This window comes from Musa acuminata, chromosome BXJ2-7 (genome assembly GCF_036884655.1).
Source record: "Musa acuminata AAA Group cultivar baxijiao chromosome BXJ2-7, Cavendish_Baxijiao_AAA, whole genome shotgun sequence".
NCBI classification, from domain to species: domain Eukaryota; kingdom Viridiplantae; phylum Streptophyta; class Magnoliopsida; order Zingiberales; family Musaceae; genus Musa; species Musa acuminata.
In genome coordinates, this window is record NC_088344.1 from 28113311 (window position 1) to 28185399 (window position 72089).

Consider the following 72089-nt stretch of genomic DNA (forward strand, 5'->3'; position numbering starts at 1 on the left):
AAGTTCATAGAAAGTAAAAAAATCATCATACGAGTTTCAATATATGTAGTCCGTCCTATTGAATATAGGAGGATGAGTGATTGAGTGACCCTCTAGATTACCGGTAAAAGCCATTTTCTTGGATGTTAAACCAATCAAGAAAAACTTGGCTCTGATATCAATTATTATGACTGTTTCAGCACTAAGAGGGGGGAGGGGGGGATGAATTAGTATTTTCATAAAACTTCGATGGTTTAGAAAATTTTATTCAATAAAAGCTTGTATCGAAAAGATGTTTAACTTAAAAGCATTCATAAGTATAGTAAGCAAGTAAATCAATTTATAATAAGAATGAAAAGCATAAAGTAAATGCAAACTGAGTTTATAGTGGTTCCATCGTCCCGATCTACATTCACTCCCGATTCCTCTTTCATCGAGGCCACCAACATTCACTACTAATCTTCTTTCAATGGGTGAAGATTAACTACCCTCTTACAACTCTTTCTCCTTTTGATAGGCTTAGGAGAGAACCTTTACAACTTCTCTTTTACACTAGATCTCACTCCTCCCTTAGAAAGACCTCTAACTCTAGGAAGAAGAGACTTTAAATTTTGAAAGAGATTATAATACTTTTTCACTCGTGTATTCTTTTTCCTTTCTACTCAATTTATTGTCTCCTCAAGTAGGAAAGAGTGAGGTATTTATAAATCCCAAATGTCTTCAAAATGGAGCCAAATGTATCACATCCTCGGTTTTCAGGGTACTAGCAGTAGTACCGCCAGTATTAGGCGATACTACTGCTAATACTGGGCGATGCTACAACTTGCACCACTGACAACTAGCGGTACTACCACCAATCTGAGTGGTATGACCGCTTGACAGCCTCAGAGATTGGCTCTAGCGGTACCATTGTCTATCAAGGCGATACCACCGCCCAAACACTACCTAGGAGGTTGAGCCTTAAGCGGTTCCACCGCCAGCCCTAGCGGTGCCAACACCTGACTTGGTTCTAGGTCACTGAATGAGCCATCCAATGGGCCCCTAATTGAGTTAGTCTAATTACACCCGATTCTAACTCAATTAGACCTAGACTACTTCGATCTAGACACACATGATTACAAGCGTGAATCCTATGTTATCTAGCATGTCATTGGTTCATCCAACATTTGATTCTTCCTGCTTCACTCAAACGTATATTAGATCATAACTTCATAAATTGATTTCATCATCAAAATCAAAGATTCAACACTTGCTTAGTCAAATCCCTTATTAGGGTTATTCAGATTGAGAGAGAAAGAGTTCTCCGAGAGAATCCGATTAGAGCGAGACTCGACTAGAAACCATATGGGTTTGATAGCACCATACCCAATATACAATCTATAGGATATTAAATGGATAAGGGACTATAGGTACACAATAACTAAAGATAGACAAGTTTAATGGATTGGATTCTCTTGTATTGTTTAGAGACTACGACGTAGTCGATAAGTCGAGTAAATTATTATGGAGATAATAATTCACTAAGCTAGAAGGAGTTTTGATAGGTATAACTTATGGCTAGCTCGATATTGGGCCTAGAGGATCACACACATATAGTTGGTGTTACAATGAGTAGATGTTCAAATATGAGATATCCGCTAGAGCCCCTATCTTATTGGATATCCAATAAACTCTTGAATTATTAGATCTTATGGATGAGATCCAATAAGAGTCAATAAGAGATTATTGGGTAGAGACCCACTAATCTTAGAGGCTTGGTACTTGGATGGAGATTTAGTACCCAATATGGTAGGATCCATTAGTATTAAGTTGATAGGGGGCCTCTATAAATAGGAGGAAACCAAAGGGCCATAGGCTAAGCCTTTTTGGCTGTCATCTCCTATTCTCCTCTCCTTGTGTCCTACTCAACATGTAGCCCCTATTTGGGGCATATAGATAGTAAGAAGGGGTGGCCCCATTTTTATTGCGTGGTGCGCGTAGTGAGGAGGATTATGCAGCAATTTGAGGAGCATCTTCGAAGCCCCTACCATGTGGATCACCACTAGAGAGGAGGACAGTTGACCTCCTTCATCCTCTCCCATAGATCTATAGGTTTTCAAGGATATACGATCTCCCTAGGTAACACATCTTTCATATACGCGTAATTTTGGGTTTCGTAGGTTTTTGCGTACAAACTTTTGCATGACGATGAAACCTTTTTTTCTATAGGAAATGTTAGGAAATTTATTTTCTATTCTTCCACTATGCATATAATGTTACCCTAGATTTTCCAACAGTACTATCAAAGCCAGATTACTCATACAAAAGATTAGATTTTAAACTGTATGTGTTGTAGTCAATCGTGTATAAATTATTTTACGTGATTGCTACGATTTTTGTCGTAGTTTTTGAGATATAAACTACACATCTTCTCCTTGTTAAAAGGTGTTTTAATTTATGTTTTGTCACCAAATATATTGTCGCAGAATAGAGGGAAAAGGGTAGCAACTGTTGTTGCCCTATGGTTTGGCTGAAGGTTGCTTGCAGCCTTAGCCCAAAGAACACCATGCAAAGGGGCTCTTGACCCGGGAGTTGGTAGCCCCTAGTGGCCAGGACTCCTGGCCGCATGGGGAAAAACAAGTGGTCAATTTTCCTAGCTGCCCAAGGCTACTATGCAACTAGGGTTTCCTAACTACAAGAGATTCTTTGGTGACTAGGGTTTCCTAGCCATACAGGTAGCCCTATAGCCTAGGATTTCTTAGCCATATGGGAGTCCTAAGTGGATAAGATTTTCTAGCCACTTAAGGAACTACTTGCCATATGAGAGCACCCTATGGTAAGGTTCCCAAAATACTATAGAATAATTAATTAAATAGTTATTATTATTATTATTGTTGTTGTTGTTATTGTTGTTGTTGTTGTTGTTGTTGTTGTTGTTGTTGTTGTTGTTATCTAGTAGTCATACATGATGATGTATAGATGTGATATGTGATGTGGACGAATGATCATAAATTGTGCGATATGTATGTACATGTGATATTATTATTATTATTATTAGGTCATGCAAGCCTTCAATTTCTTTCTTGTTTATTGTTGGGCCTGTGATTAAATTATAATTACGTGAGGAGATATAATGGGAGCATGAAAGTGATAGTGAGATCTATGAGGTAGAGATGAATGATCGCGACGCATGGAGATGCGCCGAGATGCCGACGAAATCAACGAGGACGAGATGGATGATCACAGGGCATGATGATACGCCGATGCACACATAGATTATGATATAAATGATTGGGCCCACTAGCTCGGGCCTGATCATATTAGGCTGTGGTCCATAATCATTTGGTGTGATTGCTCATGTGATGTATGATTACTTATACACCTACTAAATATGTATATATATATTTGCATGTGATGTAGATATATATTAAATATGTATGTGTGTCACATCATAATCTGAGACTGAATAAAAAATCCATCTCGATAATATTAAGTCGATAAACGTGAGGTAATTAGATTGACCTACATGACTTTCTATCGTTATAGGAAGAAATCGATTCCCGATGTAGGTTGAGTTGGTCGAGTCTCTCGAGGGCATATCATCGAATCAGACTCATCTTATAATGATGGTGATGATTTAACTGAACATCATAGTTAATCGAGTCCCTCGAGAATATGATGGTTCGGAGGCCAAATAGGACGAGAATCACAAGGAGTTGTGATCGATAAGAGTTACCTATCTTTTGAGCTTAGCGTGATTGGTCGAGTCCCTCGAGGTTATGTTGAGACGCCGATTGGATCATGATCCCCACTAGAGATCCGTCGGAGATCTTTGATTCACACACCGGAGGGAATTGTGTGTTTCGTGAGAAAATAGTGAGAGTACATTAAGATAGAAGACCATATCTTAGTTGTTTACTTTTTTCAAAGTCTGCATATTATTTATTTCTGCTACATGTTTATTTTCAAAAAATATCACTTTCAAATCCTTTATATGGCATACTTGATGTCAACTACCTCACTAGTCCAAATTACATGGATTAGCTATGCAACTTGAAAATCGTTCTCACAGCAGAGAAAATTATATACATCCTTGATACAGTGATTTATATGCCCAAGGAAGGGGCAAGCGAGGTTATCGCTCACTACGTAAAGTACATCGATGACTCCACTTTTGCCCAGTATTCAATATTGGGCTCTATGACTCCCGAGTTACAAAGACAACATGAAAAGATGGATGTCAAATCCATTCTCCTACATCTTTGTAAATTATTTGAGGAACAGAGAAGGATTCAGCTCTAGGGGAATCTTGGGGCAACATCACATGTGCAATGGAAGATCTACATAGTAAGGCTGCGATGATTCTCCTCAAATCTCCAGGCTTGCTATTTGAGGAGGAGAAGGGGAGAGGAGAATAGGAGGTGGCAACCAAGAGAGGCTCTAGCCTATAAACCTTTGATTCCCTCCTATTTATAGAGGTCCCCTATCAACTTAACCCTAATGGATCTTACTCTATTGGGTATTGGATCTCCATCCAACTATCCAACCCTCTTAGATTAGTGGATCTTTATCCAATAATCTCTTATTGGATCTTATTGGATCTCATCCATAGGATCCAATAATTCAGGGGCTTATTGGATATCCAATAAGATAGGGGCTCTGACGGATATCTCATATCTGAACTTCTACTCATCGTAATGCCTACCATATGTGTATGACCCTCTAGGCCTAATATCGAGTTGGCCGTGAGTTATACCTCTACTCCTTCTGGCTCAGTGAATTATTATCTCTATAATAATTCACTCGACTCATCGATTGCGGACATACTAGGCCACTATGCCGTAGTCCCCAAATGATACAAGGGAATCCAATCCATTGAACTTGTCTATCTTCAATTACCATGTATCTATAATCCATCATTCATCTAATATCTCAGAGACCATATACCGGGCATGGTGCTGTCAGACCCATACGGTTTCTACTCGAGTCTCACTCTAATCAGATTCTCCCGAAGAACTCTTTCTCTCTCAATCCGAATAGCCTTGGCCAATGATTTATCTGAGCAAGAATATATGAGATGTTTCTCTCATGACACTAAGAGCGGATGATCCTCTATCGACATTCAATAGCCCTCATAAGGTTGACTACTACTCTCGATGACCGGTTGTGTTAGATCTGGGACATCCAAACCTATAAGTTTGGTATTAAAGAGTGAAGTACTCTTATAGAATATACTTGGTATCTCAAGTCTAAGGATCAGATATACCACTGGAACTATAGAATTGTTGTTTGACAATAAGGCATCATCAACCATTCAACATTCCGTAAGCGGATCAATCAGTGAACTCATTCCCCAATGAGCACCTGTATTGTATCCCTAGTGTCCTCACATGAGCAGCTATGAGATCAGTTACATCCATCGTATGGACGGGTATACAACACACCAGTTTGTTCGGTTATCTCGATGTCCCTCTCGAGTAACCTATAATCGGGATTATTTAGGATTTGTGTTTAAAGGTGAATCGGTCTCATTATCGTGATCTCATCAAGATATTGTATCCCTCGTATATCCCTAGTGTCTCCACACGAGCAGCTATGAGACTAGTTGCATCCATTATATGGACGGGTATACAACACACCAGTTTGTTCGATTATCTCAATGTCCCTCTCAAGTAACCTATGATAGGGATTATTTAGGATTTGTGTTTAAAGGTGAATCGGTCTCATTATCGTGATCTCATCATGATTCGATTCCCATTGTATAGAACCAAGGACATCACAATATATACATGCATATATGCAATAATCAATTTAAAGTAATAAAATATCAAAATATAATAAGCAAAAAGACTACGTATCAAGTCACATGTGCCATCACTCACGTGATTGACTTGCAGGGCACATATGACTAGCAGTCCCTGCCATATGAATTACCGCTAGAGAGAAGGACAATTAACCCCCTTCATCCTCTCTCATAGATTTGCAGGTTTTTAGGGATATACAATTTCCCTAGGTAACACATTTTTCTTATATACGTAGTTTTCTGTTTCGCAGGATTTTGTGCACTAGCTTTTGCATGACGATGAAACATTCTTTTCTACAAGAAATTCTAGGAAATTTATTTTTTTGTTCTTCCGCTGTGCATATGATGTCACCTCAGATTTCCAAACATCAGGTGGTGGCACTACCAGACCAAGCAGTAGAACCACCTATGAGTTGGAACGTATGAAGTGTATGTTTTCCGAAAGACCCGACGATAGGACCGTCAGTGTTAGATGGTGGAACTACCAATACACGGTCTCCTATATGTCAAGCGATAGTACCACCCAAACTGGGCGATAGTACCACTGGTTGTCAGTCTAGCAGGCGATAGTACCGTCCAATACTAGCGGTAGTACTGCTAGTACTTTCGAAACCCAAGATGAGACCTTTTTTTGCTTCATTTTTAAGTCATTTGGGGCCTATAAATACCCCACTCTTTCCTGCTTGAGGAAGCACGAAAAGATAACAAAAAGCCTAGTGATTCTATGTTGTAAAGTATTGAAAAGTGCTAAGTATCCCTCTTCTCCTATTTAAGTTTTGGGCTTATTCTAAGAGAAGTGTGAGACTTGTAAAGATTGTTTCCTAAACCTATGAAAAGGAGAAAGAGTTGTAAGATGATAGTTAGTCTTCGTCCATTGAAAGAAGATCATTAGTGAACGTCGATAGCCTCAACGAAAGAAAGAAAAATCGAGAGTGAACGTAGGTCATGATAATCGAACCACTATAAACTCGATTTACAATTTCTATTCTATATTTTATTATCATTACTTGTTGATTTAATTGTCTACTGCTCTTACTTGCTCACTATGATTACGAACACTTTTAAGTTAAACGTATTTTCGATATAGTTTCATCGAACGAAATTTTCTAAATCGTCGAAGTTTTACGAAAACACGAATTTGTTTTCCCTATTCGTGCCGAAACGAAACTTTAGGACTTGTCTAATATAAAGAGATTAAAAGTATACAAATTAATCACATCTGATATGAAGAGATTACAAAAGCCCTATTATAAAGAGATTAAAAGGGTAAAAGGTGTTCACGTTAAAAGAGGACTAAGAAATGCTTGTGATCACTGTACTGTGTTGTTTGACAGTTCATGACAGTGATCACAAGCATCAACACAAATCAAAAGCTAAGACTCATGACAAGTTGTTGATTAGATCAACTTCAACTGAAGCTACACCATTGAGCCTACAGCCACAATCACAAAAAGGTAAGGCATCATCATCACCGTTTCTTTAAACTCATCCACAGCTATCAATCCTTTTCATTAGGCCTGTCACTCCCTTTCTCCTCGTATATATATATATATGGTTGGAGTAGGTAACCACTGTGTCTTTCTATCTAATTTTTTTCTCATCAATACATGTCTAATATGCCATGAATTCTAATCTCTTTCATGCTCACTGATCATTAAGTAAGAAGATAAAAACTGTAGACTTTAATGCCTCAAAACCCTGCAATTAGCTATAAATCTTAAATGACATATTTTTCATGCAATCTTCAAAGGATCATCACAACTTTCTCTTAAGAAAAAAGAGGTCTGCAAAAGCCCACTAATTTGCAAATCAAAGGACAATGGCAACACACATTGTCACTGTTAAGTTGAATCAAGATTCGGGACTTCAACAGGCACAAAGTCACCAGATGATACATGAAATAATATCAACTCACTAGGAAACTGAAGTATAAAGTTCTACTATGAACCATCTTCCACAATAAACATACTATGTTGCCAAAGTCACACAAAAATCTTCTCAAGAATAAGCTGAAAGTAATAAATTTGAGCTGGTTTTCTAACTAAAAAGAACTGTAGAACTATAGTTATTAGGGTTTGTCCAGATGCTGAAAACCAGTTTTATGTTGAGGAAAATAGGCCTTGAAAAAGTAAGAATTGTCTACTTCTAAGAGAATGTTAAAATATGAAACATATCAATCATCTAATCCAATAAATTATGAGACTGCTGTCTTGCCTTTAGGAAGAAATATTCACTTTACCTGCTGAAATAGTCAATGGTCACAGTCGGTCCTTCAAATATATTGATCACAACAGGACTATGGCCATCCTGGAAGATATTTCACAGACAAAGAGGACTGCAAATATCGGCATGTAATTGTTCTTGAAATTGATTGTAAGTTTCTTGACACATACTTGATGTGGACCTTTAACATATCCATATAAACTGAGAACCTCTGATCTGACCTATGACCCTCTGATGTTGAATGAAGATGAAAAAAGGTAACCAGAAGAACAAATTTGAAGAATTAGTATCACAAAAACAGAGTACATGATTCAGAAAGTTTAACCTAACATCGGTGGACCAAGAAACTCATTAGCAAGAAATGCTGGGGATAACATTATTGTAAAAACATAGAGAAACAATGATCCTCTGAGTAGGCTACTAAGTTTAATGAAAGTATCCTTTTACATATCATGCACAGGAGTCAATTAGCAGATCATACCAAAGGAAGAAGCATGTGTGCAACTGTAAACAGATATAGACTCTAAAGAGGATACGTTCCTTCTCACATTCCCATAGTAGCTTAGGGGCAAGTCATTATTGAGATATAATATTTTCATAACTTCTGCTTAAACAAAGACCAGATTCATTCCAATACATTTTTCCTAACATCAAGTACAAATATACTAGTTTACGGAGACTTTCTAGTTCCTACTTTTGCCTTCCTGCATAAAAAATACCATGTCAAGCTTCAACAATCAGATATTGCCAGTTAATATCTATTAATTATTTTTCATCTTACATAATCACAATTGGTTTCCCGATGTATTATCACTGAATATTGTTCAGCAAAACTTAATTGTAAGTACAGTAGGTTCTGAATATGTTGTCTCAAATAAGCATTTGCATAAAAAAAGTAAATAGTTTGGGCTTCCATCAGCAACCTATACCTATTTTTCCCCCATTCATTTTTAAGCAAGTACTCAAGTTCTTAAAAAATATTAAACAAATTTATCTATTAATTAATGCCTAGTGACTCTTTCAATACAGTGAAAATATCCCTATAACTTAAGAAGTTAGATAGTATTATTACATGATATCATGCAGAAACTCCCCAATGATTCAGTCTCTAACTTTTTCTGAACGATCCGAAAAACAGCAAATGCTTGACTTTAATAAGTAAACATAAATATAATTCTTATATCTAGCAAACAGCAACTTCTTGCACCGAAAAGTATATCACAGGGTGCAATAAGCCAGAAAAGCATGTATCATCATCATATGTTTTGGTATCATTCTCTTCAATTTTACATGTAGAAATTTCTAAAAAATGTGGCTTATGTTGGAGAAGATTTATGCCCACAGGCATTTTACTGGTAACTATGATGGAAAAGGAAAACGTAGGAAAAGTTGAATAGAAGAGCTGATATGAATTCGTTAATAAACATCGAGCCAATCAACACAGTTAAGTATAAAAAAGGACTATCTACAAACACAGTTTTCCACTTGCACTGTAAACCATTATCAGGACAATCCTGTATCAAACAGTAAGCTAATGGTATTACCACCAAGAGATGAGATTGAATCATACCAAAGGCTCCATCTTTCAGACTCACTCACTTCTCAGTCCGACCAGCAACACCAGAACAAAGAACAAGTGCAGCATCTCAAACGGAACCTGCATTCCCGGAAGGATCAAAGAAACACAAACCAATCATCTGTCAGAATAGCACAGAATGACAAGCATGGATAAGGCAATTGATTCAAAATTTGAATAGTTGAAGCTTACAAAGAAAGAGAACAGACAAAAGACAAAGAGGATTTAGAGGCATCAGCAAAGGTGAAGTAGCAGTCAGAAGAGGACAACGTTGTAATTACCTTAAGGATTCGTTGTCTTGCAGCAAAGCAGTAAAGCAGTCCCCCTCCTCCACAGAAGCTTTCGTTCAACGAGCTTGCAAGAAGATGAAAGGAGATGGAGATTAGTGTCAGGCGTGACTTGCGCATCTCCTACGGATGCCGCCGGCTACTGAGAAGCCGAATTTGCTCGTGGTTCTTCTTGATGAAATCGTCGAACCGCCGGTTCATGTCCTCGTGACTCGCGGAAGAGGGAGCCGCCACGGGTGGCGGCGTCAGCTCCGGCCGAGACGACTTCTCCATAATCGCCATCCACGTGGCCTCCATCGAGTCGTTCTCTAACTCCGCCGAGGCCGCCGCCTCGTCCTCCTCTTCCGCCATCGCAATGCTGGTCTCGGTCTCTGGTTGGACGCTCTTTTGGCTCGCACACGCCGACGAAGGCGTGGACCTCTCGCAGGAATCCGTCGTGAGGGACGACGCGTCGGACGGCGAGTGCTCAACGGGATCCACCGCTAGAACCTCTCCGGTCGTCGGAGACGGCGAGATCTCGTCGCGCCAGATCTCTGGCGACGGTTTCCGGGGAAGGCCAGCCGCAGGCGGAGGCTCGAAAGATTCTATCTTTGTAGGATTCTCAGACTCCGCGGTCCCCGCCTCCGCGGCCCAGTGTTCGAAGTGGTGCCGGTGCTGCTGCTGCTGATCGGAGAGCTTCCAGATAACAAGGATAATGAAATGGACAGCGACGAAGAGGTACTGCGGCGCGAGCCAGGAGCGGAGGGAGGCCCAGAAGCCGGGGAGGGCAGAGGCCAGGGCTCCCATGGCCGCCCTGACGGCGGCGCCACAGGAGACGACGCCGAGGAAGCAAAAAACAATTTTGGCGGCCCAGATCGCGGTCTCATAACCGCTGTTCTGCGAACTCCATTTCGGATTCGCCATCTCCACAAACAATCTCGCGAAGCAGAACGAAAGCCTCGAACCGAAGAAAGGCCCCAAAAGCGAGAACAATACGTCAAATCTAAGAGCAGGAGGGCGCCATCGGCATACGAGTTTCGAAGGGAGACGCCATCATTGGCAATTCTCAAGCTGTCTGCAGTGTTTGAGAGAGAAAAGGTGGTTCGAATTTGACGTCGGAAGCGAAGTGTTCCCTATTTATTACCAACAGAGAGCGAAGGAGCGGAGAGTGAGTCTTTACCGGAAAACTATAATTTTTTTGAAGGCAATCAATCGATATCTATATATATATATATATATATATTATCTGCTCATGGTAATTTCTATGATAATATATCCATCGTGAAAGTGGTGATAGTTTGATTGAAAAAGATTTTAATAATTTATTGTAAGGTGTTGCATTCAAATTATATGTATAATTTAATATTACCTGCTCATAGTAATTCCTACGGTAATCCATCATGAAAGTGATGCTTAGTTTTATTAGAAAGTTTTTCGTAAGGTCATATAGTTGAATCTCATCTTCGTAAGGTCACTCGTCATTAAAAAAATCAATACATCCATCATTATTATGATATATTATTAAAAAATATATTATTTATTTACAAATAATAACTGATGAATTATAAAAATATTTAAAAACATGTAATTGGCAAAATAATTTAACATTAAGAAAAAAAAAAGATATGATTATCACTCGATAAACAGAGAACTTCAATCTCATGTCTACTATGCTCTAATTAATTAAGCTACCAAAGATGTCCATTTATTAAATTGCAACCTAAAATGATATGAGAAAATAATATATGAACATTCAATAGGATGTATATAGTCAATCTTAAGTTTGATGGCTGGAGCAACTCTCTATGTCAAGATAATAATTCACTAGAAACTTTGTGGAATGCCGATTTGTTGATCGAATCCCTTTACTCAAGTGGTCTCGAATCAAATTGGCTCTCCGAGACAATTATTTGATCGAAACCACAACCAGAATTGATGTTAACATAAAGCAATTGCATTTGGCTCAACCAATCCTAATGATACATATCTATCCTATAAATATAATGGATATGCACTCCGTTTTGTGTTCGATTCATACATGCAATCTAACAAAATCTAGTCTTCCGACATGCTTCCAAGTAAAATGCAAGCTTAAAGCCTCTCTCCTCCACCATCCGTCAAGCAAAGTTGGAGGCAGAAACAAGACACTCACACGCACATTAACTAACAATCATCACCGCTTGCTTTGCCTTTGTTCCTTTCTTAGCAGCGCAGCAAGAGACAGTGCAAAGACTCGTCGTCACGTGAAGACGACCAATCCTGCCCTCACCACTCTCATCTTTCCCTTTGCACCAAAGCGGGCACTTCGATGGAGCCAGTCAGCATGCAGGCATCCCGCCATCAGTACTGCTCGATGTGGGGGAGGAGACGACCCATTTTTTGTGGCCGCTGCCGGTGGTTCTTTTCCTCCCCATCTTCCTTCCTTCTTCTCTTCCTTCTTTAGATCGGAGAAGCGTGGCTTCGCCACCCCACTCTCCTTTTAACATCGGTCAGCCGACGACTTATCTGCTGTTATATCAGGTTGAGGATGGATTTAGATGACATGCTCAGACCATGGATTCTAATGTCGGCAAGTAAATGATTCCCAATGGAGTAGATGATCAGCACCATGATCGAACTGTTATACTAAAATAATACAAAGAGAGCTTAGAAATTAGATTCCAAAGACGTGACAAACATTAACATAAGTGTACTCCCTCAGCCCCTAGTGCTAACGGGAAATCGTCCAAAACACAACCGGGGTTGATCCTCCTGCGTACATAGAGAACAGTCCACGCAATGATCACAAGAGCTAAGTCGTGTGAGGAAAAAGTCAACAAATGAGAAGAGAGAGAGAGAGAGAGAGGATAATATAAGAATTTTAGTATTTTCTTTTAAATACTTAACGCAGACCTATCACGTCATGGATAAGAGAAGAGAGTTGCGTCAATGTTAATGATGTAACTATGCAACATCATTGGAGAGAGAGAGTTGTGGGAACAGAGGGAAAATGGAATAAATATAAATATATATATAGCTCATGACTGCCAAGAAGAGCCAAGAACCACAATAACTCAGTACAACCATCTTATGTTGCTTTCAATACTGTGTTGCTTGGAAGCTTTGTGGTTTAGAGAAGAAGGGAATGGCCACAGAACAGAAAAAGCCACAATATGAGGGTGGGGGGAACAAATCTGAGGATGCTTCTTCCTAGCCATTATTGATATATTAAGTTGAAGAGTCTTCTTCTTTCATGCACTACAATCCACAAGTACAGCTTATACCTACCTGTAACATGATTCAGATTTCACCAAACAGTTCTTTTGCTGTTCTCTATAGTTCACTAAAGAATCCACTGGTGCATTAGAAGACATCAACCTGCAAAAAAAAAAAAAACAACTGCATCAATGTGTCTTTGAGAGAGAATCCACTGGTGCATTAGAAGACATCAACCTGCAAAAAAAAAACAACTGCATCAATGTGTGTTTGAGAGAGAGAGAGAGAGAAATTGTGAGGAACAGAATTCATGACATCAATCAAGTCTTAATACAGTATGGCAACAATGCACCAACCAACACATTATTGTGGCATCATCACCTTACAAGAATCTCCTAAACCCTAAAGTGAAGGCCTCTCCATGATTCCCTGTTACAAGAACAACAAGAAAGAGGACAAGAGACTATTACATGATTGCTTGAGTGCAGAAGTAATCTAAGGACCTACCCTCTACATGGTTGATGATAGAATTAATGTTTCATTTTCTGAAAGATGACAGCACAGTATGGAGACTAGAATATTATTACTGCTACTAATCAATATATTTGTTACTATCCAAGATGCACAAGACAGACAAAACCATGACTATTAAGAAATAAGCAGCATTGGTGTCTCAACCTTAGCCATTCAATTGCTTCAGTAGCTGCTGCCATTTGCTTGTCATTGTTTGAATGAACCAACTTGGCACAAGTGCCAAACTTGCATTGCAGAATGTGAGGAGGAAAAGTATAAGACAGGTAAAAGTTTGATACGAGTTCAAGAGCCATTAAATGCTTGAACATCAACAAAAAAGAATAAAAGAATGTTGCATATTAAACAGGATTGGAAATAAATGAATCAGTATAGAATTTGAAATCATGTGAAGTTCCACAGTATCTCTCATCTGTCAATTAAGTTTAACCATCCTGCTTATGGAAGAAATAGATAGAATCTGCTTGGAAAAGATTAAAAAGAAGAAGATAAAAATCCTTTCTTTGTGTAATCCTTATCTTGAATTCTTGATCTTTTAGAAATTTCTGCTAAGCTTATCTGTAATCTGCACCAACTGCTTCCTTGAAAGAATGCCATTCTTTGTAATAGGCATCTACACAATTATCGAAGTATTTTATCTTGTCATGACAATTATATAGAACTAAAACCTCATGCAAATGTCTATGAAGACAGTACAAATTCAAGACCTAGAACTGAGTTTAAGACTTAATATATTCAAAGTAGGAAACTTTCCATGGAACCAATACGGTCGAAGAAAGATGACATTCCAAATGGCAGAAAAAACTTAATAAATTCGAGGTCAAAAACTTTAGAAGTAATATGGCATAACAATCAAAGAAAAAAAATTGAAATTGAAACTAATTAGTTGGAAACTTGGTGCCAACATACTTGATGGATGAGGAGACAATCCAAATTATATTAACAACTATGCTAGTATGCCATCACAATCTTACTTTAGAAACGATTGAAGAATATGAGATTGCTGTGCAAACTAACCAATATATTCAATCCATAATTTTGACATGTATTATTTTATTAGTGAAATTTCCAGCTGAGACATTGTGATATCCTAGTTAGGTGTGGACTAGTGGTGGTATTCTAGACTAGCATACTTTGAAAGCTTAAAACTTTATTTGATATATTTACACCTTAATATTAATTAATATGATGCTGGTGTACCATATCAACTTACCGGGATTTAAAATCTCATTTGATATATTTTATGTCTTAAACGTTGATTTGATGGTAGTGTGTCAGACCCTCTTACTAATTGTTAAGGATTTAAAATCTTAACTGATATATATTTTAAGATGTCAAGTACCTTAGTTGGTAAGGACCTTAACAGTTTATCGCAGGGTCTAGATTTTGAATCAGTTTAAATAATTCTTTGACCATGTGAAAAAATTTTATGTGGCTAATACTACTATATATGAATCGAGATATATAGGTAATATTAACTTGGATTGTAAGTAGCTATCTTCTATAATTTTGCCTTGTGATTAAGCAAGCAATTGGTAAACTTAAAATGTTTAAAAACATTTTGGAGCATATAGTCATATGAAGGATCCAAGAAGAATATGTAATCTAATTGATAGAATAATTCTAAATAATTTTTCTTTGACAATGACTTGATCAAAATAATTTCAAAGAGCAAAGGAGATGAAGAAATTCTTTACTCAGATATATTTTTATATATATCAATTCGATTGTTTCTTTCAAATCAATGATCCAAGGGTGGAGCCATAGATCAATGGGATTTTTATATATAGTATTATTTCTTAATTAAGATAACTAATTTTATCGCTTCCCATGAGAAGAATATTAAAAAAAATAGATTATATATATATATATATATATATATATATATAACTACAAAAGCTTATACCTCAGTAGGAAGGCATATGCAAGTTCGTGTAAATACTCGCCCGTCCTCCATCTTCATTGATAATTCATACGAAAGGTTTTTATGTTAAAGGTACGTTGAAAACAATGATATTAAATATAAATATAATTTAGAAATATGAATTAGTTAGATGATATTTTCCTAATGTAATAATTTTTTAAATTTATTTGTATATTATATTATGTTAATCTTTTAATTATATTGATTATTATTATTTATGTTATAATATGTATTAGTTTTCATCGGGGTTGACCAGTTCAATTAAAAGATTGAGACACACACACACACACATATAATGAATCTTTTAATTGAATGCAACGCCTTCAAATCATGAACTAAAACTCGCACAAGCCAATGCCACGATGTACGTTACCACCTCTCATGTTCTCTCGGCCTCCAATTTACGCATATCCTCCCTGTTGGTTTCGCACATCACGCCTGTCGCCGGACCACGAGGAGGAAGACGAGTGCTACGCCCATCTCCTGCAGAGATGTGCCCAAACCTCCGACCTCCGCCTCGGCACTGCCATCCACTCCCAACTCCTCAAGCGCCCCTTCCTCCATTCCTCCCTCTTCCTCCAAAACCACCTCCTTAACATGTACTTCAAGTGCTGCCGCGAGCCGTCCCTGCCCCTCCATTTGTTCGACCAAATGCCCCTGCGAAACGTCGTCACATGGTCGGCCGCCATCGCCGGCCTCGTCCAGTGTGGGCGTCCCCTCCAGGCCCTCTCCCTCTTCTACGACATGCATCGTGAAGGCGTCAGGCCCAATGAGTTCGCCCTCGTGAGCGCGCTGAACGCCGCCTCGCTCTCTAATGGTTGTTCCCAAGCTCGGCAGATTTACTCTCAGGTGATCCGGCTCGGCTTCGACTCCAATGTGTTCTTGATCAACGCTTTCCTCATGTCGTTGATCAGAAATGGGAGAATGGAGGAAGCGGCGGAGGTGTTCGATAAATATGGTGACAAGGATGTGGTTTCGTGGAACTCGATGCTTGCGGGTTATCTGCAATGTTCCTACTCGGACTTATGGAGATTCTGGTGTCGGATGAGTCGAGCAGGGTTGAGGCCGGATGAGTTCTCTTTCAGTAGCGTCCTCACAGGGTTGGCAAAGGCTTCGTGCTTAAGGAGCGGCGTGCAGGTTCATGGCCAGGTCGTTAGGCACGGCCATGGCGAGGATGTCTGCGTGGGGAATTCACTGGTGGAGATGTACCTGAAGAACAAAGATTTAGTTAGCAGTTCCAAAGCCTTTGCAGAGATGCCATGGCGCGACGTGGTCTCGTGGACACAGATGGCCGCAGGTGCCCTGGATTGCGGGCAGCCGGCGGAAGCACTCAGAATCGTAGATCAGATGAAGCTGGCGGGTGTGAGACCAAACAAGTTCACGCTCGCAACGATGTTTAATGCGTACTCGAGCTTGACTTCTTTGGAGGAAGGGAGGAAGGCACATGGGTACAGAATCAAGCTAGGAGACGAGGTCGATGAGTGTGTCGACAATGCACTCGTGGACATGTACGCCAAATGTGGTTCTACGGGCAGCGCACTGCAGGTGTTCCGATCGATGAAGCAGCGGTCGGTCATCTCATGGACTGCGATGATCATGGGATTGGCGCAAAATGGACGCGGTCGAGAAGCCGCGGAGGCTTTCGACGAGATGATTGCAGAGAAGGTGAGGCCAAATTACATCACACTCATCTGTGTCCTGTATGCATGCGGTCAAGGAAGATTAGTGGAGAAAGGAAGAAGGTACTTCGACTCCATGGAGCGAGATCATGGTATCGTACCTGGGGAAGATCACTACGCGTGCATGGTGGATCTCCTTGGAAAGGCAGGCTGCATTGCGGAGGCGGAGGAGTTGATACGGAGCATGATTTCGAAACCCGGCGTGCTCGTTTGGCAGACATTACTGGGTGCTTGTCAGCTTCATGGCGATGTGGAGACCGGTAAGAGAGCAGCAGAGCTGGCACTTGCCATGGAGGAGAAAGACCCGTCGACCTATGTTTCGCTGTCGAACATGTTTGCCGACGCGAAAAATTGGGCTGTGGCAGGAAGGATTCGAGAACTGATGGAAGAAAGAGAAGTCAGGAAAATGCCGGGGTCCAGTTGGACGGGAGCATGAAGAGGTTGCAGGACCCTTATTATTACCACATCGTGGAGCTTCTCAGCAGTATTTGATGGTGGTAACTTATAAAATCGTATGATTTTATCGTAAAAGAAATAAAAAAAAGGATAATCACTTGGAAGGGATTCATGATCACTTCGAGGGATCAATCTTCTAAGATTTGTCAAAAGATTGAATAATATTTCTTTGTAAAAAAAAAACAGTTACATTGATATTTATAGAATTTCGATTTTAACTAAACTAAATACATTCGATAAATATTATTTAAAAATTTAAAAAATAAAAAATCCTAATAAGACCTTTCGAGGGCTCAAAGTTGGAAGCTGTCCTCTTGGACTGTGCTCATGAATATAAGATGAAACATCTAAAAAAATATTAATAATAATAATAATTTTTTTTAATATAGGGCCCAGCAACTGAGATATGAACCCTTAATATAATATTTTTTTATAATAAATATTTCTTAATAAATTTATAGAACTTCAATTTACTCTAGAGAAAAAGGATATTTTTAAAATTTTACATTCGTAAACAACAATCATACATTGCATATTTTGTCTAACGTCATAGAAGAGGTCAGTCTAAGATGCAACTCCAGCATAGTAAAGTGTGTCAGTCAATGCTCTGTTCTTTGTAGTTCAACTAATTATTTTCAGTCAGTCAACTGTTTCTTCTCGTATGTTAACTGATATTTGCAACCATGAGGAGAATCAAACATGCAATATGTTAAAATTTGTGAGCTAACTTTAGTTCATTAAAGTGCAAATCAGGAAATTTCGACGAAATAATCACTTTATTTTACTCCATTTAGGTCAATGGCACAAGATGATCCCTACCATTGACTAGGAGCAACGCTTTGTTGTTTGTTAATGCTAATCTATGTTAATGTTGTTGGCCGAAGGACATCAAATTAGGCAGATACAGTTGTATGGATAAATCCAAGAAACTTCAGTCCAACCTGACGTTCTGTTGTCATTTTTGCAAGTGGATTTGAGCTCCTAAATCATTATTTTGCATACTCCAGTCAAAAAAAAAAAATTCTAGTTTAAATATGAGAACTTGGTGAGAGACTTAATAGATTGACATCCAAGCTTTATACAAATAGAGATGAATCCAAGCGTGTTAATGAACATATCAAGATATTAGATGTCGAGTTGGAGGATCAGTCTATGTATCGATAGAAGGTCTTCATGTCACGAGTTCGGACATCAAGCCAAAGGATCCGACATTGTGCCAAGGATATCGAAAATTATAAAAGTAACATACCGATTGGAAAATATGTCGAGTGAGAGGATGATGTGCCAAAGGATCGAACGAAGCACTGGATGAACTAATGACATGCCGGACAACATAAGATTCACGCTTGGAATCAATTATGATCGAGTGAGTTTAGAGTCTAATTGAGTCAGTTTTGGGGTGTAACAATGTCAACTCAATTAGGGGCCCATTGGGCCTGAGTTGGGATTATTTTGGGCGAAGTGTAAGACTCATTCAGTCACTTAAGATTAGGTGGAACTATCTATGAGCTGAAAAAGTTAAGAGCACACTTTTTTCAGGTTGTCAATCGGTGGTACTGCTAGACTAGGCGATGATACCGCCCAAACACAATCACCTAGACTATGTCAAGTGGTGATAACACTAGTCTGGGCAGTGGTACCACTCAAACACAGTCTCCTAGACTATGTTAAGCAGTGGTACTGCCTAGTGTCAGTGTTACAGATGATAGTACAGCCCAACATAAGCGATGGTACCACCAGGACCCGAGATGAGATCTTTTTTAGCTCTATTTTTGAAGTCATTTGGGGTTTATAAATACCCCAGTTATTTCTGCTTGGAAGAGCATGAATTTGAGTAGAAAATGGGACAAGAATACTTGAGAAAAAAAAATTAAAAACTCTCTTAGGATTTAGAGTCTCTTCCTCCTAGAGTTAGAAGTTTTCTAAGGGAGGAGTAAGGTCTAAAAGAGAGGTGTAAAATATTCTCTCCTGAGCCTATGAAAAGGAGAAAGAGTTGTAAGGGTAGTTGATCTTTGCCCGTCGAAAGAAGATCGGTAGTAGAAGCCGGTGACCTCGAGTGAAGAGGAATCAAGAGTGGATGTAGGCCACGACAACCAAACCACTATAAAATTGGTGTACCTCTCCTTTTCTACTTGTTTACTTATTTTGCAACTGCTTTACCTGCTTATTACTATTCTTATAAATATTTTAAGTTTAAACATCTTTCTAATATGATTTCATCAAATGAAGTTTTCAAACGGAAGTGATTTTATGAAAGCACTAATTCACCCCCCGCTAGTGCCGATTCCGGTCCTAACAACTATGTCTTTCTTTACCTTTTGATGAAGTAGTACTATACTTTGATGTTAAATAGAAAAAATTATATTATGTTATGTTGAACCTATAATATTTTTAATTTATGATAATGCCTTATGATATTGTTTAACTAAAATTATGTATCTGATTTTTATTATTAAAAATCATTGAGATTTATGATCAAAATTATTTCAACTTAAATTCAAGTCTAGCATTGAAATATTATTATTTTAAATTCGAGCTCATTATATTTTAAGTTGACATATAGACAAGGAGAGCTTAGTTAAGACTCCGTCATCAATTAGTTATCATCATAAAAAAATGAGTGATTGTTGAACCTATAATATTTTTAATTTATGATAATGCCTTATGATATTATTTAACTAAAATTATGTATTTGATTTTTACTATTAAAAATAATTAAGATTTATGATCGAAATTATTTTAAGTTAAATTCAAGACTAACATTAAAATATTATTATCTTAAATTCGAGCTCATTATATTTTAAGATGGCATATAGATAAGGAGAGCTTAGTTAAGACTCCGTCATCAATTAGTTGTCATCATAAAAAAGAGAGTGATTATTGAATCTTAGATTTTGATGATGAAATCAATTGATGAGTTTGTTGGACTAAATATATTTTTGAGATAAGTGACATAAGAAATATGTTTTTAGTATTGGATCAAAACAATATCAACTTGTTAAGAAAGCCATTGGGCTTAAAGTTGGACCGAATTAGGCTTATTAGAAGACTAAAATGATGGCTTAAAGTAGCCCTAGGGATGGTATTGCTAGGCTCAAGCCATAATACTACCTATGTTAGTCAACAAATACTATTTATGCTTGTCATACTTTCTAGTAATAGTACCGACTGTCAACAAATACTTGCTAGGCCCCTAATGGTAGTATCGACTAGGGGCAATAATAGTACCATCTAAAATTTAAATTTTACAATAGTAATACTGCTAGAGTTTAGAATTGCAACGTCAAAAGTTATAATGGTAGTACTATTTATACCCCAAAATTTTAAGGACTTATATTTTTTAGCTCTATTTTTTAAGCCTTTTGAGATCTATAAATTCCCCTCTTAAACTTGGTTGATGAGCATCCATTTCTAAGTTTATGAAGTATTGTAGCTCTCTCTTTGAGCATTATTTGAGTCTCTTTCTCTCTCTTGAGTTTAAGTTATAGGAGGTGAGAGATCTCTTGTAAAAGATTATGGAAGTTCTTTCCTAGGCCTATAAAAAGGATAATGATAAGACCCTAGAGTTTTATCATAGAAGAAAGAAGGGAAAAGAGATGATCACTTCGAGGGGATCGGCCTCCTACGGTTAGTCAAAAGACTAAATAATATTTTATTATCTACCAAAAAGAAATTGTTACATCACTATTTATAGATTTTCACCTATAGTCTACCAGGACTTGCACTTTTAATAATAAATAAATATTAAAGAAATCTCTATCCGACTCTAGTTGAACTAAACAGACTCAATTAACATTATTCAAAAGCTTAGAAAATAAAAAGATCCTAATAATTCCTCCCTTTTCAAATCAGTCTTGTTCTCAAGGTTGAGCAGTATCAAACTCAAGGAGTTTCTCTTTCAGCACTTTAGTCACAGGATATCTGTGGCGCATCATAACCTGTTGATTGAGTAAGTATAGTCTCCACTTCTTGATAGTGTAAGCAATAGGTTAGACTTTTGGTGTTGCAATCTTCTAAAAAACCCTCTCTATCCGATGGCTAGTGGCAATTATGACCTTACTTCCACATCTTTCCTTTAGGATCACCTACTTTCCATTAATAAAAAACTTTATGATTAGTTTATAAAAATTCTACGAAACATCACCCAAGGTTGATAGCCATTCAATTCCGAGCATCATTTCGAAGTCTTCCAAGGGTAGCAAAAAAAAGTCCACAAGTAACTCTTGGCCATGCAAAGTCAGTTTAATCTTTGAGCACTTGCTATCACAGGTTAAAATTCGTCCATTGGTGACCTTTACTTCGAGTTTATTATATGCTTTAATGTGTTAGGCCAATCGGTTGACAACCTTACTGTCCATAAAATTGTTAGCACTACTAGTATCAATCAAAACTATAACATGTTGATATTCCAAAGTTCCTCCAACTTTCATAGTTTGCGGGTTAGAGTAGCTGGCTAATGCATGCACTATATGTATGATAAGACCAACATCGTCATCAGAATCCATACCTTCATGATCGGAGTCTATATTGTTAGCTTCCGGTTCCTCCTCAATTGGTTTAATCATAAGAAGTTGCCATTGTTTACATCGGTGCTCTATACTCTACTTTTCATCACAATGCCAACACAAACCCTTCGTTGATCTTTCTTTGAGTTCTTCTCAGGTTAGTTTTCGAGTGTTAGGGTTCTGACTAGGAATATATGGGGCGGGTAGCTTGCTGATCATCTATTTGTTGTCACTTTTGTTTCGACGATTTTACTTGCTGATTTTTTCCTCATGTAAATGTGCAAATGATATTGCAGTGATCATAGTACGGGGTTGATAAGCTTTGACTTCACACTGGATATCTAGATTAAGTCCTTCAATAAATGTACCCACCAGTTGTCGTTCAGACCAATCTCTGGCTTAATTTGATAATCTTTCAAACCTGCTTTGATATTCCAACACTAAGAAGTCTGACAAATTTTGACGAGTTGTCCATCAACATTCTCGTATTCAAATGGGCCAAAGCAAATAAGAAGTCCTCTCTTGAACTGCTCCCACGAAAGAACTCCGTGGTAAGTTTCATACCAATCATACCACTGGATTGCATCTCTATCTAACTAGATTAAGGCTATTTCTACCATGGATTCTTCTGGGGTCCTGCGAAAATGACAAAAATTTTCTGCCCTAGAGATCCAACTGGTCATATCTCCATCTTACTATCTTGGAAATTTCACCTTCATGCATTGGTAGCTTGTGTCCTGTTCTTGGTTCCTTTTCCTTGTTTCCCTAGATTGGTTCAATGTAAGACTTGATATTTCATCTTGTTGAAACTTACTAAAGCTCTCTAATATACTCTTTTTAAAATCATTAAGAGTTTTTTATAGTCGATTCTTGATTCTAATTTTCAATGATTCTAATTGGGCTTTTACTGAGTTATCGGTAGTCATTGCATAGGACTGCAGATCTGTAATTTTTAATTCCTATTTTTTATGTCGGGTCAAGGGCATCAATATTGAAGTGATCAGTGGCTGCAGTGGCTATTATGGAATGAGGGGGGATGGTTGAGTGGCAGAAGATGCAAAGGTTGGTGGATCTAGTGGGTTGCGATTGTGATTGCCCTGCTTCACCCTCTTTTCTTCCTTTCCTACTACGGTGGCAACCGACAACTGTTGTGGATGCCGATGGAGAAAGGGGGGGTGCTGGTCAAGAAGCAACAGTAGTAGTGGCCATTGGTTGGAGAGCAGCGACGATAGTGGTTACTAGTCAGAAGAAGAGGAAGCGGTGGTGGCACAATTGGGAACAATGCTTTGTTTCTGCCACTACGAGAAGGGAAGGTTGCTACCGAGGTTGAGAGGCAACAGTGGCAGTGCAGCTGGGAGCAAGGTTGTCGAGGGCAAGGAGCAGCAAAGGGTTGCCAAGGCTAGGCGCTGTAGGGGGTGGTCCGCTAGCCGGGAATAGCGACGACAGCCCTTTCTTGCTCTAGCAAAATATGGTGCACAGTTGGAGGGTGACTATGGTTCAATAAGGGGGCGTGCTAGTCGAGAAGCAGTGGTGACGATGGTCGCTGGCTGAAGAGAGCGGTCTTTAGCCAGAAGTAGGGGAAGTAGGGGCAAAGTCTCACTTGAGAATAATATAGCTGCGACGACCCTTTCCCATTTCAGAAAGGGTGTGTGGCTGGAGGGCGACTACGGCGTAACAAGGGGGGTGTTGGCTGGGAAGCAACGACGACGGTGGTCGCTGGCTGGAGAGAAGCGACGATGGTGGTCGTTGGCCAGAAGTAGGGGTTCTCAGTCACGTGTGTGGATGTCGGCCTTTTTTTTTATGATGATAACTGTAGCGAGAACGCCGATGATCATTGCTCTGATACCAAATGATAAGACCCTTGGGTTTTATCATTGAAGAAAGAAGAGAAAATAGATTATTACTTCGAGAGGATCGACCTCCTAGGGTCAGTTCAAAAGACTGGATAATATTTCATTGTCTCTCAAAAAGAAATAGTTACATCACTATTTATAGAATTCTGCATAGAGTCTATCATGACTTGGACTCTTAATAATAAATAAATATTAAATAAACCTCTATCTGACTTTAACTGAACTAAATAGACTCAATAAATATTATTCAAAAGTTTAGAAAATAAAAGGATCCTAATAGATAAAAGCTAAAATAAGGATAGTTGATCTTTGTCCATTGAGAAGAAGATCAGTAGTGAAGGCTAGTGATCTCGAAAGAAGAGGAATTAAGAGTGGACATAGGTCGGGAAGATCAAACCATTATAAATTGATTTACATTTCTTTTCTTGCTTGTGACTTTTGTTTGTGATGGCTTACTTATTACTGTTCACTTCACTCACAAACCTTACTCAATATTTGATTAATCATGATTTGAATATGGATCTTACAATCAAACTTTAAATTTAGTTAAAATTTTCTAGAACATTAATCACCCCCATCTAGTGCCATTAAGATCCTAACAATGCTAGAAAATCTTTCAGAATAATAGTGAGTATCAAGAAATCATAGAAGAGAGTATCAAGTAGAAGAATAGAAAAACTTCAAAGCTAAAAAAATCTTATTAAGATGTAAACTTATAATCTCAAACTCTTTATTTATACATAGTGAATGCAAGACTTTGACTCCAATTATGACAAAGACTCCTAACTAAGATTTCTAAACTACAATTCTATCTAATTATAAGGTTTGATTTAGTATTCCAACATAGTTTATTAAATTAAATTTTATAAAATATTATGAAAAGCTTTGAAGCTTAATATAATCTCATGTTGTTCCTATGTGTAGTATTTTCTGAAATATCTATATTCTTTGTTGTTATGTATAGTGTTTTCTAAAATATCTGAATTATGAGTCATGCAATTCACTGTAGTCATTCATGTGCTCTTGATCAGTCATAAAACTTTAATTTATTTAAAAATAATCTTGTCAGACTTCTTGAACTAATTTTTAAATACAAGATCAATCTAATCAATATAATCATCTGCATCTTCATACCAGTAGTAGCAACATATTATGAATTTTTAATTAGTAAAGTCTTCTATATAGGGAGGTAAAATTACTTTTATATTTACTATGAAAATAAAATCATTTGCTTCAATAAAATCAATACTATCCATATTGCAATCTAAATCTTCCTTTTGTATAATCTTGATATCTTCAATTTGAGTAAAATTACTATGGGGTAATTTATCAATATCTGATAAGTTATGTTGTTTATCTTTATCTTTACTCTTATTTAATTCTATGTCATGTAATTTTTTTATTTATCTTCAAATAATATAGAAGAATATATATCTCTTTCATAAATATCTTCTAAAATTAATCAATCATACTTCTCTTTATGTCTTAACTCAAAAGATTCATGAAATAACATTTTCGTCTTATATTGATCGAGAGATGAGCTTCAATGTTCTTTTATGTCCTTCAATGTTAAAATTCAGTTTTATTATTATTATTTTTTTGAAAAGTAATTCAAAAGCTTTATCATTTATCACATCTTCAAAATTATCCATAATAATTTCTTTTAAACCTTCTAATTCGAGGTAAAACTCTCATTATAGTTTTTCATCTTCAGTAATCTTTTTCCATCAAATTTAGTTGAGATCTAAAATAAATCATCATCCATGCTTTTAATCTTTTCTATTGAAGGTCGTCAAATTTTCAATTGATTCATCTTTCTCTTTGAACCAATTATCTTTTTTTTTAATTATAATTGAATATATCGATTATTTTTTTTTTATATCGATATCTCCTCTTATTTGGTGTTTGTCACAATATGATCTACTCGTATATCTTCTCTCTAAAATTCTCTTTATAATTTCTCTATCTATTATTTGTCTCTTTAACAGCACTATCTCCTTCCTCTAGAATAGTTTTGTTTCTTTCTCTATAGTGCTATTTTTCTCTTTAAATAATGTTATTTCTCTTTCTATAGATCTATTTCTCTCTCTAACACGATCTAATCAAATCTCTGATGGGATATAGGTGCTTGAAACGACTTTAGCTCTCTTGGAGAATAACCTTAACTTTTATACGTTTTTGAGGATTAAAGCCACTCTAAAAGCAGGTTAGAAAACAAAAAAACTCTAAATCTTTCGGAAAGAGATTGAGCATCAAAAAATCATATCAAAGAACATCAAAAGAGACTAAAGAAACTTTAAATCTAAAAACTCTTATTAAAATTAAAGCTTATAATCGCTTGTATTATAGATCCTGGTGCCTCTTTTGGTTTTTTATCTCTCCTCCCAATGTATTGCATAAGCCTAATTAATTCAAGATTTAAACTCCCTAACTTAATTAAGACTCCTAAAGTAAAATCTTATCTAATAAAAAAAATTTGATTTATTATTTCAAGAGGATTGATAGAAGAAGAGAAATAGAAAACCCGAGGAGATCAAATGCAGTCGACCGTACCAATCGACAACAAACTCCACTAGTACAAGAAGGTTCGACCCAATACCACACAATCAAGAACTCTAAATCCTAAATGGAACTCAAACGACGGAAGAGGAGAAGAAGCTTGTCGCCCGTTCCATCGTCGGAAGTGCCCACTCACGCTTCGATTTTGGCGAGCAAGATTGGATCGTCGTCGTCCGAGCCCACACTCGCTGCCACATGGCAAAGTCCAATCACCATAAAAGGCCACATGCGTTTCATTCGCACCATGTCAAACTTAATCAAGTTTTTATTTCAATTATATAATCACTTAATATCAATATAGATAAATATTATATTCCATAACCATTCCAAAAAAGATTTACTCATAAATCCTAATAAAAATTATATATTGCATTATTATTATTATTATTATTATTATTATTATTATTATTATTCCAAATTACTTGGCTACATTTGCGTTGAACTCCGCCCCTTCCCATCACAATTCCTCCCCGTCCCCCTCGCCGATCGCTTCTCCATGGTCACATGCATCTCTTCGACCTCTCTTCCGACTGCGATCCGATACGCCACCACAACCCTCGATCTCTTCATCGATGCCATCCGCCTCCGACCAAGAACTCGATCCTCCCTCCGCGGCCACAGCACGAACTGCAATACCGGACACGCCGCCCCCACCGCCGACGCCGCCGACGGCGAGGTCCCTTCTTCCGATCTCCTTTCCCGCTTTTCCGGTATCATGAAACTTTTCCCCAATCGAAGCCGTGCCTTCTTCCCCGAACCCGGCGCCAAGCCTTTCGAATCCGATCCCTTCCACTACAACGTCCTCATGAAGGCCTTCAGCCGTGCTGGGAGGCCTGATGAGGTCCTCCGTCTCTTCCGCGAGATGAAGGAATCCAAATGCGATCCGAATGTTCTCTGTTACACCACCGTCATCGATGCGCTTGTCGCCTCGAACCGGTCGGAGGAAGCAGAGAAGGTGTTCGAGGAAATGATCGACTCAGGTGTTACTCCAGATGCTGCGTCCTTCACGGTTCTGGTGAAATTCTATTCCTTTTACCTCAGAAAGTTTGACTCGGCCTGTGAGATCATTAGATGGATGGTGCGGAGTGGCTGCGATCCTGATGTTGTCACCTACTCGACGCTGATTGCGGGGCTGTGCCGGGCCGGAATGGTCGAGGAGGCATGGGGTGTATTGGATCAGATGCTCCAGGGGAATTGCTCACCTAATGCCCATTCCTACGCTCCCTTCCTTCAGGCATACTGCTCCCAAGGGAAGATTGAAGCAGCAATTAGGCTGATGGAATCGATGCGGAGCATTGGGTGCCCGCCGGATTCCGTTGCTTATAATATACTTATCAATGGGTTTTGCAAGCATGGGTATTTCAATGAGGTTGCATATCTTTTAGAAAACTGTGTTTCTGATGGTTGGGAGCCTGATGCAGTTACATATAACACCTACATCAGTGGGCTTTGTAAGGTGGGCAAGGCAGAAGATGCTTTCAAGCAGTTAGAGATGATGCTTCAGAAGAAGTTGTGCCCTACTGTCGTGACATTGAACATTGTACTTGATAGCATCTGTCGAGAGTCAACAGTATGGGAGGGTAACCACCACTTGGAGAGGAGCTTGGAGTTGGGATTAGAGGTTGATGTTGTCAGCTACAATACCATAATAAGTAGGCTTTGTGAGATTGGAAAACTGTCTTGGGTCTTGAAGCTTGTCACTGATATGATAAAAAAGGGCATAAGTCCAAGCACGGAAACTTTTAACATCATGATTCGTAGCCTATGTAAAGCAGGAAAATTTCGGAAGGCAAAGTGCATCTTTACCAGTAAAGGGTTTGTTGCTGATACCATTACATGCAACATTCTGATCCATGAGTTCTATATGGCAGGGAAAATTGTTGAGCTTCATAATCTTTTATCTGGAGTAGATATGGATAAGATTAGACCAGATTCAATCACCTACAATACCATTATAGACTGCCTTTGTAAGAAAGGAAAATTTTTGGAGGCCATCGATTATCTTAGATCTGTTGAAGATGGGTTTCCATCAGAGGCAGTTGCACATCTGGCTTATTGGTTGGTCAGGGGCAGAAAAATTGGTGAACTACTAAGCCTATTTGAAGAAATGTTGTCACAAGGATTAGTTCTTGATGGGCAGGCATTCAGTCATTTAATTATTGCATTTTGCAGGAATGGTTCTTGTCAAAGCAGAGAGATATACAAGGTCTGTCTTGTTCTGGACAAAATGCTTGGTATTGTATAACTTGCAGGTATATTTCTTTTTCTACTTTGTCCATTCATTTTTTGTTGGAAAATTGAAGTATCTAGTTAGCAATCTCTAATGGTAGTCGCAAACATTTTTTATATTATCGGGTTCACCATTTCGGGTGCCAAACCCATCTCAGAGATTTGTTGGTATGGTATGTATCGGTCTGTACCGGTGTACTAACATCATTTTCAATAAAATGATCATTAAGGTTTATCAACTCCTCTAGTGAGGACTAGAACAAGCAACCTGCATACGCATACACCATTTCCTATCCTAGCATCAAAGACACTATTTGAAATGTTTCAGTCATATTGATCTTCAAGTTAATTGGAAACTGTTGCTTCTGAACTTGACATGTATTTCATAATTAGTGCTGTAATTCTGTTTTCATGAACAAAGTTTGTGAACGGTTAATGGTATGTGCATCAATTATTTGCTTTTCTGAATAGAATACGTAAACATGTGGTAGTAAATTCAAATGTTCATTTACATGGGCAAATTTTCTTGTTCTTATATATCATGTGGTCAACGACTATCTCTGTATCCTAGTTTGAGTTATGCAAGCAGCTGCAAGGGTGGAATAATGTAATTAACAATTTTGATTCTTTCTGATGCATAAAGGGTATGAAAGAGTTCAAACCTTTCAACAATCACTAAAGAAGTGTCTTTTCAGGGCTTAACCATATCTTAACCTTCACACCTTTAATTGAGGCACTGTTCCAACCCTGAACTCTTGAGAAGCTCGTAAATCCCTAGAGCAGCGAAGCATCAAAATTTATGCTTGTGCTTCTGTAATTTAGGGGATGTCTAGAGTCTCTTCATAATAAAGAGGAAAGAAATGATTCTAGTTGGCCTTTCAGTGACAGTTATGTGTTTGTGAGGATCTTGGAAATTCACTTCCTATAATCATATATTGTTGCTTGTTTGCAGTTTGCAGTTGACTCGATTAAGATGGTCTTCCTTTGATGAGGAATGGAGCAGTGCCACAATGCAACTTTTGGTTCATCACCAAGGATCCGTGGTGCTTGGTTTGAATGCTTGGGCTGTGCAAGATCTGCTCATGCCCTGAAGTGGCAAATGACAGAGGCAACAATGACTCGGGCATTTGTTCAAATCCAGATGCACGATGCGATTGGTAACACGGATGATGATCATGCATAGTTGAGCATCCTATGGTGGTTTTGTAGGTTGTTGAATGAAAGGGCATGGAGCACCAGCAAAGGATCAAGAGCGGTCAATACTTAAGACGTTGGGCATGTTTCTCCTTTACATGCCCGCTAGTTTACAGTTTATCCTCTGCAACAAAGAATCAACTTCGCCAATCAATTGTAGATTGAATGAGTGTGGATTGTCTCTTGACTCTTTCTGCAAAATGACTGAATTCTTTCTCTTACACATTGGTTGAACTTCGACTGGATATAGTGTAGTAACATCATATTCGTCTTGCAAGATGTCATCATTCACAAATGAATGAGGTGTTGGAAGACATGATGAACCTCGTGATATTTTTGTTTACTTCACCCAATTCGTGATGTACTAAAGAATTCAAAAGGATTTATTACAACCATTATTGAGCAATTTATGTTGTCTGATTCTTAGAACTCCTATGAATTCTTCTGGATTTTTTTGTCATCTCTTGTTGAACATCTATATGAGCAGAATTATCTGGTATACTACTATATCTTAATCATCTTCGAAACACTCCTTTGCTTCCAATAGCGTCGACCAGAGACTGAATTCCCATGCCAATGATGAACCACGTAACTCCAGCTAATAGCATCTGCAGCTCGAAGCTATTGACAACTCCCAATGCTGTGCTACCAGCTATGTGCTCCTTCAGGCCGCCACCCATTTCTGTGCCTTTAGATCCTACAGCTGCTGCAGAGACAACTGCCATCATCACTGGTCCCATCAGATCCTTTGCGCTTCTGCTTCTCTTGTTGATGGCTGCTGCACTTCTTACTTCCTCGTCTTTGCTCTCCGAAACATCACCGGAGAAGAGCTCTAGTGTGCTAGGAGTAGTTGTCGATGGTGGTGGAAGAAAGGTGATTGGGGTCCAGTAGTAGTCATCACCATGTTCTGAACTAGTGGAGGTCTTGCCCTTGAGTCCTGCCATGCCTTTTGTCTTGTGTCTTGCAGCAGCTTCTTGAAGTCTATCTGTGCTGGGGATGGTGGATCTTGTCGGGATGAGGGTGAGATAGGTCTCTGCCTCAACCGTTGCAGCACTTGGAGGTCGCCAGTACCACCAGTTGGAGATCGATCTGATCCCTCGAATGGCCCAAGACCTCGATTCTCTTCGAAGATCATGTACCTATACCCCACAAAATCCAATCCACGTTTACAGATATGAATTGGCTATGTCAGATTCCATGCAATCCAATGCTTGTTGATACCTTGGATTCTTCCCTCGATGCTTTCTCCTTCATCTGCCGGTATCTGTTCTGGAATTTGGTCACCTCAGCAAATATATTGGAAACGCGCGTTCCGACGGCATTACCTGCTGATATCCTCACACTTCCTCTAGGCTGCTTCGACATCAGGAACTCCAAAGCTGCAAGATTCGATCTTTCGACAAACCTGCACTGCGGATCGATGCAGTTATCAAACGAGAGAAGATTAGCGATTCAGATGGAGGTCTTACGAGATGCAGTCGACAGGGCAGGTTTTGACAGCGTCGAGGATTCTCTCCTCGGGATCAGCCCACTGCCCCACAACTCGAGCTCGGCCATACGCCGATTCGATGGCGAAGGTTTTGCTCGCAAACAGAGCACACTTTAGGCAGCCAACACACTTCAGTTCATCTACGAACACGGCGCGCTCTTCGTCTTCCGGCCCAAACCACGTGGAGTAGACAGGCTTCCCTGTATATCCTTGGAACTCTGAGAGTTTTGCTTGCTCCTGCGAGTTCACACCAAGTAAGCTATGTCAGAGCAAGAAGGCTGCTATCGACGTTGCTGACCATTGAACCCACATGATCATAGGCGCCGCGAGCGATGGGGTCAGAGAGGACGGAATAGATCTCGTTGAGGAGGATGGCCATGTCGTGGCCCGCAGGCCCGGCGATGTCGGGGTGGCACCGCTTCTGCAGTGCCCGGTACGCCTTCTTGATCTCAAACTGATCCGAGCACCTGTCGACGCCGAGAAGGTCGTAAAGATCGAAGTCCGTGGCCCAAGAGGAAGAAGAAGAGGAGGAGGCCCCTCTGCGTGTGCATCTGTAGGAAAGGTGCCTGTGGAATTGCAGGGAGTGGAAGTGGCTGTTGTTCCTTGCTTTTGGCGGGGCATTGAGGTAGAAGACCGGAGGAGGAGGAGGAACAGCTCCGTGAAAAAGCGCTACGGCGGCCATTCCCCTCTGCTGTTTGGTGATTGAGGTAAGAAAGTGCGAGAGAGAGGTTTGGGGAAGAAAGCTGCGTGTTGCTAGTTCCACATATGTTGGATTGCGCGGCATGAAGTGAAAAGATCTTTGGTCACGTATGTTGGATTGCGCGGCATGAAGTGAAAAGATCTTTGGTCATTGTCTTCAATAGATTTTTTTCTTTTCTTTTTCTTTTTTGGTTCTCCCAGAAAATATCATTCGATGAATCAATACGACCAAAAACTCTTACTATATTAGTGCTCAAAATAAAAAAAGAAAATATTTTAGTATTTTATCTAAATTTTTTTTATTATTGATCCCTAATATTCATTTTTAATCCAGCGGGAGTGTCTTTTTTTTTCCTATTTTTATCCAAGAATTTTGATTAAAATAACTTGATCAAAATCTCTAATGTTTATAATTAATTATCATAATATTTTCGAAAAACAAAAACATAATACTAATCATTTATATTCATATCATAATGATTATGTGAAATTTTAAATTGGTTTAGTGGAAGTTAACTAAGTTACAATCAATCACAAAACCTAATAAAAAATCTTTAATTTTGAAGATTAATTATCATAAATTTTTTAAAGATAAAAATAATATTAATTATTTAAATATTATTTCAATAAAAGTTTATGTTAGTTTAGTGGGAGTTGAATAAGTTATATTAGAAATTGACCTAGTTTACACTAAAACATAAAACTTATTAAAAATTCTTTAATTTTGATAATTATTTATAATAATATATTAAAAAAATATTAATAATCTTAGAACCAAAACTAAGTAGTCTGGTGAAATTTTGAGTTGAAAGTTATACTCAAAATTGAACTAAGTCACATGTGATCATAAAATATATTTTAAAAAAAATCTTTGATTTTGATAAATACTTATCATCTAATTCTCAAAAATAAAAATAATGTTAATTATTTTAGAACCATAATCTAGTAGTTTTGTAAAAGTTTAGGCTGGGTTAGTAAAAGTTATAAAGTTATACTCGATTACAATATCGATTCAAAAAATTTAAAATTTTAATAACAAATTATTATATTTTAAAAAATATTAATCATCTAAAAATATATTAAGGTTATTTTGCGAAAATTTAGATTGGTTTAGTAAAAGTTGACACTGTAATAATCAAAATTAAACATAACTTAAACTTAGATGACAGAACTTTTTTTATTTCAATTGATTTGGTTCATGATTTTTTTTTGTCATTTATAAAAATATCGTCAAATAAAAATAAATATAGGGGGCGTCATTGAATAAAAATTAATAGTCGAGATTTTTTCCGATAAAATAGTTAAAATATTTAAGAATTTTCTCCCGAACAATTTAGCCAATACAAACCTGTTTGGTACACATACAGCGTTGCGTGGATAGTGGGACCCACGTTTATTAATATACCTGTCGTTTGAATGGTGAACAACACGGACGTGTCGTTACAACCCAATCACGCATAGGGTGAATCTTGTGGCACGTTACTTACGGGTACGTAAGTTTCTGTTGCGCCGGGTGAGTCATAACTTCTTGGCCATCTCCCTCAGCACGTACTTTGTATCTTCCCCGTCGACGTCTTCGGCAGCTCCGCCCTGAACACCACTGTCTTCGGCGCCATGTAGTGCGGCATGCGCTCACGGCACCACTCGATCACCTCCTTATCCGTCGGCGCCGCCCCCGCCCACTCCTTCAGGCTCACGAACGCGCACGGCGTTTCCCCCCAGTACTCGTCCGGGCGCGCCACCACCGCCGCCTCGTTCACCGCCGGATGACCGTACAGTACGGACTCCACCTCCACGCTGCTCAGGTTCTCCCCGCCGATGATGATCACGTCCTTAGATCGGTCCTTGATCTCGATGTATCCGTCGGCGTGCATGACGCCGACGTCCCCCCCGTGTAGAACCATCCGGACAAGTTGAAAAGGAGGAGTACGACGTTGCCGCGGGAGATGCCGAGGGAGGAGAGGGCGGAGGCGAGGCGGAGGCAGCGGCGGTGGGTCTGCGACCAGGTGAAGACGGTGCGGTGGCATACAACTGAGGGGCAATCGCCGTAGACGGTGGCGGTGCGCTCAGAGGAAGCCGTGCGGCGTGATGGGGCTGCTGTTGGCGGCGTTGGCGCCCAACTGATCCATGGCCGCCTTCCGCTCGGGTTCTGTGTCCGGACGAGGATTAGAAGAGTGCACTTGGTTTGGTTTTATCGTACGTGCTGACCTCAGACGGATGGTAGCTCGAACGAGGGCTTCACAGTACCATGATCGATTCTCGACATCGAACCATAAACATCACTTCAAAGAACTTCAAAGAACGAAAACAAATCTATCTACGTCACATCGTGACATTGTTAAGATATAATTGTTGGGCTGACAGTCGATATTCAATCGTGAATTTTATTAGTATATCGCATATTCTCTTTTAATCTAACCCTAATTTATATTAGGAGATATGATAACTATAAAAAGAGGTAGAAAAAGGGTAGTTTTTGGTAGCCACGCGATTCCAAAGAAAAAGGAGGAGAACAAGAAAGAAAAGGAAGAAGAGAAGGACAACACAGAGAGACTGTTCTCAATCATCCAGCAATGCTTTCATCTCTTGTTAGATCAGATCTACAGTAGATTCTTACTGTGATTACTTGGGGAGAATTAGGGAGGATTTAGATATTATGCATAGTGACGTGATCCTTGTATCCTAGTTATTCTCTTGTGATTGTTGCTAGGGTTTTGGACAAGAGATTGAGATTTGTATATTCATTATTATTATAGTGGATTATCTCTAGTTTGCCCCGTGATTTTTACCCTTAACAACAAAGGGGTTTTTCATGTATATCTTGGTGTTCTATTTGATTGTGGTTCTATTTAATTTCACTGTGTGTTATGGGCTACTAGTATTTGTTCATATACAAAAATTTATTTCTCTTTATATCCATCAATTGGTATCAGAGCAAGGTTGTAGTGATTTAATTTTGTATTAGAAAATGGAGGCCAGTAATATTTCTCGCATGATTAGTTTGAATGGAAACAATTAGATGATATACAAACTAAGAATATAAGATCTCTTATATTGCAAAGATTTGTATAGATCTTTGCAGGGGGATAGTGCAAAACTCACAACTATGACAGATGATGAGTGGAAAAGGTTAAATAAAAAAACATGTTAGGATTAGGGATCGACACTAAGAGGGGGGGGTGAATTAGTGCAGCAGTGAAATCATGTCAACTTAAAAAAAGTATCGTATGATAAAACCGTTTACGTCGAAAATCGATCTCGGAAATATCTTAACTTGAAACACGTTCGTAAATGAATTAAAGGCAGTAAGCACTTAAAGAGGTTTGCAGTAAGGTAATAGCAAGAATGAAATATAAACTAGAGAACACGGCAGTTTATAGTAGTTCAGTTGTCGTGACCTACATCCACTCATCCGATTCCTTTTCCGTCGAGGCCACCAGCATCCATTAACGATCTTCCTTTGATAGGCGAAGATTAAACTCCTTCTTACACTCCTCTTACAGAATTCTAACACTTAGAACTTGAGAAGGATTCTCATAAGAGATTTCTATAGCGTTTTTTTTCTTTTTTGTTCTTTAATTCTTATTTCATGAACTTTTTAAATTTCTTAGTGAGTAGTTCATGTTCAACATCACTTGAGCTTATGCTCGAGTGGTCTTCAAATGTTCTAAGTTCGAAATCCATCCTGTTCTTTGGAAGGTGGTTCTCAAGTTCTTTACGTGTATTGCATGTCATTTCATAGGTCATCAAAGACCCAATTAGTTCTTCGATCAAAAAAGTATTTAAATTTTTTGATTCTTGAATTGCGATTACTTTTGAATCCTAAGTTTTAGAAAGTGAGCGTAAAATCTTGTTAACAAGTTCAAAATTCGAAGAGCTTTTACCAAGTGCTTTTAGACTATTGACGACATCCGTAAAACGAGTGTACATGTCTCCAATAGTCTTTCTGGGTTCCAAACAAAATATCTTAAAATCGTGCATCAAAAAATTTACTTTAAGAATCTTTTACACCACTTGTGCCTTCGTGTGTGATTTCAAGAATATGCCAAATATCGAAGGCCATTTCGTACAAAGAAACCTGATTAAACTCCGATTTATCTAAGGCGCAAAATAGAGCATTCATAGCTCTAGCATTTAAAGAAAAAGTTTTCTTCTCCAAATCATTCCAATCGTTCATTGGAAGAGAAGGCCTTTTAAAACCAAATTCGACTATGTGATATAAATCGAGATTCAATAAAAGTAAGAAAACTCTCATTCGAGTTTTCCAATAAGTGTAGCCTGTCCCATTGATAAAGGGAGGATGAATAAGAGAGTGACCCTCTCGAAAGTCAAAAAGAGCCATTTCTCTTGGGTGTTAATCTAAGTGAGAAATAACGAGGATCTGATACCAATTGTTAGGATCAGGGGGTGACACTACGGAGGGGGGGGGGGGGGGGGGAGGGGTGAATTAGTGCAGCGGTAAGATAACGACGGTTTAAAAACTTTCATATGAAAACCATTTCGGAAAGATCTTTAACTTGAGAGCAAACGAAAGTATAGTTGATGTAAAGCAACGGAGGCAGTTTGCAATTAAGATAAAGAGCAGAATGTAAATACAAACCGAGATTTAGAGTGGTTCGGTCAATCTTGACCTACATCCACTTTTGGCTTCCTCCTCCGACAAGGTCACCAACGTTCACTAAAGGCCTTCCTTTAATAGGCGAAGACCAATCACCTTTTACACCCCTCTTCTCCTTTTACCGGGTTTAGGAGATAACCCATACAAGCACTCACACTCCTCTTACAGAAATCTAAGTATAAGCTAGAGGAGGGAATTCACTTATGATCGCAACAACATTTTCTCACTTTTAATCTCTATGGGCTTGTGTGCTTTAACTAGGGATAAGAGGGGTATTTATAGGCTTCAAGTTGATTCAAACTTGGAGCCTAAAACTTTCCCATCCTGGGTTCCCCGGGCATGGGCGGTACCACTGCTTGCGTTGGGCGGTACCATCGCCTAGTGTCAATCTGGCTGACATTGCCCTGGGTGGTAACACCGCCCAAGTCTGGCGATACCACCGCCTAGGGGGCAATGTTGGGCGGTACCACCGCTTGGCACCCTGCCAGGGGTGGTACAACCGCCCAGACTGGCAGTACCACCGCCTGACACAGTCTCGAAGACTATGCCACGACGGTGAGACTTATTGGGGCACTATTTGGGCCTCTTATTAGGCCCAACACAGTTCTTACATGGGCCTAGCTGGCCCTTAATTAGGTTGGCCCAATCCAAGCCCAATTACATACTAACTATGAAATCCTAAGACATTTGCTAAGCTAAACAAGTCCCTATGTCTATTCTTCCGACGAGCTTCCGGCGATCTTCCGGCAAACTTCCGACGATCTCTCGGCAATGTTCCGGTGGACTCCCAGCAAGCTCCTAGACTTTAGGACGATCTTTTTGGCAAGTTTCGATGAACTTCTCTGGTAAGCTCCGAGACTTCTTGGTTGGTTCCTCCAGAACTTCCGACGAACGTCCAGACTTCCGACGAACTCTCAAACTCCCAACGTAATCGCGTCCATAACTCCAGGACATCATTTTGCTTTATGCCTTGCTATCATAGTTAATCCTACACATGTAAAATATACTTCGATCTAGACAATTAATACTAAGCATTAATCAAGTTGTCCGGCATGTCATTGGTCGCTCGACGCTTCATCCGATTCTTCGGCGTATCATCCTCTCTTGCGTCCTATTGCCCAATCGGCCAGTTGACTCCGCAACTCCGATATCCTTGGTGCAATATCCGCTCTTCTTAGCCCAATGCCTAAATCCACAGCTCGAAGCCTTCTGTCGATACATCAACCGTTCCTCCGACTCAATATGATTTTTCCTGCTTTAATTGTCTCATCTTGATCGAAGCATCCTGCGTCACTCAAAACGCAGATTAAAACATAAACATATATCGATTGGTTTTATCATCAAAATCTGAGATTCAACAATCTTCCCCTTTTTTATGATGACAACCAATCGACGATGGAGTTAACATTAACTCCCGGAGTTTAAACAAATTCCTCCTATTAATATGCCGTATTGATAAAAATTTTTGGATTCAAAAATTCAAAAAACATGTCATGATCAAATCATGACATACCAACAACATACTTCTCCCCCTTTGTCATCAACAAAAAGGAGAATTACAATTCTCATGTGTTTAAAAATAAATTCAAATCATTGCATAATTAACATAATGTCCAGTTTTATCATCATGCAATTTTGCTATCATCATAGATATGCAAGGTAGTAAGATAACAAGTTTTACAACATCAAGCTAGCAAATTTTATAACATTTTAGAACATGCAAGCTAGCAGTTTTGAGATGTTCAAGAAAGCAACTCTTGCTTTTTGAAATATATAAATTTGTCAAGTTTTGCTAGATATGCAAGTTAGCATTTTTTGCCTCTTGAGATAGGCAGGATAGCACATTTGCTTCTTTTGAGATAACAACTTTTTTCTTCTCCTTATATCACAAGCTAGCAATTCTAGCAAATTTTACATCATGCAAGGTAGCAAATTTTTGTGATGTTCAAGATGTCAAGTTCTCCTCCTTACAATATGTAAGCTAGCAAATATTTGCTTCCTTTACAATGTTTGAGTTAGCAATTTTGCTTCCTTTGCAAAGTACATGTTTCTAAATTTTGCAAGATGAGCTATTTCTGTTAGGATCGAGAGCACTAAGAGGTGGGGGGGGGGGGGGGGGGGGGGTGGGGGGGTGAATTAGTGCAGCGGAAATCTTTCAGCAATTAAAAACGAAAGCTGCGTTCGTTCGATAAAAACTATTTTGATGCAAAAGCCGATTCTAAGATTACTTATGATTAAGTGCAGTTTACGTCTGAACACAGTTTGCGTCTAAGCGTAGTTTACGCAGTTTGCGTCTAAATGCAGTTTGCATCTAAATGCAGATTGCGTTTAAGTGCAGTTTGCATCTAAGCGCAGTTTGCGTCTAAGCTCAGATTGCGTCTAAGCGCAGTTTACGTCTAAGCGCAGATTGCGTCTAAGTGCAGTTTGTGGTTATAAATGGAATCAAAACGTAAACGTAAACTGCAAAGAAACTCATTCGTAAAAGCGCAGAAGACAGTTTGCAGTTATAAATAGAATTAAAACGTAAAAGTAAACTGCAATGTAAAGATCGTACGAAAACACCGATTTATGTCTGAATGCAGATTCAGAATCAGAACTTAGAAACTTGTTCGTAAAAGCACAGAGAGCAGTAGCTATGTAGGAGGTTTGCAGTAATGATAAAGTGCTCAAAATAAAAGCAAACCAGAGATTTAGAGTGGTTCGGTCAGTCTTGACCTACTCCACTTTTGGCTTCCTCCACCGACGAGGTCATCGACGTCAACTAGAGGCCTTCCTTCAATAGGCGAAGGCCAACTGCCCTTTTACAGTTTCACTCCTTTTGACGGGCTCAGGAGACAACCCTTACAGAACCTTTCTCTCCTCTCTTTACAACTCAAGACTTGAAGAACAGAAAGAGGAGAACTTTAGGACTTTACACAAATTTGAGCTCTTAGAATCACAGAAAAGATCAAGAATTCGGTGTGTGTCTGTATCTTTTCAGTGCTGAATGGGTGGGGTATTTATAGGCCCCAACCCAGTTCAAATTTGGAGCTCAAAATGATCAAATCCCGGAATTTCGGGATCAGGCGGTTGCACCTCCTGACTGGGGCGGTTGCACCGCCTGGCAGAGCTCGAAGACTGAGCCTCTGGGCGGTGCTACCTCTGTCAGGGGTGGTTGCACCTCTCTGCTAGAGCTCAAAGACCGAGCTCAGGCGGTTGCACCGCCTGACTGGAGAGGTTGCACTGCCTGGCAGAGCTCGAAACTTGAGCTCTGGCGGTGCTACCTCCTGACAGAGGAGGTTGCATCGCCCAGTCTCGCTCGGAGACTGAGCCCTGGGCGGTTGCACCTCTTGGCTGGGGCGGTTGCACCGCCCAGTCTCGCTGGGAGACATAGCCTGAGCGGTGCTACCTCCCTGCCTGGGTGGTTGCACCTCCCACAGCAACCTGGGTCCGAATGGGTTGAACCATTCGACCCAATTTGAGTTCTTCAGGGGCCCAATTGCCCCAGGATTAAGCTAATGGGATCACTTCCCATTTCTAACTTAATCAAAGTGCTAACTACGATTATTTCCTAAGACATATTCTGCAGCTTGCTTCGGTGCGTCACTCGCTTCTTTCGGCGAGTTTCCGGCGAACTTCCGTCGATCATCCGATGAACCCTCGGTGATGCTCCTGCGGACTTCCGGCAAACTCCTGGACTGCGATGATCCACTTGGCAAGTTCCGACGAGCTCCTTTGGCAAGCTTTTGGACTTCTCGGATTTGTTCCCGTAGAACCTCCGACGATTGTCCGAACTTCCGTCGAGCTCTCGAACTCCCAACGTGATCATTATCTTGACTCCGGCGTAACTCCTGCTGCATGTCTTTCTTCCATCGTAGTTAATCCTTCACACTCAAAACAAAAACTTCGATCGAGACAATTAATCCTAAGCAATTAACCAAGTTGTCCGGCATGTCATTAGTCCCTCGACGCTTCGTCCGATTCTTTGGCGCATCGTCCTTTCCTGCAGCCTATTGCCCAATCGGCCTGTTGGCTCCGCAACTCCGATATCCTTGGCACAATACCCGCTCTTCTTGGCCCAATGCCCGAGTCCACGGCCCGAAGCCTTCTGTCGATACGTCGACCGATCCACCGGCCCGACGTCTAATCTTCTGACATGTTCCTCCGGCACAACATGATTTTCCTGCTTTAATTGTCTCATCCTGATTGAGGCATCCTGCGTCACTCAAAACGCAGATTAAATCATAAACATATATCAAGTAGTTTCATCATCAAAATACGAGATTCAACAATCTCTCCCTTTTTGATGATGACAACCACTTGATGACGGAGTTAAACTTAACTCCCGGAGTTTAAACAAACTCCCCCTATCAATATGCCATATTGATAGAATCTTGAATTCAAACTGAATTCAAGTCATTGCAATATTCATCATGAATACTTGCAACACGTCATTATGAATTTATGCATAAACTTATGCATAACATGTCATATCATCAACATACTTCTCCCCCTTTGTCATCAACAAAAAGGAGAAGTACCACAATCAAGTGTTTGTGATTTTGGTTCAACTCATTGCATGAAAAACATAATATCAAGTTTTATCATCATGCAAGTTTTCTATCATCAAATGGTAAGATATCAACATGTAAAATTGCGATTCAAGTTCTTGATATCTTAACATGATATGACATTCATAGCACCTATTCATATGAATGCTGCTTTTGATATCTCATCATAATATGGCATTCATAACATCTATTCAAATATGGCACTCATAGTATCAATTTATATTTTTCTCCTCCTTTGTCATCAACACCAAGGAGAACGATATAAGCAAATTTTAAATATAAGTGCGATGCCATAAGTTGGTTCATGTCATTTTCCAACAGTGAGTGATAGGATACCAATTATGCAAACATCTCGAGGAAAACATGACATGGAGATAGCTTTTATTACTTCTTCCCTTTTTTTTGTTATCTTTTTACATGAACGAGAAAAGTCATATGTGAAGTTCAAATCGATAAGATATTAAAGAACACTTCATTTTTGCAAGGATTAAGATATGTAAGTGAGTCAAATCCTTGTATGTAAAAATATCTTCCTTTTATAAGAGGGAATCATCAAATATGTTTCTCGAAAAATATTTTTCACATGATAAGTGCATTTGCTAGATGATTCCATATGTCAAAAATCAATGATGTGAATTAAACTTGATATGACATATGCTTGTTAAGTTCGGAAGAGGATAATGTATCAAGAAAGTCCAAAAATGAAATTTGACACTTTCATACATTCGGACAGGGTTTTACTAGAGATATTCAATTACAATCATGAAGGTAAAACATGCTTATTATCATGGAAATTTTTGTATTCAAGCACATAATTTCCAACATGTAATCATGGCAAGTAATTGTGTAAAATCATTATGGCAATCAAGTGATTTGATCATTCAATCAAAAAAGTCCGAAAAATAATTTTAACACGTTTAATCATTCGGACATATTTTTGCCATAGTTTTTCAAATATAATCATGAAGATAAGGCATGCTCATCATCATGGTTGTATGATAGCAAGTTTACCATATACAAGCTAGCAAAAATTTTCAACATTTTAAGGCCCGCAAGCTAGCAATTTTGAGATGTTCAAGAAAGCAACTCTTGCTTCTTGAAATATAAGTTTTGCTAGATGTGCAAATTGACTTTTTGCTTCTTGAGATAGGCAAGATAGCATTCCTTGGTGATGTTCAATATAGCTAAGTTCTACATCATGCAAGCTAGTGAATTTTATAACATTTTAGAACATGCATAATCACCAAAGCATCATAAATTTTAATGATGTGCAAAATTATAAATTTTGCATAATTGCATTTGTGTGTCTTGAGATTTGCAAGATAGCACTTCTTGGTGATATTCAAGATAGCAATTTCTTCTCTTTTGAGAAGTGTAATTTTTGAATTGTGCAAGCTAGCTATCTCCCATTTTGTCATTATCAAAAAGAAGGGAAAAACCCTTTACATCAATTTTTAAACCATGACAAAGGTTAGTATCAATCTCATTTGTGCATCATTATATTTTCAAATTAAAACATGCACATTTTCAAAACATATAAACTCATTATTATATGCATGATTCTAAATCATCATTCATATTATTTCAATCATTGTTTCACTCATCACTATAGCTTATCATGCATAATATGTAAAACCATCTAACATGATATAAACATTTATTTAATTTTTTTAAGCATTCATGATACATCATACATTATCATAATAAAAAGCATATGCATCATTCCAAATCATAAATATTGCAAATCATCATGGTATTAATTTGTCACATTGCATCCTACCATGCATGATCGAAGCTTCTCATTTGCATACATCAAAATAAATTCATGAATATCTCATGCATTCATATCATCACTTGAGGAATATTGAAAAAGAAATAATTGGGTGATGAGATAAATATTTCATGAATACAAAGAATTGCATAAAAATCATATCATGAATACAAGGAATACAAGTCACAATCATTCAAGAGAAAAATCAAGATCATGATTTTGATAAAACTCATTTCAAATTTAAATCATCAAAATCATTTTTATGGCTCACAAAATTTATAACATAAATAGATTCATGATTTCATTGATAATATATTTTATCCCTTTTTTAAGTGTTTCATTTTAAGTGATCGATTTCATGTTAGCATGCCTTTTCATTTATGAAAACATGCATCAATTTTTTTAAAGCCACTGTTATTATCATGAAAATCGATAATCAAGAATCATCATACATAAAAAATATATACTCATTAATCATAACTTCAAATTAAGCATGATTTCATATACTCAAAATCGAGAAATAACAATGGAAATCAACATGATACACATTATTACTTCTCAACCACATATAGTATGATTTCATAAGGTATTTTTAATCACAATCATTTTGTTTATCATAAACATGCAATTTTCATGATTATTTTCAAAATTACTAGAATGATAAGCATGATTCCTAATTGTTTGTATTTTCATTATAAAATTATTAAACATGTAATTTTCAAGAAAATTAAATAAAAAAGAAAAATGCTTTAAGCATCATGTAATTTCAAAGTAAATTAAAGGCATTTAGATTACCTCAGCGTCGAAAGGCGTAAAGGCGTAGTTTGCCACCTCGCCTTTGTTGATTTTCTCCTCGTCTTCGGAGGAGCTCGATTCATCCCAAATTTTGTTCTTTTTCTTGCGTTCAAAGCAAGTAGTTCCGTTCTTTTTACTTTTTAATTTTTGTTTCATTTGTAGTTTAAGTTCACCATCACTTGAGCTTATGCTCGAGTGGTCTTCAAATGTTCTATGTCCCAAATCCTTCCTGTTCTTTGGAAGGTGGTTCTCAAGTTCTTCACGTGCATTGCACGTCATTTCATATGTGATCAATGAACCAATTAGTTCTTCAAGTGGAAATTGGTTCAAGTTTTTCGATTCTTGAATAGCAATTACTTTTGAATCCCAAGTTTTAGAAAGTGAGCGCAAAACTTTGTTAACGAGTTCAAAATCTGAAAAGCTTTTACCAAGTGATTTTAAACCATTGACGACATCCGTAAAACAGGTGTACATGTCAACAACAGTTTCGCTTGGTTTCATATGAAAAAGCTCGAAATCATGCAGTAAAATATTAACTTTCTAGTCTTTGACTCTACTAGTTTCCTCGTGCGTGATTTCAAGAATGCGCCAAATATCGAAAGCCGTTTCGCACAAAGAAACCCGATTGAACTCATTTTTGTCCAAAGCGCAAAATAAGGCATTCATAGCCTTTGCGTTTAAAGAAAAATACTTCTTCTCTAAATCCGACCATTCGTTCATCGGTTTAGAGGGAAGTTGAAAATCATTTTCAATGATATTCCATAAATCCAAATTCAAAGAAATCAAGAAAACTCTCATTCGAGTTTTCCAATAAGTGTAGTCCAATCCGTTAAACAACGGTGGACGAAAGACCGAAAAGCCCTCTTGAAGGCTATGAAGAGCCATTTCTCTCGGGTGTAAATCCAAAATGAGAAAAACCCCGCTCTGATACCAATTGTTAGGATCGAGAGCACTAAGAGGGGGGGGGGGGGTGAATTAGTGCAGCGGAAATCTTTCAGCGATTAAAAACGAAAGCTGCGTTCGTTCGATAAAAACTATTTTGATGCAAAAGCCGATTCTAAGATTACTTATGATTAAGTGCAGTTTATGTCTGAACACAGTTTGCGTCTAAGCGCAGTTTACGCAGTTTCCGTCTAAATGCAGTTTGCGTCTAAATGCAGTTTGCATCTAAATGCAGATTGCGTTTAAGCGTAGTTTGCATCTAAGCGCAGTTTGCGTCTAAGCTCAGATTGCGTCTAAGCGCAGTTTGCGTCTAAGCGCAGATTGCGTCTAAGCGCAGTTTGCGGTTATAAATGGAATCAAAACGTAAACGTAAATTGTAAAGAAACTCGTTCGTAAAAGCGCAGAAGACAGTTTGCAGTTATAAATAGAATCAAAACGTAAATGTAAACTGCAATGTAAAGATCGTACGAAAACACCGATTTACGTCTGAATGCAGATTCAGAAAGATCAGAACTTAGAAACTTGTTCGTAAAAGCGCAGAGAGCAGTAGCTATGTAGGAGGTTTGCAGTAATGATAAAGTGCTCAAAATAAAAGCAAACTAGAGATTTAGAGTGGTTCGGTCAGTCTTGACCTACTCCACTTTTGGCTTCCTCTACCGACGAGGTCACCGATGTCAACTAGAGGCCTTCCTTCAATAGGCGGAGGCCAACTGCCCTTTTACAGTTTCACTCCTTTTGACGGGCTCAGGAGTCAACCCTTATAGAACCTTTCTCTCCTCTCTTTATAACTCAAGACTTGAAGAACAGAAAGAGGAGAACTTTTGGACTTTACACAAATTTGAGCTCTTAGAATCACAGAAAAGATCAAGAATTCGATGTGTGTCTGTATCTTTTCAGTGCTGAATGGGTGGGATATTTATAGGCCCCAACCCAGTTCAAATTTAGAGCTCAAAATGATCAAATCCCGGAATTCCGGGATCAGGCGGTTGCACCTCCTGACTAGGGCGGTTACACCGCCTGGCAGAGCTCGAAGACTGAGCCTCTGGGCGGTGCTACCTCTGTCAGGGGCGGTTGCACCTCTCTGCCAGAGCTCGAAGACCGAGCTCAGGCGGTTGCACCGCCTGACTGGAGAGGTTGCACCGCTTGGCAGAGCTCGAAACTTGAGCTCTGGCGGTGCTACCTCCTGACAGAGGAGGTTGCACCGCCCAGTCTCGCTCGGAGACTGAGTCCTGGGCGGTTGCACCTCTTGGCTGGGGCGGTTGCACCGCCCAGTCTCACTGGGAGACATAGCCTGGGCGGTGCTACCTCCCTGCCTGGGCGGTTGCACCTCCCACAGCAACCTGGGTCCGAATGGGTTGAACCATTCGACCCAATTTGAGTTTTTCAGGGGCCCAATTGCCCCAGGATTAAGCTAATGGGATCACCTCCCATTTCTAACTTAATCAAAGTGCTAACTACGATTATTTCCTAAGACATATTCTGCAGCTTGCTTCGGTGCGTTACTCGCTTCTTCCGGCGAGTTTCCGGCGAACTTCCGTCGATCATCCGATGAACCCTCGGTGATGCTCCTGCGGACTTCCGGCAAACTCCTGGACTGCGACGATCCACTTGGCAAGTTCCGACGAGCTCCTTTGGCAAGCTTCTGGACTTCTCGGATTTGTTCCCGTAGAACCTCCAACGACTGTCCGAACTTCCGTCGAGCTCTCGAACTCCCAACGTGATCATTGTCTTGACTCCGGCGTAACTCCTACTGCATGTCTTTCTTCCATTGTAGTTAATCCTGCGCACTCAAAACAAAAACTTCGATCGAGACAATTAATCCTAAGCAATTAACCAAGTTGTCTGGCATGCCATTGGTCCTTCGACGCTTCGTCCGATTCTTCGGCGCATCGTCCTTTCCTGCAGCCTATTGCCCAATCGGCCTGTTGGCTCCGCAACTCCGATATCCTTGGCACAATACCCGCTCTTGGCCCGATGCCCGAGTCCACGGCCCGAAGCCTTCTGTCGATACGTCGACCGATCCACCGGCCCGACGTCCAATCTTCTGACATGTTCCTCCGGCACAACATGATTTTCCTGCTTTAATTGTCTCATCCTGATCGAGGCATCCTGCGTCACTCAAAACGCAGATTAAATCATAAACATATATCAAGTAGTTTCATCATCAAAATACGAGATTCAACAATTTCTCCCCCTTTGTCAATGTCAAAAAGAAGGGAAGACCCTTTGCGTCAATTTCTAAATCATGACAAATGTAAAGTATTAATCCTTTTTTAATATACTTGTGCATCATCCTAGTTTTAAATTAAAACATGTACATTCCAAAACTCTACATATCATCCTTACTCCATGCATGATACTAAAAAATCAATCATCACTATGGGCATATCATACATGATATTCAAGCATTCATGATACATCATTTTGACAATATGATCATAGCTTTTCAAATGATGATATCTAAATGTCAAAATTTATTACATCCTATCATGCATGATCATTAACTTCTCATTTGTATTTCATGTATAATTTCATTTCATCACATTCAAAATATCAAGAGAATTTTGGTATGGCAAATCTTGATTCATAGAAAAATATCATGTATTGAATATCGAGAAATCAAGATAATGATATAGACATTCATTTCCTATAGCAAAAAGATGTCACGTAAATGATCACAATTCATGTATAATATCTCTCAATTCTTTATGAATCATAAAAATTATAATTCCGAAAAGAAAATCATGATTCATTTCGGAAATTTTCTTCTTTAGTAAACAACAAGAAGAAACATGGGAGTTCAAAGAACAAGATTTTGATTCATAAATGATTTCAAGTTATAAATCACGAGAAATCAAGATCATGATTTTGATAAAAAATTATTCAAATTTAAATCATCAAAATCATTTTCAAAGTCCAAGAGATTCATAAAAATGATACAAATGGATTCATCAAAATCAATAAGATAGAGAAAAATAATTTTTAAGAAAAATATTTTCTTCCTTTTAGTTTCAACTTATTGATTGATTTCATACATGCTTGTTCTTTTCTTTTATGCCAAATCCATGCGTTCATTAATGCCGAAAAAAGAACTTTCAAAAGATTGCAAGGTTCGATAATCACAAAAAAAGCATAAGTGTTGCATGCATCATTCCAAAACATTTCGAGCCATACAAGTCATAAATACAAGAAAATCATGTCATGAAAGATAAGACTACGTGAATATCAAAAGACATGATTCATAAATAAATTTGTTAATAAAATGGAAGAAGTCATGGTGAACGATCTTGATTTACTTAGTTTCAAAACATAATTATCAAGATCATGGTTAGTTTTATAGATCTCCTCTTTAGTAAATGGTAAAAGGAAACATAGGAGTACAGAGAAGAGATCATGATTAAAAAAAATCTTAAATAATTTCAAGAGATCAAGATTGTATTTATGTTTTAATCTGCACTAAGAAACATTATTGAATCTTGGATTTTGATGATGAAACCAATCGATATGTGTTTATGTTTTAATCTACGTTTTGAGTGACGCAGAATGCTTTGGTCAGGATAAGATAATTAAATTAGGAAAAATCATGTTGTGCCGGAGGAAAACATGTCAAAAGATTGGACGTCGGGCCGAAGGAACGATCGACATATCGACAGAAGGCTTCGAGCTGTGGATTTGGGCATCGAGCCAAGAAGAGCGGATATTGCACCAAGGATATCGGAGTTGCGGAGTCAACTGACTGATTGGGCAATAAGCCGCAAGAGAGGATGATGCGCTGAAGAATCAGACAAAGCATCGAGGGACCAATGACATGCCAGACAACTTGATTAATGCTTAGTATTAATTGTCTAGATCGAAGTATGTTTTACATATGTAGGATTAACTATGATAGCAAGGCATAAAGCAAAATGAAGTTCCAAAGTCAAGGACGCGATTACGTTGGGAGTTTGAGAGTTCGTCGGAAGTTCTGGAGGAACCAACCGAGAAGTCTCAGAGCTTGCCAGAGAAGCTCATTGGAACTCACCAAGAAGATCATCGTGAAGTCCAGGAGCTTGCCGGGAGTCCGCCGGAACATTGCCGAGAGATCGTCGGAAGTTCGTAGGAAGATCGCTGGAAGCTCATCGGAAGAATAGACATAGGGACTTGTTTAGCTTAGCAAATGTCTTAGGATTTCATAGTTAGCATGTAATTGGGCTTGGATTTGGGCCAACCCAATTAGGGGCAGCTAGGCCCATGTAAGAATTGTGTTGGGCCCAATAAGAGACCCAAACAGTGCCCTAAGAAGTCTCACCATCATGGCACAATCTTTGAGATTGTGTCAGGCGGTGGTATCGTCAGTCTGGGCGATTGTATCGCCCCTAGCAGGGTGCCAGGCGGTGGTACCACTAGTCTGGGTGATGGTACCACTAGTCTGGGCGATGGTACCGCCTAGCACTGCCCCCCAGGTGGTAGTACCACCCAGGGCAGTGTCAGCCAGCCTGACACTAGGCGGTGGTACCGCCCGTGCCCGGGGAACCCGGGATGGGAATGTTTTAGGCTCCAAGTTTGAATCAACTTGAAGCCTATAAATACCCCTCTCATCCCTGGTTAAAGCACACAAGCACAGAGAGATTAAAAGTGAGAAAACATTGTTGCGATCATATGTGAATTCCCTTCTCTAGCTTATACTTGGATTTCTGTAAGAGGAGTGTGAGTGCTTGTAAGGGTTATCTCCTAAACCCGGTAAAAGGAGAAGAGGGGTATAAAAGGTGATTAGCCTTCGCCTATTGAAGGAAGGCCTCTAGTGGACGTCGGTGACCTCGTCAGATGAGGAAGCCGAAAGTGGATGTAGGTCACGTTGACCGAACCACTCTAAAATCTAGTTTGCATTTATGTTTGTGCAATTTATCTTTACTGCAAACATCTTTAATCGCTTACTGCTTTCAGTACATTTACAAACGGGTTTCAATTTAAGATATTTATGAAAAGGTTTTCGTTGAAAATGGTTTTTATCGAACGAAGTTTTAATCAAGACATAATCTTTCCACTGCACTAATTCACTCCCCCTCTTAGTGTCGACCCCGATCCTAACAATTGGTATTAGAGCAATTGTTAGGATCAGGGGTCGGCAATAAGAGGAGGGGGGGGGGGGGGGTGTGAATTAGTGAATTAGTGCAGTGGTAAGATAACGACGGTTTAAAAACTATCATACGATAAAATCGTTTTCGACGTAAAACCGTCTTCGAAAACTTAACTTGAAAGCGAGTTCGTAAAAGTAATGAAGGCAGTAAGCACTTAAAGAGGTTTACAGTAAAGATAAATTGCACAAATATAAATGCAAACCAGATTTTAGAGTGGTTCGGTCAACGTGACCTACATCCACTTTCGGCTTCCTCCTCCGACGAGGTCACTGGTGTCCACTAAAGGCCTTCCTTCAATAGGCGAAGGCCAATCACCTTTTACACCCCTCTTCTCCTTTTACTGGGTTTAGAAGATAAACCTTGTAAGCACTCACTCTCCTCTCTAAACATAAATCTAAGTTTAAGCTAGAGGAGAGAATACACTTATGATCACAGCAGCGTTTTCTTTCTTTTAATCTCTCTATGCTTGTGTGCTTTAACCAGGGATAAGAGGGGTATTTATAAGCTTCAAGTTGATTCAAACTTGGAGCCTAAAACTTTCCCATCCCGGGTTCCCCGGGCATGGGCGATACCACTGCTTGCGCTAGGCGGTACCACCGACCAGTGTTAGTCTGGCTGACACTGCCCTGGGTGGTACCACCACCTAGGGAGCAATGCTGGGTGGTACCATGACCCAGACTGGCAGTACCACTGCCTGGCACCCTGCCAGGGGCAGTATAACCGCCCAGACTAGCGGTACCACCGCCTAACATAGTCTCGAAGATTATGCCACGATGGTGAGACTTCTTGGGGCAACGTTTAGGCCTCTTATTGGGCCCAACACAGTTCTTACATGGGCCTAGCTGGCCCCTAATTGGGTTGGCCCAAATCCAAGCCCAATTACGTGCTAACTATGAAATCCTAAGACATTTGCAAAGCTAAACAAGTCCCTATGTCTATTCTTCTAGCGAGCTTCCGGCGATCTTCCGGTGAACTTCGGACGATCTCTCGGCAATGTTCCGACGGACACCTGGCAATCTCCTGGACTTCACGACGATCTTCTTGGAGAGTTCCGATGAGCTTAAGTGTTTTTAAACCATTCACGACATTCGTAAAACGGGTGTATATGTCAACAATGGTTTCGCTTGGCTTCATTCAAAAAAATTCAAAATCATGCATTAAAAGATTTATCTTAGAATCTTTTACTCTACTAGTGCCTTCATGTGTGATTTCGAGAGTGTGCCAAATATCGAAAGCTGTTTCGCATATAGAAACCCGATTAAATTCATTTTTGTTTAAAGCGCAAAACAAGGTATTCATAGGTTTTGCATTTAAATAAAAAGTCTTCTTCTCTAACTCATTCCAATTGTTCATTGGAAGAGAAGATTTTTTAAAATCAAATTTGACTATATGCTATAAATCAAGATTCAATGAGAGCAAGAAATCTCTCATTCGAGTTTTCCAATAAGTGTAGTCCATTCCATTGAACATGAGAGGATGAATGAGAGAAAAACCCTCTTGAAAGCCGAAAAGAGCTATTTCTCTTGGGTGTTAAACAAAATGACAAAAACCAAGCTTTAATACCAACTATTAGGAATGAGTTGGCACTAAGAAAGGGGGGTGAATTAGTGCAGTGATAAAAATTATGTCAGTTTGAAAATCTCATTACGAATAAACCCATTTCGGAAGATGTTAACTTAAGAGCATACAAAAGAGTGTAGTGGATGTAAAGTAAGTAAAGAAGGGCAGTTTGCAGTAAATGTAAATTGCAAGAAGTAAATGCAAACCGAGTTATAGTGGTTCGGTCGTCGTGACCTATATCCACTCCACCGATTCCTCTTCGGTCGAGGCCACCGGTTGATAAGACCCTAAAGTCTTATTATCGCTTTGATTCCAAATGATAAGACCCTAAAGTCTTATCGTCACTTTGATACCAAACGATAAGACCCTAAAGTCTTATCGTCGCTTTGATACCAATTGATAAGACCCTAAGGTCTTATCGTGGAAGAAAGAGGAGAAAAGGGAATGATAATGATCGCTTCGAAGGGATCGGCCTCCTTGATCACTTCGAGGGGATCGGCGGCTGGGAGGCGTGCGGCGGTCATTGTACGGTGGCTGGCAGTGGTGGTGGCTCAACAACGAAGGAGAGGGGTGGAGTTGAAGTGGCCGGGAAGCAACGATGGCGGTAGAGGCAACCGACGCCTACGACAGTAGAGGGACCGGCGACTGCTCTGTTTCTATCACACCACCGAGATAGCAACGCCGATAGATGGGGTAGGTCGAAGCTGCAACCAAGGGAAGGCAGTGATGGCGGTGCGGCTAGGGCATCGTCACCGATGGTAGAAGCGACGATGGGGGTCCGTTTGCTGGGAAACAACAATCGTAGCCCTTCTCGCTCGAGCGAGATGTGGGCAGCGAGGAGGCAAGGTCACTGGCCGGGGGGGCACCGGCGGCAGTGGTGGCTACTGGCTGGGTAGCAATGGCGGCGGTGGTGGTCCGTCGGCCGGGAAGCAACAGTGGTTGGTGGGTTGGCCGGAAGCAGGGGATGCGGGCTGCCGGCCTTCTCTCTTCTTCTTTCTCTCTTTTACTTTTTTTTTGGGGGGGGGGCATGACAATGGCTACTTGGTGGCCGAGCAGCAGTGGCGACGGTGGAGAATGGGTTTCCCTACAACGACGGCGGTGGTGGAGAAGGGAAGTAGGGTGCGATTGACGGCTGCCGACCTCTTCTCTCTCTCTCTCTTTTTTTTTTCTTTTTGAGATGACGAACTACAGCGAGAACACCGAGAATCGCTACTCTGATACCAATTGATAAGACCCTAAAGTCTTATCATCGCTCTGATATCAAATGATAAGACCCTAAAGTCTTATCGTCGCTCTGATACCAAATGATAAGACCCTAAAGTCTTATCGTTGCTCTGATACCAATTGATAAGACCCTAAGGTCTTACCGTAGAAGAAAAGGGAGAAAAGGGAATGATAATGATCGCTTCGAGGGGATCGGCCCCCCTTGATCACTTCGAGGGGATCGACCCTCCTTGATCACTTCGAGGAGATCGACCCTCCTTGATCACTTCGAGGGGATCGGCCTCGTAGGGTTTGTCCACAAAGTAGAATAATATTTGATTGATTGATTGATTGATTTCTTAAAGAAAGGGTTACATCACTATTTATAGAGTTCCACCTAAAGTCCACAAGGACTTGAACTCTAATAATAAATAAATATTAAATAAATCTCTATCTGACTCTAATTGAATCAAATCGTCTCAATAAACAAATAAACTAAATAGACTCGATAAACATCGTTCAAAAGCTTAGATTAGAAAAAGGATCCTAACAATTGATATCACTGTTCTCGCTACAGTTATCATCATCTCAAAAAAAAAAAAGAAAAAAAAGAAGAGAAGAAGAAGAAGAAGAGAAGAAGAAGAAGAAGTCGCAGCCACCCCAGCTTCCCCTGCCGGACCCCTGCTTCCGGCCAGCCCACCCGCCGCCGCTGCTTCCCGACCGAGGGACCACCACTACCGCCGCTATTGCCCAGCCAACAGCCAACAGCCACCGCCGCCGCCGCCGCCGACGTCGCTACCCCCACCCAGCCAATGACCTCTCCTCCTTGCCTCCCCATCTCGCTCGAGCGAGAAGAACTGCCAGCGCTGTTTCTCAGCCAGTGGATCACCCCATCGCCGCTTATACCATCGGCGACGCTGCCCTAGTCCACCATCGTGCCGCGCCGCCCACCCCCCCACCGTGCTGCGCTGCCCCCCAGCCGCAGCCGTCGGTTGCCCTAGCCCCTCCTTGCAGGGATTGTAGAAACAGAGCTTCCTCTGTTGCCGCAGCCCCTCGTCGATCGCAGCCGCGCCTTAGGCGTCGTCGCCTTCCAACCGACCCACCACCGCTGCCAACCACCATGCGGCAACCACCGCTCGCCTCCCAACCATCGCTCCCCTTGGCTCGGGCGAGAACGACTACTGCCACCCCACCTTGCTCTGCATCCATAGTGACAGAAACAGGGCAACTCACCGGTTGCCCTTGTTCCCAACCATGACACCGCGACTCCTCCTCCACTATCGCTATTGCTTCTATGCCGCTCGGCCACCGACCACCATTGCCTTCTCAACTGAGAAGGAAACTCTGCTTCTGGCCACTGATCACCACTACCTTCTCCACCGCCGCTGCTGCCAGTCGCCGGAATCTTCTCCTAATCAATCCCAGCCCTCGGCGAGGCAACCACCATCGCTGCCTCCTTCTCCACCGCTGCCCGCTCCCCTTGGGTCGCAGTCGTCGCTGCTCGACCTCCCCTCCTCGGCGATCGTTGGTGACACTGCTCCCAACCGCGCCACCACTGTTGCCTCCTTCTTCACTGCCGCACCACCATTGCTAGCATCGCCAGTGGCTCCGGCTGTGGTGTGATAGAAACAGAGCACCCTGTTTCCCCTCTCCAGCATCGCAACTTCCCGGCCAGCGACGACCCTCGCTGCCTCTTTCTCCACCACCGCTGCTGCTTCCCGATTGCTCGATCACCGCTGCCCACCTCCCAAACGCAACCCTAGCCGTGCCCCCCACCTTGGGTTGCAGCCGCAGCCGTCGGTTGCCGCAGCCCCTCGTTGCAATAGTTGTAGAAATAGAGTTTCCTCTATTGCTGCAACCCCGTCGATCCCTACCGCAACCCTCATTGCCTCTTTCTCCACCGTCGCCGTTGCACTCCGGCCAGCGACCACTGCTGTTGCCAGCCACCACGGCCTTCTCCTCAACCGCTCGTGATCCTTCTAGCCAACCTCTTCTGTGGTGCAACAAAAACAGAGCATGCAGCAACCACTGCCGCACGCAGCAACAAAAAATAGTGGCACCCTCTACTGTCGCAGCCGTCGATTGTAACCACCACCGCCGCTACTCCTAGCCAACGACCAACCCCTCATTCTACAGCAGTAGCGCTCTAGCAGTGCATGCAGTAACCGCAGCAAGTACGCTACCCTGCCTCAACTCCAGCAGCGCATGCACCACCAATTCCTCTTCTCAGCCTCAGCTGCTTCAACGCCACCTCCCCCTTGCTTAGCATCTTCTACCACAACCGCAGGTTGCTATCACCGCAGCCTTAACCCCGCTACCTGACGATCGCCCCTTGGGTCGCTGCAACAGCAGCCATATCGATGCAGTCGCCTTCCAGCCCCGGCGCTCTCACCCCACGCAGCAACAGAAACAGGGCAGCAACCCTTCCTCCAACACAGCGACCATAGCACTGCCCTCGACATCCACCTCCTCGACAACTTCGCATCGACACTGCTGATGCCCTTGACCGACATTAAAAATAGGAGTTGAAATTACAGATTTGCAGTCATACATAATGGCTACTGATAACTCAGTGAAACCCTTCATGATTTCAAAACGAGAAACCCTTCATGATTTCAAAATGAGCCTACTGGAGAGCCTTAGCAAATTTCAACAAGATGGGGGCTCAAGTTCTACGTTGCATAGATCTGAAAATACAGGAAAAGAGCCCTAAGATTGTGACACAAACTACTCACACATGAAGGTGGAATTTTCGAGATGGAAAGATGGAGATCCGACTAGCTAGATCTCTAGGGAAGAAAATTTTTTCTATTTTTCTAGAACTGTAGAAGAATCCGAGGTAGAAGTGGCCTCAATCCAGCTCAATGGAGATGCAATCCAGTCGTACAATTGGTATGAAACTTTCTACGGAGTTCCTTCGTGGGAGCAGTTCAAAAGAGAGCTTCTTGTTCGCTTTGGCCCATCCGAATTTGAGAATGTTGATTGTCAGCTCACCAAAATTTGTCAGACTTCTATAGTGTTAGAATATCAGAGTAGGTTTAAAAAATTATCAAATCAAGCTAGAGATTGGTCGGACCGATAGCTTCTGGATACATTTATTGAAGGGTTTATTCCAGAGATCTGGTGTGAAGTTAAGGCTCGTCAACCCCGCACTATGATAGCTGCGATCTCATTTGTACATCGACATGAGAAAAAAATTAGCAAAGAAAGATCAGCAAAGGGTTTGTACTATGATGAAAAATGGAGTATGGAGCATCGATGTAAACAAGGGCAACTTCTGATGATTGAACCAATTGGAGAGGAACCGAAAGCTAAGAATGTGGACTCCGATCATGAAGGTATAAATTCTAATGAAGATGTTGAACCTACCATACATACAATGCATACATTAGCCGACTACTCTAACCTACAAACTATGGAAGTTGGCGGAACTCTGGAGCATCAACCTATTATAGTTTTGATTGATACTAGTAGCACTAATAATTTTATAGACAGGAAAGTTACAACCCAATTAGCCTACCATATTGAAGGTTATGATATATTCGAAGTAAAGATCGCTGATGGATGGATTTTAACTTGTGATAGCAAAGGCCAGGAGTTTCTTACAATGATTACTACATTGAAAGACCAATCTGTTGTTTACACTGTCAAAAAGTGGAGACCATACTTACTTGATCAATGGATTGCGATGCGTTGTAGATAACTTATGATTGAAGTGGTGAAAGAGAAGCTCCCCAAGATTGATGCTGCTCAGCCTTGAGGACAAGGCTGATTTGAAGAGGGAGGAATTGTTAGGACCCTTTTTCTAAGCTTTTGAATAATGTTTATCGAGTCTATTTAGTTCATTTGTTTGTTGAGTCAGTTTGGTTCAGTTAGGTAGAGGTTTATTTAATATTTATTTATTATTAGAGTTCAAGTCCTGGTGGACTCTAGATGGAACTCTATAAATAGTGATGTAACCCTTTCTTTATGAAATCAATCAATCAATTAATGAAATGTTATTCCACTATATGGACAAACCCTAGGAGGCCAATCCCCTCGAAGTGATCAAGGAGGGTCGATCCTCTCGAAGTGATCAAGGAGGGCCGATCCCCTCGAAGCGATCAAGGAAGTCGATCCCCTCAAAGCGATCATTATCATTCCCTTTTCTCCCCTTTCTTCCACGATAAGACCTTAGGGTCTTATTAATTGGTATCAGAGCGATGATAAGACTTTAGGGTCTTATCAATTGGTATCAGAGCCTTATCATTTTTTTTATTTCTTTTACGATAAGACTTTAGGATCTTATCACTAGCATCCACTAATGATCTTCCTTTAATAGTGAAGATCAATCTCCTTCTTATAATTCTATTCTCCTTTTGTAGGCTCAGGAGAGAACCTTTACACCCCTTTTTACAAAGCTTCCCTTACACTCTCCTTTAGAATGATCTCTAAACTTTAGAATGAGGGACTCTATACTTTACAAGGGTATTCAACTCTAGAAACACAAAGTTTTTGTTCACTTTTCTTATTCCTCCATGAAGGAATAGCTAGGGTATTTATAGACTCCAAATGGATTAAAAAATGGAGCCAAAATTCAAATCTCTGAAATTTCAGGGTATGGGCGGTACCACTGCCTGTAGCCTGACACTAGGCAGTACCACCACCCAGACTGGTGGTATCACCACCTGATAGTCTTGGAGACTGAGTTTGTGCAGTACCACCACCCAGACTGGTGGTACCACCGCCTGACACAGTCTTGGAGACTATGCCACATTGATTCCACCTATTGGGTCTCTGTTTGGGCCTTTTTGTTAGGATCGAGAGCACTAAGAGGGGGGGGGTGAATTAGTGCAGCGGAAATCTTACAGCGATTAAAAAACCAAAAGCTGCGTTCGTTCAATAAATAAAAAGAAATTATGATGCAAAAGCTAATTCTCAGTTTGTATCTAAGTGCAGTTTGCGTCTAAGCGCAGATTGCGTCTAAGCGCAGTTTGCGTCTAAACACAGTTTGCGTCTAAGCGCAGTTTGCGTCTAAACACAGTTTTGCGTCTAAGCGCAGTTTTACGTCTAAGCGCAGTTTACGTCTAAACTCAGATTTACGTCTAAACGCAGTTTTACGTCTAAACTCAGATTTACGTCTAAACGCTGTTTTACGTCTAGACGCAGATTTACGTCTAAACTTTGAAACTCGTTTGTATACTCGCAGAAAGCAGTATGCAGTTGAAATCAAGACGTAAACGTGAACTGAGAACTGATGATTGTGAGAGGAAAGCCGATTTACGTCTAAATGCAGTTTTACGTCTAAATGTTGAAACTCGTTCGTAAAATTGTAGAGGACAGTTTGCAGTTATCAATAGGATCAAAATGTAAGTGTAAACTGCAAAGAAACTCTTTCGTAAAAGCACCGAAGACAGTTCTGCAGAATCAAACGTAAACGTAAACTGTAATGTACGAAAATACGAATTTACGTCTGAATGCAGATTCGGAAGAATAGCACTTAGAACTTGTTCGTGAAAGCGCAGAGAGCAGTAGTAATGGAGGAGGTTTGCAGTAATGATAAAGTGCTCAAAAATAAACGCAAACCAGAGATTTAGAGTGGTTCGGTCAGCCTTGACCTACTCCACTTTTGGCTTCCTCCACCGACGAGGTTGCCGATGTCAACTAGGGGCCTTCCTTCAATGGGCGAAGGCCAAACTGCCCTTTTACAGTTTCTCTCCTTTTAACAGGCTCAGGAGACAACCTTTACAGACCTTTCTCTCCTCACTTTACAACTGAAAACTTGAAGAACAGAAGGAGGAGACTTAAAGGCTTTACAACACTTTTGAGCTCTTAGAATCACAGAAAAGATCAAGATTTCGGTGTGGGTCTGTTTCTTTTCAGTGCTGAATGGGTGGGGTATTTATAGGCCCCAACCCAATTCAAATTTCGAGCTCAAAACGATCAAATCCCGAAATTCCGGGATCAGGTGGTTGCACCTCTTGACTGGAGAGGTGGCACCGCCTGGCAGAGCTCGAAGACTGAGCTCAGACGGTTGCACCTTCTCTGTCAGGGGTGGTTGCACCTTCCTGCCAGAGCTCGAAGACCGAGCTCAGGCGGTGCATCTCCTGACCAGAGAAGTTTCTCTTCTCTGCCAGAGGTGATCGCCCCCTTCTGCCAGAGGTGGTTGCACCTCTCTGCCAGAGGTGGTTGCACCTCTCTGCCAGAGCTCGAAGACTGAGCTTAGGCTGTGCATCTCCTGGCCAGAGAGGTCGTACTTCTCTTCCAGAGCTCGAAGACTGAGCTCGGTGATTGCATCACCAGGCAGAGCTCGAAACTTGAGCTCAGGCGGTGCTACCGCTTGACAGAGGAGGTTGCACCGCCCAGTCTCGCTTGGAGACTGAGCCCTGGGCGGTTGCACCGCCTGGCTGGAGCGGTTGCACCTCCCAGTCTCGCTGGGAGACTTAGCCTGGGCGGTGGCACCTCCCTGCCTGGGCGGTTGCACCTCCCACAGCTTCTTGGGTTCGAATGGGTTGAACCATTCGACCCAACTTGAGTTCTTCAGGGGCCCAATTGCCCCAGGATTAAGCTAATGGGATCACCTCCCATTTCTAACTTAATCACCGTGCTAACTACGATTAAATCTAAGACAATTTCTGCAGCTTTGCTTCGGTACGTCAATTGCTTTTTCCGGCGAGTTTCCGGCGAACTTCCGTCGATCATCCGATGAACCCTCGGTGATGCTTCTGCGGACTTCCGGCAAACTCCTGGACTTTGCGACGATCCACTTGGCGAGTTCCGACGAGCTTCGCTTGGCAAGCTTCTGGACTTCTCGGATCTGTTCCCGCAGAACCTCCGACGATCGTCCGTACTTCCGTCGAACTCTCGAACTCCCAACGTGATCATGAACTTGACTCCGGCGCAACTCCTGCTGCTTGTCTATCTTTCATCGTAGTTAATCCTGCACACTTATCTCAACACATAGATTAGACAACAAATGACAATTGACTTCATCATCAAAATCCGAGATTCAACACTTTTCACTTGGCCCAACATAGCCCAAACTTGGGCCAAATTGACCCCTAATTGGGTTTGCCCAATTACTTCCTAATTATGTACTAACTATGAAATTTAAGGCATACAATAAGCTAATCCGGTCCGATTAGTCTAGGTTGCTTCCGACGAGCTTTCAATGATCTTCCAACGAACTTCCGACGTTCTCTCGGCAATGTTCCAGTGGACTCCCGGCAAGCTCCTAGACTTCACGACGATTTTCTTGGTGAGTTATGATGAGCTTCTTTTACAAGCTCCTAGACTTCTCGGTCAATTTTGGTAGAACTTTCGACGAACGTTCGGACTTCTGACGAACTCTCGAACTCCCAACGAAATCATGTTCTTGAATTCGGGACTTCATTTTGCTTTATATCTTGCTATCATAGTTAATCCTATATACTTAAAACCTACTTCAATTTATACAATTATTACTAAGCTAATCAAATATTGTCCAGCATATCATTGGTTCATCGATGCTTTGTCCGATTCTTCGGCGCATCATCCTCTCTTGCGGCCTATTGCCCAATCGGTCAGTTGACCTCTGCAACTCCGATTTTCTTGGCGTAATATCCACTCTTCTTGGCCTGATGCCTGAACTCATAGCCCAGAGCCTTTTGTCGATACGTCGACCGATCCTTCGATTCGACGTCCAATCTTCTGACATGTTTTTCTCCGACCCAACATGATTCTTCCTGCTTTAATTGTCTCTCCCGGATCGAAGCATCTTGCATTACTAAAAATATAGATTAAATCATAAACACTATCAATTGGTTTCATTATCAAAATCCGAGATTGAACATAAACCTCTTTAAGCTTCTCTTTACATTTTTACAAAAGCTCCCAAGATCAACATCTTTCTGAAACGGTTTGAATCGAAACGAATATTTTACGAAATCAATAATTTTTTGCTACACTAATTCACCACCCTCTCTTAGTGCTGCTCTTGATCCTAATAGACCCAACAGGTGGAATCGTTGTGGCATAGTCTCCGAGACTGTCAAGCGGTGGTACCGCCTAGTGATAGAGTGCCAGGCAGTGGTACCGTCAGGACCTAGGAAACCAAGGATAAAACACGTTTAGGCTCCAAGTTTGAATCCACTTGAGGCCTATAAATACCCTTCTCATCCCTGGTTAACACACATAAGAATTAAGAGCGAAAAGAAACAAAAACGTTGTTGTAATCTTGTGAGAACTCCTCTCAGGCTCTAACTATTAGTCTTATTTAAGAGAGGAGTGAAGCAGGTTGTAAAGGTTCTCTCCTGAACCTATTAAAAGGAGAATTGAGGTATAAAAGGGTAGTTGATCTTCGCCCATTGAAGGAAGATTGTTATTGGATACTAGTGGCCTCGACAGAAGAGGAATCAGGAGTGGATGTAGGTCACGACGACCGAACCACTATAAAATCTAGTTTGCATTTCTGCTTTGCTATTTACATTTATTGCAAACTACCATACTTTCTCATTATTTTAGTTGCACACCCTTATGAACATGTTTCAAGTTAATATCTTTCCGAAATCGATTTTAATCGAATGAAAGATTTTTGAACTGATGTAATTTTATCAGCTGCACTAATTCACCCCTCCTCTTAGTGCCGACTTATTTCTAACAATTGGTATAAGAGTCATGTCTTTCTCATTTGGTTTAACACCCAATAAAAATAGCTCTTTTCAGTATTCAAGAGAGCTTTTCTATTGTTCATCTTTCTATGTTCAACGGGACGGACTACACATATTGAAAAAGTCGAATGTGAGTTTTCTTGCTTTTTATTAATTTAAATTTATAGAATATTATAGAAAATGGCTTTCAAAAGTCTTCTACTCCAATGAACGAATGGAATAAATTGTAGAAACAAATTTTTTCTTTAAATGCTAGAGCTTTGAATGCTCTATTTTACGCCTTAGACAAAAATGAATTCAATCGAGTGTCTATTTGTGAAACAACTTTTGATATTTCGTACACACTCGAAATCACTCAAAAGGCATGAATAGAGTTAAAGAGTCTAAAGTCAATCTTTTAATGTATAATTTAGAACTATTTTAAATGAAGCCAAGCGAAACCTGTTAGGATCGGAGCGACACTAAGAGGGGGGGGTGAATTAGTGCAGCGGATTAAAACGTCGGTTTTGACAAATCTTTCGTACGATAAAAATCGAACTCGGAAGTGCTTAACTTGAAAGCGTATTCACAAAGTTGTGCAGCAAAGGTAATGAGGAAATAAAGCAAGTAAGAAGGTTTGCAGTAATATAAATAGCAGTAATGAAATGCAAACCAGAGATTACGCCGATTTTAAAGTGGTTCTGTCAAATGACCTACATCCACTTGCGAGGCCCATCTTCGATGAGGCTCCCACCTTTCACTAGCAAATCTCTTGAAGGGGAAGGGTAAATACCCCTCTTACAACTTTTTACAAGCGGTTCACTCTCTTACAGATTTTCAGCGAGAAAGAAGGAGGTGAACACTAGCAAATTGAAAACAAGACTAGCTAAGACTTTTCTAAGACCTTTCTCTCAATCAATTGCTTCTCAAAAAGTTGTTATCTCAGTTGAGATTTGAGGGGTATTTATATGCCTCAAGATGATTCAAATTTGGGCTCCAAAATTTGAATTCTCTTTGGTTCCCGATGCTGGCGGTGCCACCGCCTGTCAGTTTCTGACACTGACAGTGGACTGGCGGTGCCACCGCCCAGCACCCGAGAGCTGTGTAGGATTAACTAGATTTAAGCCTTGTAATAATTGTCTAGATCGAAGTAGGTTTTAAGTGTGTAGGATTAACTACAACAGTAATTAAGGCATAAAGCAAAATGAAGTCCTAGAGTCAAGAACGATATTTTGTTGGGAGTTTGAGAGTTCGTCAGAAGTCCGGACATTCGTCGGAAGTTCTATCGGAATTGACCAAGAAGTCTAGGAGCTTGCCAAAGAAGCTCATCGGAACTCTTCAAGAAGATCGTCGTGAAGTCTAAGAGCTTGTTGGAGGTCCGCTGGAACATTTCCAAGAGATCATCAGAAGTTCGCCGAAAGATTACCGAAAGAAACCTAGACTAACTGGACTTGATTTGCTTAGTGTATACCTTGAAATTCGTAGTTAGCATATAATTGGGTTGGAATTTGGCCAACTCAATTAGGAACCAATTGAGCCTAAGTTTGGGCTATGTTGGACCAAGTAAAAGGCCCAAATAGTGACCCAACAGGTGGAATCATCATGGCACAATCTCCGAGACTATCAGGTAGTGGTACCGCCAGACTAAGTGGTGGTATCTGTTAGGATTGGAGCGGCACTAAGAGGGGGGTGGGTGAATTAGTGCAGCGGATTAAAACGTTGGTTTCGACAAATCTTTGTTGCGATAAAGATCGAACTTGAAAAGCTTAACTTGAACGCATGTTCGTAAAGGTGTGCAGCAAAGGTAATGAGGAAATAAAGCACGTAAGAAGGTTTGCAGTAATGTAAATAGCAATAAGAAAATGCAAACTAGAGATCACGCCAATTTTAAAGTGGTTCGGTCAAATAACCTACATCCACTTACGAGGCCCTCTTCAATGAGGCTCCCACCTTCCACTAGCAAATCTCTTGAAGGGGAAGGACAAATACCCCTCTTACAACCTTTTACAAGCGGTTCACACTCTTACAAATTTTCAGTAAGAAAGAAGGAGGTGAACACTCTAACAAATTGAAAACAAGACTTGCTAAGACTTTTCTAAGACCTTTTTCTCAATCTATTGCTTCTCGAAAAGTTGTAATCTCAGCTGAGAATTGAATGGTATTTATAGGTCTCAAGAGGATTCAAATTTGGGCTCCAAAATTTAAATTCTCTTTGGTTCCCGATGCTGGCGGTGCCACCGCCTGTCAGTGGCGGTGCCACCGCCTATCAGTGTCTGACACTGACAGTGTACTGGCGGTGCCATCGCCCAGCCAAGCGGTGCCACCACCTGGCTCTCGGGTGCTGGGCGGTGCCACCACCTAGTCTGGCGGTGGCACCGCTAGACCATTCGGTTCACTGGTTGGGCTTTAAGTTCAGCCTAAACCAAGTCTAATTTTGGGCCCAATTGGCCCCTAACCAGGATATAGGATTATCTTTTAATCCTAATCCTAATTACATGTGAACTACGTAACTAAAAACATCCCAAGCAAGTTTTCAACCGCGAATGTCGAGTCTTGTTTCGGCGAGCTTTCCGACGAACTTCCGACGGACTTCCGATGTGCCCTCGGATTTCTTCCGACGGACTCCCAATAGGCTCCCGATCTTGTGATGACTTCAATGAGTAGTCGAGCCTTCTCGGTGATCTCCGCGAACCTCCGACGATCTCTTCGGTGAACTTTCGACAAGTTCCTGATTTCTTCTCGGTTGGTTCCGACAGCATCTCCGACGATTCTTCGGACTCTCAAACGTCCATCGAACTTGACTCTGGTATTCTTGCTTTATGTTTTCTGGTTATCGTAGTTAATCCTGCACACTTAACTCAATAATATGGATTAGATCAATTAACCCATCAATTGATTTTATCATCAAAATCCGAGATTCAACAATCTCCCCCTTTTTGATGATGACAATCAATTGATGACGGAGTTAAACATAACTCCCCCTATCTATATGTCATATTATGAGAAGATAAAAACACTTGAATTCCATCCCCTTGAATTCAAGCATAAACCGATAAGTTCTAACCGTTGAACTTATCGTTATTCTCATTAAGCAATAGTAAATATAAAACTTTGATGAAAATCATTTTTAAGTCGAATGATAAGAGACAATTTTTACTATGACAGGAGATAAAGATTTTCAACATGAATTTCTTGATATAAATGTAAGGCATGCTTTCAATATGATCAATCAATCTTGCGATATTCTCAAGGATTTTGCAAGGCATATAAGATATTCATATCACACAAGCTTTTGTAATTCATATTAGTCATGTTATCGATGCACATAAGACATTTTCATTAAGTCATGCTATCGAAATGGTATAAGTCATCACTTCTCCCCCTTTGTCATCAACAAAAAAGGGAATGAGACTTGAAACACATAATTTGTGATTATAACATCAGGAATTCAGCATTGATCATACAAAAATTCATCATTCAAAATTAAGTATGCTAAAATATCTACGCAGAGTTCATCTTAAAGGAAAATTCAGCATTCATCCATTTTATCAAATCTCTTCTTTCTATAAATAACAAAAATTGTAGGTGTACAAGGAAGAGATTGTGATTAAAAAAAGATTTCAAGTAATAACTCCAATAAGTCAAGATCATAATTCGAATACAAACTCATTCAAATTCAAATCGTCAACTTGAAAGTCATAATCAAGCCATCAAAATCAATTTCGAGATTCACAAAATGTCATTAATCTTGATCAGATGGGAGCGGTGTTTGACTCAAGATAGGATAAGGTAATTTAACGTGTCATTTAGAATCGAAAGAGAAGGATCAAATTCACCGAGGAACGGAGAGAGGATGAAAAACTTTACGGAAAATCCATTCAAACAAGTTTATTCTTAGGGACAATTTAACATACCTAATTCCCTTCTAATGAATTCAAATTGGTCTTCATTCAAAGCTTTTGTAAATATATCTACTAATTGATGCTTTGTATCAATGAATTCTAGAACAACATTATTGTTAAGGACATGATCGCGTATGAAATGATGCCTAACGTCGATGTGCTTAGTTCTAGAGTGCTGAATTGGATTTTTAGTAAGACATATGGCACTAGTATTATCACATTTTATGAGAATATTTTTAAAGTGAATTCCATAGTCTTCTAATGTATTTTTCATCCAAACAACTTGTGCACAGCATGCATTTGCAGCAATGTATTCGGCTTCCGCCGTAGATAGTGCAACTGAATTTTGTTTCTTGGAAGTCCAAGAAACAAGTGCATGTCCTAAAAATTGGCATGTTCTAGATGTACTTTTTCTATCTATCCTGCATCCGCCAAAATCGGCATCTGCATAAGCTATTAAATCAAAATTTTCAGATTTTGGATACCACAATCCTAAATTTGGAGTTCCTTTAAGATACCTAAATATTCTTTTAACACTTTTAAGATGAGATAATTTAGGATTAGATTGAAACCTAGCGCAAAGTCCTACACTAAACATAATATCCGGTCTAGTCGCGGTGAGGTAGAGTAGACTACCTATCATTCCCCTATATATTTTTTGATCGAAATTTTCACTATTTTCATCCATATCTAACTTAGTCGTAGTACTCATAAGGGTGTTTATTGCTTTTGAATTATCCATGTTAAATCGTTTTAACAATTCTAATATATATTTAGATTGGTTAAGAAATATACCATCACTAAGTTGTTTGATTTGTAATCCTAAAAAGAAAGTTAATTCACCCATTAAACTCATTTCAAATTCATGACTCATACATTTGACAAATGATTCACATAGTGATTCATCCGAAACGCCAAAAATAATATCGTCAACATAAATTTGCACAATAAGAAAATTATTTTCAAAATATTTAATAAACAATGTAGTATCAACCTTGCCTTTGGTAAAATTATTTAAAATAAGAAAGGAACTAAGCCTTTCATACCAAGCTCTAGGAGCTTGTTTCAAGCCATAGAGAGCCTTAGTCAATTTGAATATATGATTAGGAAGAAGAAAATTTTCAAATCCGGGAGGTTGTTCGACATATACTTCTTCGGATATAAAACCATTCAAGAAAGTACTTTTGACATCCATTTGAAATAGTTTAAAATTATTACTACTAGCATAGGCAAGGAGCATCCTTATGGCTTCTAATCGAGCCACGGGAGCGAAGGTTTCTTCGTAATCGATGCCTTCTTCTTGGTTGAAACCTTTGGCCACTAATCCAGCCTTGTTTCTAACCACGATACCATTTTCGTCTTGCTTGTTTCTAAAGACCCATTTAGTACTAATGACTAAATGGTCATTAGGTCTAGGAACAAGCTTCCATACCTTATTCCTCACAAATTGATTCAATTCCTCTTGAATTGCAATAACCCAAAAATCATCTTTTATGGTCTCGTCAATGCATTTAGGTTCGATTTGAGAAAGGAAGGCGGCGTTAGCACAAAAATTCTTGAAAGAAGGTGCATCCAAGTTGCTATTTTGAGGAGGGGGTTCATTTAAATTCAAATTATCAAAACCAAGATCATCATCAAAATCATTTTTCTTTAAATTAGAAATTTCATTAAAAACTACATGAATAGACTCTTCTATTACCAAGGTTCTTTTGTTAAAAACCCGAAAGCCTTAGAAACGGAAGAGTAACCAAGAAAGATGCCTTCATCGGATTTAGCATCAAATTTTCCTATGGCATCCCATTCATTCAAAATAAAGCATTTACAACCGAAAACTTTAAAATAGAAAATATTTGATTTTTTGTTATTCCATAATTCATAGGGAGTTTTTGATAGGGATGGTCTTACTAGGACTCTATTCATGATGTAGCAAGCCGTATTTACGGCTTCGGCCCAAAAATACTTAGGTAAACTATGTTCATTTAACATATTTCTTGTCATTTCTTGTAGGTTTCTATTTTTTTCTTTCAACTACTCCATTTTGTTGGGGATTCCACGGAGTGGAGAAGTTGTGATTGTATCCATTAACTTCACAAAAATTTTGAAAGTCACGGTTTTGAAATTCGCCACCGTGATCACTCCGAATTGATGAAATCATGAAACCTTTTTCGTTTTGAGTGAGTTTACAAAATTTAGAGAAACACTTGAAACAATCACTTTTGTGAGCTAAGAAATATGTCCAAGTGTATCTAGTATAGTCATCCACAATTACAAACGCATATTTGCTTCCCTCTAGACTTGTCGTGTCAATTAATCCAAATAAGTCCAAATGAATCAATTGTAATGGTCTAGTGGTGCTAATTTGAGCTTTTGGTTTGAAACTAGTTTTTATTTGTTTACCTAGTTGACATGCATCGTATACTTTGTCCTTAATAAACTTTATATTTGGAATTCCTCACACTAATTCTGTAGATGAGATCTTAAATATTAGTTTCATGCTTGCATGGCCTAGTCTCCTATGCCAAAGCCAAGCATCATTATTTAAAGCGGAGAATCATATTTCATTACTTAGTTCATCAAGGTTGATAGTGTAGACATTATTTTGTTTTAATGTAATCATAGTTATGTTATGGTTTGGTTTTTCAATAATACACACATTTGATTCAAATCTAACGATATAACCTTTATCGTATAATTGACTAACACTCAAGAGATTATGTTTCAATCCATCAACTAGTAAGACATCATCAATAGAAAATTTTAATTTGTTACCTATGGTTCCCTTGCCAATGATTTTGCCTTGGTTGTTGTCTCCGAAGATGACGTACCCTTCTTCTTTGCTAGTGAGCATAGAGAAATAAGATGGATCTCCAGTCATATGTCTTGAGCATCCACTATTTAGATACCATCTCTTGCTCCTAGCTTGTGATGGTGTATGTTTCTACAAGAAGGGATTATTTTTAGGTACCCATTTTCTTTTGGGTGCCTTAAAAACTGATTTAACTTGTTCATCATATTGCATAGAATTGATCATGGTTCCTTTAGGAACCCAAATTAGTTTGTTCGGACTAATTTTCTTAAATGGACATTTATAAGTTTTATGTCCATATTTGCAATAAAAGTTGCAATTGCTTTGGTGCCGAACATATAAGACGGGGCCTTTAATGAAGGTGGTTGGATTTTGGTGAGGACTTCTCACAAATCTGATTCCACTTCTTTTAGGAACGTGACCCTTATTTGTAAGGATCATGTTCAAAGATTTGCTACCAACCTCGAATTTCTTCAAGGTGTCCTTAAGTAACAAGTTCTCCTTTTGGAAAGATTCTAGATCATGGCATTTTATACATGGAGCTAAACTATCATGATATTCAGTTTTTAATTTATCGATATCATAAGTGAGACTATCATGCTCATTTTTTAGCAATTTGTATTTTCTACTAATTGTCTTACATTCATCAAATAACTCATGGAAAGCATTTAATAATTTATGATAAGGTAAATCTGCATCAATTAAATCTGTTACCTCTTCTCCGATGGCCATTAGGGCGTAATGAGCAACTTGCTCGGTGTTGGACTCCTCTTCTTCGGACGCGCTTGAATCATCCCACGTTGCCTTGAGCGCCTTCTTCTTTGATGTTCTCTTTTTGGCTTGAGGACAATCGTTCTTGTAGTGTCCCGGTTTTTTGCACTCATAGCAAATCACTTGGTCCTTCTTGTGTTCGAACTTATTTTTTGTATTATTTTTAAATTTATTCTTTTTTAAATATTTTTTAAATTTTTGAGTCAAAAGTGCAATGTTATTGTCATTGTCCTCATCACTTGATGTTCCTTTCAAGTGGTCTTCTTGTGATGTGAGTGCCATATCCTTCCTGTTCTTTGGAAGGGGGTTCTCGAGCTCGTCATGAGCTTGACATGTCATTTCATAGGTCATTAGAGACCCAATAAGTTCTTCAAGAGGGAATATTTTAAGGTCTTTGGCCTCTTGAATTGCCGTAACTTTTGGATCCCAACTTTTAGGGAGAGATCTTAAGATTTTAGTTACTAGTTCAAAGTTAGTAAAATCTTTACCAAGAGCTTTGAGTCCATTGATGACATCCGTGAACCGGGTGTACATGTCTCCGATGGACTCACTTGGTTTCATTCGGAAAAGTTCGTAAGAGTGCACAAGGATGTTGATTTTAGACTCTTTCACTCGGCTAGTGCCTTCATGAGTGACCTCAAGAGTTCTCAAAATATCAAAAGCCGAATCACAAATTGAAACACAATTAAATTTATTTTTGTCTAGTGCACAAAACAAGGCATTCATAGCCTTTGCGTTTAAAGCAAAAACCTTCTTCTCCGATTCATTCCATTCGCTCATCGGAAGAAAAGATTTTTGAAATCCGTTTTCAACAATAGTCCAAAGCTCGAAATCCATGGAAATGAGGAAGATCCTCATACGAATCTTCTAATAAGTATAATCCGACCCATTAAACAAGGGTGGATGTGTGATAGAATGACCCTCATGCATGCCGGAGTAAGCCATCTCTCTTGGGTATTAAACCAAATATGAGAGTGAGCCTAACTCTGATACCAATTATTAGGATCGGAGCGGCACTAAAAGGGGGGGTGAATTAGTGCAGCGGATTAAAACGTCGGTTTTGACAAATCTTTCATACGATAAAAATCGAACTCGGAAGTGCTTAACTTGAAAGCGTATTCGCAAAGTTGTGCAGCAAAGGTAATGAGGAAATAAAGCAAGTAAGAAGGTTTGCAGTAATGTAAATAGCAGTAATGAAATGCAAACCAGAGATTACGGCGATTTTAAAGTGGTTCGGTCAAATGACCTACATCCACTTGCGAGGCCCCTCTTCGATGAGGCTCCCACCTTTCACTAGCAAATCTCTTGAAGGGGAAGGGTAAATACCCCTCTTACAACTTTTTACAAACGGTTCACTCTTACAGATTTTCAGCAAGAAAGAAGGAGGTGAACACTAGCAAATTGAAAATAAGACTAGCTAAGACTTTTCTAAGACCTTTCTCTTAATCAATTGCTTCTCAAAAAGTTGTTATCTCAGTTGAGATTTGAGGGGTATTTATAGGCCTCAAGAGGATTCAAATTTGGGCTCCAAAATTTGAATTCTCTTTGGTTCCCGATGCTGGCGGTGCCACCGCCTGTCAGTTTTTGACACTGACAGTGGACTGGCGGTGCCACTGCCCAGCACCCGAGAGCTGGGCGGTGCCACCGCCAGACCCTTCGGTTCACTGGTTGGGCTTTAAATTTAGCCCATACCAAGTCTAATTTTGGGCCCAGTTGGCCCCTAACCAGGATATAGGATTATCTCTTAATCCTAATCCTAATTACAAGTGAACTACATAACTAAAAACATCCTAAGCAAGTTTTCAACCGTGAACGTCGAGTCTTGTTCCGACGAGCTTTCCGACGAACTTCTTCCGACGGACTCCCAGCAAGCTCCCGATCTTGTGATGACTTCAATGAGTAGCCGAGCCTTCTTGGTGATCTCCGCGAACCTCCGACGATCTCTTCGGCGAACTTTCGAAAATTCCGACAGGTTCCCGATTTCTTCTCGGTTGGTTCCGGCAGCATCTCTGACGATTCTTCGGACTCTCAAACGTCCATCGAACTTGACTCCGGTATTCTTGCTTTATGTTTTTTGGTTATCGTAGTTAATCCTACACACTTAACTCAATAATATGGATTAGATCAATTAACCCATCAATTGATTTTATCATCAAAATCCGAGATTCAACAAAACCATTATTGACATGTACACCGGTTTTATAAATGTCATCAATGGCTTAAAAGCTCTTGGCAAATATTTTTCGAATCTTGAACTTGTTAATAAAGTTTTACGATCTCTTTCTAACAATTGGGAACCTAAAGTAACAGCCATTCAAGAGGCCAAGGATTTGAATAATTTCCCTCTAGAAGAACTTATCGGGTCTTTAATAACCTATGAAATGACATATGTGGCACATGACGAACTTGAGGATAACCTTCCAAAGAACAGAAATGATTTGGCACTTAGAACTCAAGAAGACTACTTAAGCGAAAGCTTAAGTTATGATGACTTTGAACTCTTAACTATAAAGCTTAAAAAGTTCATGAAACAATAATTAAACAATAAAAACAAACTTAAAAAGGACACAACTACTTGCTATGAATGCAAGAAGCCAAGTCACTCCAAAGATAAGTATATAAAACTGAAGAAAAAGTTGCCAAAGGATGAATCGAGCATATCTAAAGACAAGGAGCAAATCAACAGAGATAAGGTAGTGAACTACACCATAATAACTTTTGTCAAGAAGGTAAGCAACTCAATCGAATCTCTTTTTCCTTACCATGAAATTACTTAGTGCCTTTCATGATTAGTTTATATATATATATATATATATTTGATCTTGACAATTGCATGTTTTGTAGTAGTACTTGCACATCAAATAAGATTAATTTCTTATATGTTTTAAGAAGCAATAATGTGTATTTGATGATTTCCATATTGCATTTTGATTGAAGATACCTTATGTTCAATGAAACCATAATTGATGTTTTAATGAAAATGTTAAGAGGTTTGATATCATTCTTAATGAGTTTATAGTTTGAAATTGTGCATGTTATACCTTAAAAATTTAAAACCATATTTTGGTATCATGCCCAAAGTATTGATGATTTTCTTTTGTGATTTATGACTTATTGATCCTTATCGTGATGAAATTTACTTTTTTGGTTTTAAATGATGATGCATGTTTTTATTTAGTAAAGGCATGTTTGTATGAAATAAAAAGGGAATGCATTTTTTGAAAATTTCTCAATCTCTATCTTATTGAGTTTTCATCTTAGAAATCATTATTAATGAATCTATTTAATGTTGAGTCTCAGATTTTGATG

The 72089-nt window shown here is 39.7% G+C and overlaps 4 protein-coding genes across 4 annotated transcripts; 2 read left to right on the top strand and 2 right to left on the bottom strand.

Annotated features, from left to right (window-relative positions):
- The first annotated feature begins 15759 nt into the window (after positions 1-15759).
- On the top strand, positions 15760-17917 carry LOC135616183 (pentatricopeptide repeat-containing protein At4g33170-like). The gene has a single exon (XM_065115372.1). The coding sequence runs from the start codon at positions 15831-15833 to the stop codon at positions 17589-17591; it is 1761 nt and encodes a 586-aa protein (XP_064971444.1). The 5' UTR covers positions 15760-15830; the 3' UTR covers positions 17592-17917.
- Positions 17918-26970: 9053 nt separating this feature from the next.
- Positions 26971-30230, top strand: LOC103973216 (pentatricopeptide repeat-containing protein At1g09900-like). The gene is made up of 3 exons (XM_009387717.3): positions 26971-28609; positions 28701-28780; positions 29710-30230. Exons 1-3 carry the CDS (start codon positions 27025-27027, stop codon positions 29743-29745), a joined length of 1701 nt encoding a protein of 566 aa, XP_009385992.2. The 5' UTR covers positions 26971-27024; the 3' UTR covers positions 29746-30230.
- A 37-nt stretch (positions 30231-30267) lies between these two features.
- LOC135617495 (chaperone protein dnaJ C76, chloroplastic-like) lies at positions 30268-32206 on the bottom strand. Its single transcript, XM_065117786.1, has 4 exons — positions 31751-32206; positions 31421-31677; positions 31173-31356; positions 30268-31090 (listed from the first exon to the last, which is right to left on the bottom strand). Exons 1-4 carry the CDS (start codon positions 32120-32122, stop codon positions 30467-30469), a joined length of 1437 nt encoding a protein of 478 aa, XP_064973858.1. The 5' UTR covers positions 32123-32206; the 3' UTR covers positions 30268-30466.
- Positions 32207-33680: 1474 nt separating this feature from the next.
- LOC135616382 (2-methylpropanoate--CoA ligase CCL4-like) lies at positions 33681-34043 on the bottom strand. Its single transcript, XM_065115569.1, has one exon. The coding sequence runs from the start codon at positions 34041-34043 to the stop codon at positions 33681-33683; it is 363 nt and encodes a 120-aa protein (XP_064971641.1).
- Between the last annotated feature and the right edge of the window lie 38046 nt (positions 34044-72089).

Bases quoted from the DNA above. Each gene is read 5' to 3' on its own strand.
- LOC135616183 (XM_065115372.1), top strand. From the start codon at position 15,831: ATGCCACGATGTACGTTACCACCTCTCATGTTCTCTCGGCCTCCAATT.
- LOC103973216 (XM_009387717.3), top strand. From the start codon at position 27,025: ATGGTCACATGCATCTCTTCGACCTCTCTTCCGACTGCGATCCGATAC. The intron at 28,610-28,700 runs GTGAACTACTAA...TGCATTTTGCAG, and splicing joins GGTCAGGGGCAGAAAAATTG to GAATGGTTCTTGTCAAAGCA. The intron at 28,781-29,709 runs GTATATTTCTTT...GCTTGTTTGCAG, and splicing joins TGGTATTGTATAACTTGCAG to TTTGCAGTTGACTCGATTAA.
- LOC135617495 (XM_065117786.1), bottom strand. From the start codon at position 32,122: ATGGCCGCCGTAGCGCTTTTTCACGGAGCTGTTCCTCCTCCTCCTCCG. The intron at 31,678-31,750 runs GTGGGTTCAATG...GTGAACTCGCAG, and splicing joins CTCGCGGCGCCTATGATCAT to GAGCAAGCAAAACTCTCAGA. The intron at 31,357-31,420 runs GTAAGACCTCCA...TCCGCAGTGCAG, and splicing joins TGCCCTGTCGACTGCATCTC to GTTTGTCGAAAGATCGAATC.
- LOC135616382 (XM_065115569.1), bottom strand. From the start codon at position 34,043: ATGGTTCTACACGGGGGGGACGTCGGCGTCATGCACGCCGACGGATAC.